Consider the following 72,089-nt stretch of genomic DNA (forward strand, 5'->3'; position numbering starts at 1 on the left):
CCTGGTGAAGAGAGGAACTGCATGGATCAATCAGAATAGAGGGACCCTGCTCAGGCAGGAGAGACTTACAGAACTACAGAATAACGGAAGGGACCTTGGCGGTCTTCTAGTTCAGACAAAGAACTGTCCAGTATCTTCTTCTTAAAAATCTCCAGTGATGGAACTTCTGGTAGCCAGCTGTTCCACTGGTTAATTGTCTTCCCTGTTAGGAAGTGTCTCCTGCATTCCAGGTTGCTTCTCTCCTGGATAATAATAATAATAATAATAATAATAATAATAATAATAATAATAATAATAATAATAATAATAATAATAATAATAATAATAATAATAATAATAATAATAATAATAATAATAATAATAATAATAATAAATATTTATTTCTTAGCCGCACCCTCTCCTGAAGGACTCGGGGCGGCGTACAATAAAACATATGAAATAAATATATAGACAAGACATACATATTACAAAAACATATACCAAGACATGTACAAGGAGGAGGTCGGCTAATGAATAAAAACAATAAAATACAATGTTTAGAAACCCCTAAATAATTGAATACAATTAAAATACCCAAATAAAAACCCGTCAGGAGCGATATAGTTAGATCAAAGTTGAGCCAGGCCAGCTACTTGGAATAGGTGGGTCTTGAGCTTTATACGAAAGGAGCGGAGGTCAGAGGTATTCCTAATATCCGGAAGGAGGTCATTCCACAGGGCTGGGCCCGTACAGAGAAGGCTCTACTCCTAGGCGCCGCCCCTCGACACTGTCTGGTGGACGGCACCTGGAGGAGGCCCTCTCTGTGTGAGCGGATTGGTCGCGGGGATGTATGGGGCAGAATACGATCCCGCAAGTAACTAGGTCCTGAGCCATGGAGTGCTTTAAAGATTGTTATCAAAACCTTGAAACGTACCCGATAGACCACAGGAAGCCAGTGCAGCTCGCGCAGGAACGGTGTCACATGGGAGTACCTAGTACTCCCCATAATTACCTGCGCGGCTGCGTTCTGGACCAACTGTAGCCTCCGGGTGCATTTCAAGGGAAGCCCCATGTAGAGAGCGTTACAGTAGTCCAAGCGAGACGTCACCAGCGCATGAGTGACTGTGCGTAAGGCGTCCCGGTCCAGTAGGGGGCGCAATTGGCACACCAGGCGAACCTGGTGGAACGCCCCCCTTGCCACGGCTGTCACATGGTCATCCATGGACAGCCGGGCATCCAGGAGGACGCCCAAATTGCGCGCCCGCTCCACAGGGGCAAGTTGAATGCCCCCGATGGCCAATGATGGAATTAATTGGCTGAACCGGGGAGCCGGTACCCACAGCCACTCCGTCTTGGAGGGGTTGAGTTTGAGTCGGTTGTCATCCATCCAGATCCATACGGCTTCCACACACCGGGACATCACTTCGATGGCCTCGTTGGGGTGGTTCGGGGTGGAAAAGTACAGCTGAGTATCATCAGCGTACAGATGGTATCTCACCCCGAAACCACGGATGATCTCACCCAGCGGCTTCATATATGTGTTGAACAGGAGTGGCGAGAGGACCGACCCCTGTGGTACCCCACAAGTAAGGAGGCGTAGGGTCGACCTCTCCTCCCCTGTCAACACACGCTGCGTCCGGCCAGAAAGGTAGGAGCCGAACCACCGCAAAACGGTGCCCCGGACCCCCAACACCTCCAGCCGGCGCAGCAGGATACCATGGTCGATGGTATCAAAAGCCGCCGAGAGGTCTAATAGGACCAGGATAGAGGAACAACCTCTATCTCTGGCCCTCCAGAGATCATCCACCAACGCGACCAAGGCCGTCTCCGTGCTGTGACCGGGGCGGAAGCCGGACTGGCGCGGGTCTAGATAATCATTTTCCTCCAGATGCCGTGGAAACTGGTAGGCCACCACACTCTCTACAACCTTCGCCAAAAAGGGAAGGTTGGAGACAGGACGATAATTGGCCAGCTCCAAAGGATCCAGGGAAGGCTTCTTGAGCAAGGGTCTCACCACCACCTCTTTCAAGGCGGCCGGGAGAGACCCCTCGCTCAGCGAAGCGTTCACTAGGTCCAGGAGCCAGTCTCGTGTAACCTCCCAGGATGCCAGTACAAGCCAGGAGGGGCACGGGTCCAATAAACATGTGGTGGGTCGCAGTCATCCACGCATTCTGTCCAAATCCTCGATGGCAACCAAGTCAAACTCCTCCCAGGTCGATTCCTCAAGACTCGCCACGGACGTCTCCATTGGACCACTAACAGGGACCCAATCCTTCCGGATTTGAGCGATTTTATCCTGCAGATATTTCCCAAATGGATGAGTTTCCATCCATTGTTTCTCGTCCTGCCTTTGGGTGCTTTGGGGAACAAGTGGACCCCCTCTTCTCTGGGGCAGCCCCTCAAATACTGGAAGACTGCTATGTCCCTCCTAGTCCTTCTTTTCTCTAGACTGGCCAAACCCAAATCCTCCAACTGTTTTTGATATGTTTTAGTCTCCAGGCCTTTGATCCTCTTAGCTGTGACCCTCGCGTGAGTGGGTACAGGCACAATGATGGGGCCCATGCGATGCCATGATACTAGCACCAGAGGGGGGAGTGTGCGCTCCCAGCGATTCTAGAGCCCGCACAATTCTCATATCATCACTACCGCTGGCATGACACAATGCTAACGCTATTGGGGAGTTGTGCTCCTGGCGACACAACATAGCATCTCTGGTGCCCGCATGACCCATGCCAACAGAGATCGGGGAGCTCTGGAGTAAAGTGAGTGTCAGCCCTGCAGTTATATACCTTTTAGGATCTTTAGCCTGCTACACTCTCTTTTATTTCACTGTGCTGTTTCATTAGTGTAGTAGTTGGGAGGGGGAAATAGAAAGGAGAATTGTGGAATGTGTTGTTGTCATTCTTTTCTAGAAGCCCAAGGTCATCTTTTGTCTCCGCACCTCTGCACCTGACCGGAACTAAATGCCAGCGTGGCTGAAGAAGATTGGACCATGTGATGGATTTATGGGTGTGGGGATAAGATCATGAACTTTCAACGGAGTGAAATCCCAGGAAGTTTTCAGAATTGGGATTTCCACAGATGTGCCAACATGTCTGTCTTATTAAATTGGAACTTTAAGGATAGCTCTGCCTTGGACTCTGATTTAATTCTGCATGATATTTGGAACAATGACAGTGAGCGGGCTACTGCATAAGGCAATCTGAGCTACGATTGGTTGCCTTGAGTGAAAAGCAGGTGTCATGCCCCAACATATAACTTTTATACAATGTTGTTGCTCTCTAGCCCCATCAAGTGGCCATGGGGACAATATGCCCTAACATACGATCTTTATATACTGTTGTTGCTCTCTATCCCCATCTAGTGGCCAGAGAGACAAAATACCAAGTATTTTGTTTGAAGCTGATCCAACCCATTTTACCTGTCAGTCCACACTCTCAAACCAAGTGCATGCTGGGAAGCCATCCATTTCCTTTAGCATTTGGAGAAGGCAGAGGCACAAAGAAGAATCCATCTTAATCTGTGGCACGTGATCATCCAAGGACAAACCCACATCCCACACCCAGAGCATCCCTGGTGAGATTTGAATTCCTTGTGTTTATTAATTGTTATGTTCAACAGTAACTCAATACTGTCTATCTTGTACTTGGTTCTTATTGTATGTATCCCTATTTTTCTCATTTTCACCCTATCCTGTTCTTCCAATAAAGCATTCAGATCTACACACATGGTCTGTTTTATTGGAGGATAGGTGGGTTTAGCTGCATGTCGAGCTGCACACAGACTAATGTGTAGTGAGGACAGGACAAGGGGAGTTTCCTGTCTTTATGCCCAGTGTGTCCTGTATGACAGTGGTCCCCAGCCCCCGGCTGTGTATCGATACTGGTCCGCAGCCTATTAGCAACTGGGAGCAAAGTTTCATCTGAGCGTTTCTGGGAACTATGTAGCGTGTGAAACCATCCTCCTCAATGGTGGGATTCAAATTTTTTTACTACCGGTTCTGTGGGCATGGCTTGGTGGGCATGGCAGGGGAAGAATACTGCAAAAACCCCATTTTCTCCCAATCAGATGGGGGCAGGGCCAGTCAGAGGTGGTATTTACTGGTTCTCTGAACTACTCTGAAATTTCTGCTACCAGTTTCCAGGCTGGTCAGAACCTGCTGAATCCCACCTTTGATCCTCCTACCCTCTCTTCCCCGGTCCATGGAGAAATTGTCTTCCATGAAACTGGGCCCCGGTGCCCAAAATATCTCTCTGAGATTTACCTCCTGATGTTCCTGCTGTGTTGATTTACCGAACGATGCTCCTGTTTGCAACTCTTATTGACCATCAAGATATTCATTTACATGAAACCACATTCAGTGTCAGTATCTCTGACTTCATTTGGACTGGCAGCCCAATTCCTTGAGAGAAATCCCCTTCTCCAAACTCTTTACAGGGATGGTCTTCGGGCCATGAACCCAATAGCCCTTTCTTGGAACTGTTTTCAGTATTTATTTTATTTATTTATTTACTGTGCTTCTAGACCGCCCCCTCTCCCAAAAGGGACTCGGGGCGGTGTACAGTCCATGCAAAGAATACATCACAATACAATAAATAGAAAAATTAAATATGTACAGTTAAATATGGAGGAGGTTAAAAATAGAGTTAAAAAGAACTGTACAGTTAGCCAGTATATATAAATATAATTTTAAAACCCCTAAAAATAACATACAAATTAAATTAAAAACAATACCCCTAAAATAACCAGTTAATAATACGTCTACCAGGAGGTAACAGTTGTAATTATGCCAGGCCCGCTAATCGGAACAGGTGAGTCTTCAGTTTTTGCCGGAAGGAGCGGAAGTCCGTGGTGGTTCTGATGTCGGGGGGGGGGGAGGTCATTCCAGAGGGTTGGGCCCATCACAGAGAAGGCCCTACTCCTTGGTGTCGCCCGCTGGCATTGCCTAGTGGACGGCACCAGGAGAAGCCCCTCCCTGTGTGAGCGAATTGGCCACAGGGATGTGTGTGGGAGGATGCGATCCCGCAAGTAACTAGGTCCTGTGCCATGGAGCGCTTTAAAGATGGTAATCAGGACCTTGAAACGCACCCGAAAAACCACAGGCAGCCAGTGCAGCTCGCGCAGGAGGCGGTGGCGAGAAACCTGGGGGAGGGGCTTCAAGAAGGAGTATGCAGTGTCCCCAGCACAACTCATAGAGACATCGGTCAGTCACGGCCTCCTATGGATGGTTCTTGTCTCTTTCAGGTCAGTAGAAGAGTCAGCGACACGCAGGATCCAAGCATGGTCCAGAGAGAAGATGCCCTTGAGACCCCAGCACTGGGCCGCCCCTTCCAGCTGGGGATGCTTTACGACTGTCACAAGGATGCCCTCATCCCAGGTAGGAGCTAGAGAAGTTGATGGGTCTCGGGAGGGATGGAGGGAGGGAGATGGGCACTGCCAGAGATGCACAGGCTCAGCCCAGGGACAGAGTTGAGTTCCTGGGCACATGGCCTGCTAGTAGCGGCTAACTAAGTAAAACCTTCTGGCTGGGAATGCGCATCTGTCCCACCAACACTGCTGTGGGCAAGGCACACAGCAGGACTGGCTTTGACTACCAATCAGAGGGTAGGTTTCCAAACCAAAGTCAGTGAAAGATTTGGAAAATGGTTTAAAAAAGGAGAATCCATACATATGGCTGAAGTGAGGGGTGCAATTGTCAGGTTGTCATCCTGGTGCTTTTCTCAGATGGGGGGAGCAGGTCTGAACAGAGAAGAAGTGTCACGGCAGCCTCCCTCAGTAACCAAGAAAGAAAACACTTAACTCCATGTTTTCAGAATTAAGAGTACTTTTACTGGTTATGAAAAGGTAGCAGCTAAGCAAAGCAAGATCTGAGGCAAAAGCGCGCATAATCATAGATATCAATATGTAACCCAACCCCCTCCCCCTGGTAACCCTCATCCCTTGTCCAATGTGAAAATCCCTCAGGTGTCATGTGGGATCCATCTTCAAAAAACATCATCAGGACAGTTGGCCTTGGTGGGCTCATCCACTCTCTCCAACATGCGCAGTAGATGGTGAGAACAAAACTCCCTATTTTCAATCTCTCCTGTACTTAAAACTTCCCTTCCCAAATACCATGCTCCCCCCCCCACCCCTGTTTCAATGGCATCTGAAAGCAATTGCGAAACAGAGGCTGACAAGAAGACTCTGAAACCCTGATGAAAGACATGGTTTCTCCAGGGAGTCGGAGATAGGCCACGAGAGCAAGATGTGCAGAGCAATTCCCATTCCTCTCTACTCTGTCAAAAGCCTTTTGACTTTGCTGTATTTTGCAAAATGGGAAGCTTTTATGGGGATGGCTGGACAAAACAAATGAAGGAACCTTCTAAGGGAAGTGATGTCTCCTTTGTCCCATTTTGCTGGAGGTCCTCTGTCCAGCTATAGGTGTTTTGGAAGATGGTGTTCAATTCATGTCTCTGTTTTCTTCTGTTCCATGCAGGAGTCACCCTTTGGGATTACAGTTCTCTTCAGAAGGACCTGACCATCAAACCTCAGCCCAAGACAGAATCAGAAATCATTGCATCTGACAGCATTGATGACAAGGCCTCCGCCCTGGACATCTCAGCCTCCCTCAAGGCCAGTTTCCTTGGAGGGCTGGTTGAAGTAGGAGGGTCAGCCAAGTATCTTCATGACACCAAGAAGTCCAAGAAACAGGCCAGAGTCACCGTCCAGTACAAAACCACCACCAAGTATGAACAGCTGACAATGAGCCACCTGGGAATCCAGAATGTCTCTTATCCAGCCGTCTTTGAGCAGGGCACAGCCACCCATGTGGTCACCGCCATCCTCTACGGAGCCCAGGCTTTCTTCGTCTTTGACCGAGAAGTTTCTTCAACAGAAATGGTGAAAAATATTCAAGGAAGTCTACAGCATACAGTCAAGAAACTGATATCCATCACGGGAGAAGCAGAGGTCAAATTAACTGAGGAGGAGAAAGAGAATGCTCTGCGCTTTAGTTGCAAGTTCCACGGAGACTTTTCTTTGGAGAAAAATCCAGTGACTTTGCAAGATGCCATCACAGCTTATGAAACTCTACCAAAATTGTTAGGGGAACATGGGGAGAAGGCTGTGCCTATGAGGGTCTGGCTCTACCCGCTGACCAAGCTGGACACCAGAGCTGCTAAGATAGTCCGTGAAATCAGCCTAATGTTGATCTTTGATGCCGAAAGGATCTTGGAGGAACTCAATGAAATCCAGATGCAAAGCAACGATCTAGCCAAGAATCCCATTGCTGAGACCTTCCCAGAGATCAAGAAGAAGATCCAGCAGTTCAAAAATCTGTGCAAGCAACATAGGCAGATTTTCCAGAAACAGCTGGCCAGAATGTTGCCTTGCATCCGGGGAGGAGGAAAGGAGGAAGGGACTCTAGGGGACCTCTTGATGTCCGTCAAACAGTCACCCTTCAACAGCCAAAGACTCTGTGAATTTCTAAACACCAAAAAAAGAGAAATTAACTTTATCAAATCTTATCTGATTATTCTAAATAATATGGAAGTGATCTCAACTCAGAACAAGCTGGAAGAAATAGTTCTAGACCCCCAGAATGGATATGTGGTTTCCTTTATATTCACCTCTTTATATAAAAAGGAGCCATTTCTGTTGAGCTTACAGGACTGGCTTCAGGAGCAATTCTTGCAAGAATCAGCTAAGGCCACAAGATCCACTCTTGGGCAGGAGGAAGACATGGCCTGGTTTGAGGACAAAAAGTGGACCCGCAATGCTCGCCAAGCTGCCAAATCCATCAAGGACTATTTCAGTATCAACCAACCCAATGAGAAGGTCCGCTTTGTTGTGGCCTCACTCCCAGATGTGGACATTCTAGGACCCTCAATATACCTTTACGAAGATGGAGAGCTAGTCAGCAAGAACTTTGAGTTGCCCTCAAAACCTCTCCCTTTCCTGATCAGTGAACTGAGACATGACAGCATTCAGCTGAAGTTTCAGCCAGCCAAATATGGAAAGGCTTCAATCTCCAACTATGTGGTAGAGTACAAGGTTGCAGGGGAAGAAAAATGGAATACTGTGAGGACAGAGGATGCCAGGGAGATGTTCCTGCTGAAAGATCTGCCTCCAGACACAGAGTACCAGTTCAAGTATGCTGCTTGTTGCAACGTAGGCCATAGTAAATCCAGTGACCTGAGCCCGCCCATAAAGACCCTTCCCACCAGCCCTCCTGAGAAATTGAGAATGGTCATTGCGGCATCTTCTGTCATCTCTGTGGCCTGGATGAGTCCCAGCATCGTTGCCTCAGGAATTGTGGTCAAGGAGTACAAAGTGGAGTACAGAACAGTGGAGGCTGGAGTTGGGAAGGACCAATGGACTGAAAAAAGGACTGGGAGAAAAGCAGAGTTTTACCCTATTGAAGGTTTGCAGCCCCAAACAGCATTCAGAATACGGGTGTCGGCCGTGTGTGACAGTGGAGCTCTGAGTGTCCCCAGTGAGGAGGTGGAGGTCTCCACATCACTGGAGGAAGAAGATGCAGACAACATAGCTCGCCAGTTCCTTCAGAAAAGCTCCCTGGTGGAGGAAAGACAGCCCTTAGTCTTTGCCCTTCCTCTGGAGAAAGTCCCCTCAGATGCCTCCACCTCTTCTCTCTTGTACCAGCTTGGAAAGGAGAACCTGGAAGTGCCCAACAAAGTGATCCTGGTGATGGGAGCTTCAGGGTATGGGAAAACCAATCTGATCAACGCGATGATCAATTATATTCTGGGTGTCCAGTGGGAAGACAATTTCAGATTCAAACTCATTCATGAAACCACCCAGAGAAGCAAAGCTGGAAGCAGGATGTCTGAAGTCACAGCCTACGTGGTAAACCATCAGAAGGGCTTCCGAATTCCCTATTCTCTCACAATAATTGACACTCCAGGATTTGGAGGCGCAAGAGACACAGAGCAAGACAAACTCTTTGATGATAAGCTCCTGGAGTTTTTCTCCACCCCAGGGGTCAATGACCGTATTGATGCCATCTGCTTAGTGGCCCAGGCCTTCCTTGCCCCTCCAACTCATGCCCAGAAATGCATCTTTGATTCCATGCTCTCCATGTTGGGAAGAGATGTAAAGGATAATGTCCAACTCCTGATCACCTTTGCGGATGGGGAGACCCCACCTGTCCTGGAGGCCCTCAAGGAGGCTGACCTTCCGTGTACTCAGGATGAGTCAGGAATCCCTCTGCACTTCAGATTCAACCATTCAGCCCTCTTTGCTCCCCAAGAATACGGAGGAAGCCACAATGCTGCTTTTGAAATGTTCTGGAAAATAAACACTGACAGCTTGAAGAATTTCTTAGACTCATTAAAGATGGTGGAGACCACGAGTTTAACCTTGACCATGGAGATCCTCAAGAAACATCAGGAGCTGGAAGCTGCTCGTAGGAGACCTCCGCCTCCTAAGATTGAGCAATTGCACCCAAATAGTTTCCAGATCAGTATTGATCCGGCAGCCATCAGGAAGCCTTCAGTCTCCAGTTACCAGGTGGAATATCGGATTGCAGAAGATAATTGGAAAAGTCTCATTGCAAAAAACCCTAACGATCAATTCACCGTGGAAGATGTCCACCTAAATCTTCAGTACCAATTCCGATGTGCAGCTGTGACTCCAGTGGGGCTCGGTCAATGGAGCGAGGCAATCACTTGCATATGTCCTATGGGGAGGCTTGCTGAGGTAACTTGAGAGGGGGAGGAGGAGGAGGAGGAGGAGGAGGAGGGGAAAGGAGGAGGAGGGGAAAGGAGGAGGTACGAGAAGAATAGCCTGATACCAGTTGTAGGTACTCCATCTCTGGAGATTTTTTAGAAAAGACTGAACAGCTACTTGTGTGAAATGATATAGCGGTTCCTGCTTGAGCAGGGGGTTAGACAGGAAGACCCCCCCCAAAGTCCCCCGCTCCCCACTCAGGGAGAAGAGCCATGGGGCAGGGGGGGTTCCTGAGAAGTCCAAGAGAACAGGGTCCCTTCAAGCACGGAGCTGGCTATGGGGAGCTGCCAGCCACTTCTGACATCAACGCCCCCTGTTCCTGAAACCCCCAAATTGCAGGGTCCCAAGAATTGAAGGGCTGCATAGAAAGGAGGGTGTCATGGGGGGAAAGGATCAGATGGGTCAGCCTTGAGGGCAGTGAGGAGGGGGTGGCCCTTCTTAGCCCCCCTCCAATTTGTTAAAGAGTGGGCTGAGGGAAGAGGCAGGTCGCGTCAATAGCCAAAACAGTTCTTTATTTTCAGTCAGATACACGAGAAAAAAAGCAGCTGCCTTCCTGGTAGCTCCCTCTTTGAAAGGGAGCTGTTTCCCACTTGGAAATTGGACCAATGGGGGGAATGTTACGTATGTTACTCTTTTTTACCTACATAACACCCCTCCCCTCCTGGAAGGAGCGCTGACCAATCATCATGCTTAACTTCCCTACTCGCTCAAGTAGGTGGGTCTTTGGAGTGTGCGACCCGACCTGCGTGGTTCGTTTGATTGACCAGCGGTGGCCTGAACAGTCAGGTCTGCTGCCTCTCCGGAGTCGACCAGAGGAATGGTCTACAACTCGCTATGGGGCGTGGCCGACTCCACTGGGACTGGTCCCCGAGAACCTTTTGCTGGATGCTTGCTTCTTTGGGTGAGTGTGTGCGTTCCTGCTGTGGGCTTGAGATTAGTGTCAGTGTGTTTCTGTTTTGGTTTTCCGAACCTTCTGAACGTTCTGAGTTTGAGGTAGGGCCTGCAATTGTTAGTGCTGGTTTGTCCCCCTTTTGTTTTAGGGTAGAGTGTCCCCAGCGTCCCCAGAGATGGTCAATATGCCTCCTCCAGACCGTACCGTAATGGTTTGTCCCCCTTTTGTTTTAGGGTAGAGTGTCCCCAGCATCCCCAGAGATGGTCAATATGCCTCCTCCAGGCCGTACCGTAATGGTTTGTCCCCCTTTTGTTTTAGGGTAGAGTGTCCCCAGCATCCCCAGAGATGGTCAATATGCCTCCTCCAGGCCGTACCGTAATCTAATTCCACTCGGTATGATCAGGGCCCAGTTACATTGACTATTTTTGTCAGAACCCAGGTTTTGCCCCCAGTATAACTTCGGACATAGACTAAGTCCCCCACCCCATACCTCTAAGTCCCCCACCCCATACCTCTAAGTCCCCCACCCCATACCTCTAAGTCCCCCACCCCATACCTCTAAGTCCCCCACCCCATACCTGGGGTGGGTTATTGAGTCAGGGGCTGCTTCAGCATTATAGCTGGGATGCAACCTGTCCAATTGGGATCTTAGTTTACTGCCCATTAGTAACTCTGCTGGGCTACGGTTTGTGGTGGCATTAGGGGCTATGAGTTGTGCCAGTAGAAATGTATCAGTGTTACCTGGACAGTTCCCTGGGGCCCATTTGGTCCAGCGCCTCTTTTGTTGATCTAAACATTCGTTCTGCTTGGCCATTAGTGGCTGGATGAAACGGTGCTGACAATGCATGTCGGATTCCTTGCCCCGCTAAGAATATTTCAAATGTATTTACGGTGAATTGGGGCCCATTGTCCATATGTCTGGAAAACAATGGGTTGTGAATAATCTCTGCAACACTTTAATGACCGCTTCTGCTGTGGTAGTGGATATGATTATCACTTCAAGCCACTTTGAATACGTGTCTACCACTATGAGGAATGTTTAGCTCTATACTGGTCCTGCAAAGTCAATGTGTATCCTGGACCATTTGGATTCTGGGGTTTCCCATTCCTGTGTGGGTGCCTTGGGTGGAGCTGGCCTGGACTCCTGGCAAGGCCAGCATATAGCAATCCATTCCTCTATGTCCTTATCCATGCCCGGCCACCAAAAATGACTCTTGGCTAATGCCTTCATTTTGACGATGCCTGGATGACTCCCTTCTAATAACCAGTTCCCTCATGTATAGTGGTATCACGACTCTCTCTCACCAGACAATTCAAGTTGACAAGTCTTAAACGGTTTGAACTCCCTCCCCACTGATTCCTCCGGCCACCCTCTCCACCCCCAGTTCAAAATTCATGCCAAAGTTTTGTCTTTGGCTGAATGTCTCGCGATCTCAACTGATGTGACAGGGCGAGTGTCCAAATCATCAATCATGAGGATGGGTGTGACTTGGGCTGGGTCTTCAATGAAGCCTGGCAGTGGGCACCAGCTGAGGCCACTGGTGTGGTGGGTGGCTTTGCCTGGCCGTGGAGCAGGCGATATTGGTAGGCTGCCAGGAAGAGGTAGGCTGCCTGTCATACATGGAGACAGTATGTTTGGGATTGGTCGGTCCACTCAACTTTTAGATAGTGTTTTAGAATAAAAAGCAATTGGTGCTTCATTGCCATTTGGCATCCGATGGCTGAGGACAGCTCCTATGCCAAATGGGAAGGTGTTGCATATTAATATAAGGGGAAGAGTCTCAGTTTATAGCACCAGGATGCTTTTAGAGGTTAAGAGTTCCTTTACCACCCTGAATGCAAATGCTTCTTTGTGTCCCCAGGTCCAATTTGCTTTTTTATTGAGTAATCTATGTAGTGGTTCGGCAACTGTCACCTTCTGTGGCAGGAAATGCTGTAAAAGTTTAAAAGGCCTAGGAATGCCTGGAAGTCTGTTTGATTCTTTGGGGTAGGGGCTTCCTTAATAGCTTTGAGTTTGCTATTGGTAGGGTGAATGCCCGACACATCAATTAAATGTCCTAAAAATTCGACTTGTGGGACACTTTGGCATTTTTCTTTTTTTAACGTTAAGTTCGACTTCTTGAAACTGACTTAGAACTATCCTTAACCGATGAATTAATTGTTCTTTGTTGTTTGTGGACATGAGAACATTGTCAAAGTAGGGCACCACCCCGGGAATGCCGAGGAGGAGGCGTTCTATTATGCTTTGGAACAGTCAAGGCGCCACGTTCACCCTGAATTGCAATCGGCAGCATTTAAATGCTTCTCTATGGGTTACAATGGTTTGTGCTCCTGCAGTGGCATCATCCACAGGCAATTGTTGATATGCCTGGGCTAGGTCAATTTTGACAAAAGTTTTGCCTTTTTCCAAAACAATTCAACAAATGCTGCACAACAGGCACAGGATAAGCACTGTGTTGCAATGCCTTAGTTATTGTGCATTTATAGTCCACACAGATGCGGATTGAGCCATCTGGCTTGATCGGCATGACGATCCGTGTCTCCCACTGAGCGTAATCAACCAGCTCCAAAACCCCTTGGGCAATTAGTTTGTCTAATTGTTCATCTATTTTGGGCCAGAGAGCAAAAGGAACCCTTCATAGTTTTATTCTGACAGGGGTAACTTTGGGGTATAGATTGAAAGAGATATGGGTTTCCTTACACTTGCCTAGACTCCCATCAAAGACATCCCCAAATTCGGTTAGCAGCTTCTCAAAGTCGCCTCCTTGTACAGCATGGATGCCGGTCATTCCCAACCGCGGGGGTCTGAACCATTCTACCCACAACAGGCTGGGTCGGTTTCTATCCACAATGTCAGCTGCAATGGTCCACTGAACTCTTTAAATTTTACTTGGACTGATGCTCTTCCAAGAATGGGAATCCCTTTCTCTTGATAGTCATTTAATATTCACTGTGGCTTTAGGTGTTTCTTCTCCATTTGTGGGGTTAGTTCCTTAATTTTCTGCCAGGACATGATGGCGAAAACTGATCCAGTGTCCACTTCCATGTTACGTGGGGACCCCTCAATGTGGATCGTAACATGGAATTTCTCTGCAGTACAATCATCAGATTTCCCCATGGTTGTTGGGTGGCTCTCCCTTGTTTCTGGGTAGTGGCTCTCGCTTCACTGATCTCTCTGCCTCGGTGCGTTTCAGAACCCTGGTTGTGGGGCAAACAGCCATGTTGTGGAAACTGGATATCTCTGGTGGAAGGAACATGGCTGTAATGCTTGGCAAGCCTCTGCTATGTGTCCCTTCCATTGGCATCACTGGCATGTGGCATCTTTAAACTTACACGCCGATCTGGAATGGTTTCCCTCATACCCGGCACACCAGAATTGTTTATTCCCCACTTCCAAATGTCCTACCTTCCTTTCGGAAGTTATGTGATGAATTTCATCTTCCCCATTGGTGGTTTCTTCGGATCCTGTATTCTCTTGTTGCCCAGCAGCCGCTCTGCATGCCAAATGCACACTACTTGATTTCCTGATGGTTGCTGTGGATTTATCAGAGGATTTGGCTGTCCGTGCTTTGGAGATATCCAAAGGGCACCTGCATAAACAACCCATCTTATCTCTTTGCAAGCTAAAACCTTTGAAGTGCAAGGTCAAAATGATCAAAGAAAAGAGAGAAAAAAATATTTCCAGAACTCAGCCTCCAACCTCCAAGTGGCAGTGTAACTTCTTTTCCCTCTGATGTTACTGTTCTCTTTATATTCCTTTTATACCCTTTTTATATTCCAAGCTTAAAAGAAACAAGGCTCTTAAATGGAACAAAATAAAAAGAAAAAAAATCCCCATCCAAGCCAGTATTGTGAAAAAAAAAGATTTAATCCATAGGTTAAAAAAAAGTAGTAGAAGAAAACCCAATACTTTCACTTTAAAAAGTAGGAAGTGTTTGCAAAATTTCCATCCATAGAAGACAATTTTAAAAAAGGATAACACAATGTCCAAAATAGCTTAAATTCTCCGCTTCTTTTCTTTTCTTTTCTTTTCTTTTCTTTTCTTTACAAGTTTAATTTAGTTTTAATCTTTTTTGGGCAGTCTCTTTTGTAAAAATAAAATTTCCTCACCAGATGGACACACTTTCTCTTTCTGCTTTCCCCCAGTTGTGGAGCTGTCCCGATTTCAGCAGCTTGGGGCTGGGCTTCTATCGCCAGCTAAAAGAGATTCTCTTGGATCAATCAGGGACTTTGCGATATCGCTGAAATCAGCAAGACGTTCTCTTCCCTGTCACCGTCTCTTTGGGACAGTTAGGTCCAGATGGACCACTCAGCAAGATCACACGTCCGTATCATCACGACGTCAGCTCCTTCTCCATAACTCCATATTTTAAAGGGAGCTGTCTAGGCAGGTCAGCCACTGACAGTCCTCCAATTTCCCTCCTGGAAATTGGACCAATGGGTGGAGCGTTACATATGTTACTCTCTTTTACAAACGCAACACATTTCCTCCCTGTATCTTCTGAGGGAAGGGAGTTCTTGTCAACCTCCCTGCAAGGAGGCCTCTCCTTTGGCTGATTTGGTTTTGCTTTTCATGCAGAAATCTCGGATTTTGTGCTGTGCGACTGGTCTGGAGATGCCTGGAAGCATTCAAGGTAAAGACTTGAACCCTGGGGGTAGGTGGGTGGAGGGGGTGGAAGTTACTGTCTTGGGTGGAGGGAGAAGCTATGATGGCCATACACTGCTGACCAGTCCCCTTCTTCTCTCCTCTCCCCTTTGGGTTGCAGGGCCTGAACGGAGGATCATCCTGGTGGGCAAATGGGGAAATGGGAAAAGTGCAACAGGAAACACAATCCTGGGAAGCAAAGTCTTTGAGTTTGGGCTGTCATCTCGGTCAGTAACAGAAGCATGCCAGAAGGAGGAGACGCAGCTGAAGGGCAGGAAGGTTGTGGTTGTTGATACGCCTGGCTTTTTCCATACCCATCGTCCAGACAAGGATACTGCTGCAGAAGTGAGCAAGAGTGTGAGGTTTTGCTCCCCGGGTCCCCACGTGATTCTGCAGGTGACTCATCCTTTGCGTTGCTCCCAGGAGATCTACGTGGCTCAGCTGATCAAAGAGGTTTTTGGCCCTAAAGCCAATGATTACACAATCCTCTTGTTCACCTGCAAAGAGGGCCTGGAAGGTCGATCTCTAGAAAATTTTATATCTTCCAGAGATAAAAAACTGAGGAAATATGTTGCTGAATGTGGGAACCGAATATTGGTTTTCAACAACGAGGCTGAAGGGAAAGAACGAGAGGCTCAGGTGGCCGAACTGATGACCATGATTGATGATCTGGTCCGCAAGAACAGAAATGCTCCTTGTTACACCGAAGACATGATGAAAGTCAACAAAAGACACGATTTCTTATTGTTTCCTTTTTCATCAGAGACGAGAAAGTCTCTCTAATTGAGCCTCTGCTCCCAAGTTGGCAGCTCTGCCAAAGGCCACTCTCAAGCTTCAAAGGGCGATTTTGCTCTCGCAGCTATTATCGCTTCTCAGCTCCCAACGAATTATTGGCCGTGGGTGGGTGGGGGGGATAGAATTGAGGTTTCAGCCATCAGGATGCCAGCCGTGAGTATCTATAGATACTTTCAAAGACATGATGTAAGGAATACTCTACTCCTAGTATGGGAAAAAGTTAAAGCCAAACATTATATGAAAATACCAGCCTGGCTTTCAACAATGGAAGCACTGATACATCCGATGGTGATAAGCTTGGGAAAAATTGTAACATATAAAGATATTTTAAATGAAAAAGGGGAACTTAAAACTAAACAGGAATTGCCGAATCAGGGGTGGGCTGCTGGGGGTTTGCAGGGGTTCAGAAGAACCTCTAGCTAAGATTCTGTGCAGTTTGGAGAACCAACAAATCCCACTCCTGGCTGGCCCCACCCTCCCCTCCCCTCCCCTCCCAGGAGTCCCCACACGGCCCATTTTGGATGCAGGTAAGTGCAGGGCATGCACGGAGGCTCCGGGAGGGCAAAAAACGGGGCTACCAGAAGTTCAGGAAGGCTGGAAGGGGGCCCAGGGAGGCCGTTTTCACCCTTCTGGAGGCTCAGAAAAAGCCCCTGTAGCAGGGGTGAAATCTAGCAGGTTCTGGAGAACCATAGTGAGAATTTTGAGTACCGTATTTTTCAGAGTATAAAACGCACCCTTTCCCCTCAAAAAACAGGGTGAAAATCTGCCTCTTATACACTGAATACAGCATATTTGGCCCCCATGAAACCCCGCCCCCTTCACCAAAATGGCAGTGCATAGCCTTCAGGAGGCTTCCAGTCCGCTCCTGGGGGCTGCGGAGGGCAGAAATGAGCGAAAAACGTGCCATTTTTGCTTGTTTTTGCCCCCCAGCCCCCAGGAACAATCTATAAGCCTCCTAAAGTCTATGCATGCCCTTTCTGTTTGACAAAAACAGGCCCATTTTCGCAAAAAAACCCAGGCAGTTTTTGGGAGGTCTGCAGAGTGCAAAAATGTTTTTTAAAATTTGCCTCTTCAAAATCTTGGTGCATCTTAAACTCCGAAAAATACCGTAGTTCGATGAACCGCCAAATGCCACCTCTGGCTGTCCCCAAAGTAGGGTGGGAATGGAGATTTTGCAGTATCCTTCCCCTGCCACACCCACCAAGCAACACCACACCCACCAAGCCACGCCCACAGAACTGGAAATAATTTTTTTTTGAATTTCAGCCTCCGAGGGCAAACACACCCCTCCCCCCGCTGTGGTTCAGGAGGCCGACTAGGCCACGCCCACCATGGCTACGCCCAGCTTGCAACCGGGCAGAGAACCCCTTGCTAGAAATTTTGAAGCCCCCCCCCCAATCCGGGTGGACCTGGCACAGTGGCCACATTTGCAAATACACTCAAGATGTGTAAAAGATGTTAAAGAGATATGGTTTCTATAAAGAGCCAACAATATTGATCAGATACTATTAGGTCTGGATGAAAAGTTAATAAAGAAAATATATAGCTATTTATGAAGCCTTAAAATGGAAGATGAACAAGTGAAAGAAACAATGATAACCTGGGCAATTGTTTTTTTTTGGGGGGGTATACTATGGAATTAGAAAAATGGCAAAAACTTTGGGATAGAAACTCTAAATCGACAGTGGCAACTACATACAAGGACAGCCTGTATAAAATGTTCTACAGGTGGCATTTGCCCCTGGCAAGGCTAGCAAAGAAGTTGAAAAACAGGTCCCCCAAATGTTGGAAATGAAACCAGATACAAAGGGTTCATATTACCATATGTGGTGGACAAAAGGCAAAAAGGGTTTTGGATGAAAAGACATTCATGGCTAGAGAAAATTACAAAGCAACATATTAAAGCCAGAAATATTCTTCTTCAGTATTTTGCCAGAAAAATATAATAAAGGGAATATATATTTGATGATGGATGTTTTGACGACAACGAGAATTGCGTTTGTCCAACATTGGGGGAAATGAGGAAATTCCTTCAGATGATAATATAAGAATATGAGATTGTGCAGAAATAGATAGGTTAACATTAAAGATAAAGGATACAGAATATTTTTTAACGTGGGATTTGTTTTATCAATGGTTAGATAATAAAAGTAGAAAGTAGAAGTTGGAAGAATATTATTACATACAAGCAAGCAATATTATTATTACTATTATTATGTACAGTATATGTAAAATGACCCAGACAATACACTGTTTATTAAATACCTACGTATGTTAAAGAAAAATGTATAAATAAATAAACAAATAAACAAGTAAATAAATACGCCCACTGTGGGAACCAAGGACACTTCAGCAGGTGTTTACCAGACTTTCTCACAACAATACCAGGAGACTCCATTGGACAATGTGACCTGGTCCAATAGGGGGAGGGAGAACCTGAACTTCAACTATGTGACTCTGGGGGGGGAATTAGCTAGATCTTGCTTTGCCCTCATCTTTTCCGGTATGATGTACTCAATCAAATTTTTCATTCCGAGATTCGATAGTCTCAACCACGTTTGCTTTGGTTGGGTTCGTCAGTCTGAATGTTGAGTCCTTTTGTTCAGTGTTCCAATCCAGCCCTCACCATGTGACCTGTGAGGAACCCAAGTCAGAGATTCATGGCTGAGTCTCCCTGAGCCAATTCCTTCTCTTAGAGAACCTGGTTTCTCCTCTCAGATGTGAGGAGACTTCAAGCACATGAGAAAATCCATCCCCTCCAGTATCAACTGGCCCCATAGCCTAATTCTCTACCATCCCGGACCCAGGTCCCTTCAGGAGCAGAGTCTCTTTGGGGCTTTCCCATCTGTCAATCCTTTGAGGTAAATCAGGCTGGGAATCCACCAACACAAGAAATATTAGAACTCAAGTTTCCTGATATGGATTATAGTAGCAGAGTCTTGAAGGCGTCTCCCCTTCACTCCCTCTGACACCAAAGAGCATCAAGGGAGGGCAGCCTTGAGGTTCTTTCTCACCCCTTCCTGATCTCCTGGGATGAATCCACGTTTTCTTAACAGCTGCCACGTATTTTGTGTAACACCGTCTCTGTGCTCCTCTCCAACACCTTCCAGTAGTCAATATGGACTCAGGGCAGAGGTCATTTCTGTGGGATTGAAAAATGTTAGCAACCGGTTCTATGCCCATTGCTCAGTGTATGTGACCATGGTGGGCATGGCTTACCTAGCCTCCTGCATCATGGAGGGGGGATTTTTGCCCTCCCCAGGCTCTGAAGGCTTTCCCTGAGCCCCCAGAAGGGTGAGGCCTGGTTGAATCTCTCCTTGTTCAGTTTCCATCCATTATTCCTTGTCTGACCTTTGGAAAATAGCTTGACCCCATCTCCTCTCTGTGGCAGCCTCTCAAATATTTGAAGACTGCTATCTTGTCTCCCTGGTCCTTCTCTTCACTAGACCAGCCATGCCCAGTTCCTGTAACTGTCCATCATTATGTTTTAGTCTCCAGTCCCCTCATCATCCTGGTTGCTCTTCTCTGCACTTTTTCTAGAGTCTCCACATCTCTTTTATAGTGTGGTGACCAAAACTGAATGCAGTAAGTGTGGTCTTACTAAGGCTTTACATAGTGGTATTAGTACCTCACTTGATCTTGATTTTATCCCTCTGTTAATGCAACTGAAGATTGCATTGGCTTTTTTGGCTGTTGCTGCACACGGCTGGCTCCTATTTAGCTCCACAAAGACCGCAAGATCCCTCTGACAGTCACTGCTATGAAGCCTGGTTTCACCCACTTTATATGTGTAATTTTGGTTTTTCTTTCCTAAGAGTAGGACTTTACTTTTCTCTATATTGAATTTCATTTTGTTAGTTAGGGCCCAGGGCTCAAGTCTGTTGAGATCCATTTGGATCTTGAGCCTATCTTCTAGAGTGTTGGCTATTCCTGCCAGCTTAGTATCATCTGCAAATTTGGTAACTTGGGCAGTGGATCTGCAGGATTTTGAGGCCAGGAGATCCCCCTCCCCCAAACAGAGAGCAGATTTGCCCAATCAGGTGGGCAGCCATGTCCCAGAAAGGCAGATGCCAATTGCGTTGATTGGATTTTGAAGGTAGTTCAACTCTTAGAACAGGTTCCTAACCTTAAAAGAGGTTGGAGAGCAGGAGACACGTTGACCTTGAGAAGTCCAAGAGAAGACCCAGAGAAGATGTGAGGCTCTAGGTGGGCGATTGATCTGAGCAGGGGCTGGACTAGATGGCCTCAAGAGACCCTTCTAGTTCTGAGATTTTCCAAATCTAACAATTGGCAAATCTTCTGCTCTGCTTGTTCTCCCTGAGTTCATCCCCTGCCTGGGGACCAACCATGAAATTCTCTTGCCTTCACTACCGGTTCGGAACCCGGAGCGCGCACGCCCACATCCACATGCGCAGAGCGTCTGGGTAGGTGGGCGGAGCCTCTACAGGTTTGCCCGAACCTCTGCTGAGGACCACCTGCAACCGTAACTGGATCCCCAACCTCCACACGCCTCCCCCTCCTCTCCACTTCCCAATCCCAGGCACTGAGAAAGCGAACACATCCAATCAGCAGGAAAGCGAAAGTGAAAAGTATCTCGGGGACCTGTGCTGCCTGGAGGTCATGTGATTGTGGATAAAAAGGCCAGGAAAGAAACCAACGCAAAACAGGCCATCTCTCCCCTTGTCTTCCAGTCATTCTACAATCTGGGACCCATCTTTGATTGCCCACCCACCCACCCCGGGCAGTGAGCATCCCCCTTTCTTTCCAAAGAGCCCCCCGCGCATGTAAAGCTCCAAATGCATATTTACTGTCTGTGTAGGCATTAACCCTCTTCCCTTTGGCCAACTGGGGGGCCCTTGATATTGACCTCAGCCAGCTGTGCTTGGGGGGAGGGGTCCGGATTCAACTACCTCCCAGGGTGTGACCACTGAATAACTTTAGAAGTTTGTCATCCAATGAAATAGTCTGATATTTAGCCTGTCTGCCACCGGTCATCCAACATGCTCCTTCCACTTCCATGACCTCCTTGACCCCATGTGGGACCTTGACTGTCAGTTCTTGACCCAGAGTCAGCTTCTGGGCTTCTTCCACTAAGAGTGCCGTGCCTGCCACAGCCCTCAGACACGCTGGCCAGCCCAAGGCCAAGGTGTCAATCTGCTTGCTGAAGTAAGCCACTGGTCTGGGCCAGGAACCTACCATATTTTTCGGACTATAAGATGCACCTTTTTCCCTCAAAAAAGAGGATGAAAATCTGGGTGTGCCTTATACACTAAGTCCAGTATTTTTTGCTTCCCGAAACCCCACCCCCTTCACCAAAATGGCCGTGCATAGACTTTAGGAGACCTCCTGGGGGCTGGGGAGGGCAAAAATGAGCCCAGAAATGAGTGAAAAACGGGCCAGGTTTTTGCTCAATTTTGCTCCCCCCCCCAGCCCCCAGGAGCACTCTATAAGCCTCCTAAAGGCTATTCATGCCCTTTTTTTGACAAAAGATAGGCCTGATTTCAAGCAAACTGGGCTGTTTTTTGCTCATTTTGGGGGGACTCTACAGGAGCACTCTACAAGCCTCTTAAAGGCTATTCATGCCCTTTTGGGGGGGTGGGAACGGGCCATTTTCGGGAGATCTACAGAGTGCAAAACCTTTTTTTAAAATTTGCCTCTTCAAAATCTTTGTGCATCTTATACTCCAGAAAATATGGTGATTTTTGAGTTAGGACCCCAGCAGCAATGCCTTTTCTCTCATGGGCAAACAATGTTAAAGGCTTGGATGGGTTTGGCAGTCCCAGGGCAGGGGGTCTTGTGAGCTCCCGCTTAGTGTCATCAAAAGCATTCCGGCACTCCCGTGTCCATTCAAATACCTCCCGGTCATTTCTCCTCGATTTCGCCGCATAAAGAGGTTTGGCCACGAGGCCAAAATTAGGGGTTCAAAAGCCAGCCATCCCCGGAAATCCTCCCAACTGCCATCTATTTTCAGATAGTTTCATCCTACAGATTGCCTCCCTTCTGGGGGCCAATAAAGTCTGTTGCCCTTGTGAAACGCCATAACCCAGAACTTTCACCTCTGCACCTTTTCAGCCCACACACCGCAGCCACAGGTCCCCAACCAATATAACAAGGCCACAGTCAGCTGCAGACATTGTCCTCTGGTGCTTGGGGCAGCAAATCCCACACGTATTGAAAGAGGGGATATTCTCTCACTCACTCAGGCTTATATAAATGAGCTGCCAAACACTGTCCAAAAATGATTGGGCTGCTTTTGAATCCCTGCGGCTGTCAGGTCCGGGTATGCTGGTAGGTGACCCCCGTCTCAGTGTCCCTCCATTCAAAAGTGAAAGTGGCCTGTGACTCCTCAGCCGGAAGGATGCCAAAGAAAGCCTCTTTCAAATCAAGTACGGTGAACTAAGCATCCTATGGGTTGATTTGGCCCAATGATGTGTAAGGATTAGGGAGGGCGGCATGCAAGGTGGTGGTATTCTTATTCACCCAACGGAGATCGGTCCCAGACCTCAAGAAGCCATCTGCCCTCTTGACCGGTGGGACAGGAGTCTTCCAAGGTGAGGAAATGGGTCTAATCAATCCCCACTGAAGGAACGTCTTCACCACCGGCTCTGGTCCTCCTCTTGCCTCTCTCTCCGTATGTCATATTGTCCAAGGTTTGCAATTGGGCTTCCTGGTTTTAAAGGGATTGACACTGGTTATACGAACACTGCCTTTCCTGGTCCCCCGTCTGCCCAGACCCAGGGTTTCCCAGCCTGCCTGACTTCTACGGGCACCTGGTCTATTTTGACAACTGACAAAGCCACCAGCCTCCATCAGGTTTCAGGCGGCAGTTTCATTCTGATTTCCCCATTCTTGAAGGTCGCCTGGAGTTTGGTTAACAAGTTCCACCCCAGTAAGGCAACGGGACAGTCTTCCACACAGAGAGTCTCTCTCTCTCTCTCTCTCTCTCTCTCTCTCTCTCTCTCTCTCTCTCTCTCTCTCTCTCTCTCTCTCTCTCTCTCTCTCTCTCTCTCTGTGTGTGTGTGTGTGTGTGTGTGTGTGTGCAATGTCTTACTGACTTTACCTTCCAGAGGCTGAAGAAAAGCAGCTGTCAGCGTTCCAAATATCATTCAGAATTAAATCAGAGTCCAAGGCAGAGCTATCCTTAAAGTTCCAATTTAATAAGACAGACATGTTGGCACATCTGTGGAATCCCAAATCTGACGAGCTTCCTGGGATTCCACCCAGTTGAAAGTTCATGATCTTATCCCCACACCCATAAATCCATCCACATGGTCCAATCTTCCTCGGCCACGCTGGCATCTCCACCCTGCTTGTTCCGGTCAGGTGCAGAGGTGCAGAGACAAAAGATGAACCTGGGCTTCTAGAAAGAATGACAACAACACATTCCACAATTCTACTCCTTTCTATTCCCCAACCCCCAATTACTACACTAATGACACAGCAAAATGAAATAATAGAGAGTGTGGCAGGCCAAAGATCCTAAAAAGGAATATGACTGCAGCTGCCACTATGACCCCTGATGCTCCCATGACTATGAGGTTGACAGCACTTGGTTTTGTTAACATTTTATTTACAACAGATCTACTTGAACTGGTATCAAGCAACACGTCCAACAAGGGATCGGGAGTTGGGGAAGTGCCTCTTATTCTTCCAATGGCCTTCCTCTCCACAACGAAAGCATTGGTTAGTCTCCATGTGGGGGGCGGGGGCGCCCTTGGCCTTTTGCCCTTCCTCTGACCAGGCCTGGCATCCTAACTACCGATCCCCACAAACTACCTCCTCGTACAATTCTTCTGGCAGTTGTTCCCCTGGCCTCCCCCTCTTCCTGTCTAAGAGCCTGGGTGAAAAAAAACGTGTTTCTTCTTGTCCTTTGAAGTCCCTTCTTCTCTGAGGTTTGAGCCCGATTAGTATACACTTTGTATGCTAACTCCACAAGTTCAGAGATTGCCTTTCCTGGGGGGCCCCTCTGTCTTCTGTCATCTGGCCCTAATGGTTTTTTTTTGTTTTTTTCTGCTTTTATATATATATATTTTATTGAAGAGTTTTAATAGATTTTACAAATATTTCTGTATTTCTATATGCTTACCTTTGGTGAGCTGAGCAGAGCGGGTAAGGCACAGAGGTGACTGGCAAGGGGAGGCAATTAGCTGGGCCGCATGGCAAAAGGAAAATATATAGGGTGTGTGTGTGTTTGAGTGGCGAGTAGGCAAGAAGGTGAGCAGCGAGTAGGCAGGTGGGCGAGCAGCGAGCGGACAAGTAGTCTACTGGCAAGCAAGTGGGGCAAGTGGGCGGGTGGGGTGAGGGTGAGGGTGGGGGCAGGGCCAGCCAGAGGTATTATTTACCGGTTTGGCGAACCAGTTAAAATTTCCGGTACTGGTTCACCCGAACTAGTCCTAACTGCTTGAATACCAACTCTGGCTCAGGGAGACTCGGCCACAAATCTGACTCTGGTTCTTCAGAGGTCACGTGGCGAGGACCAGTGGTGGGCTGCAAAGTTTTAACAACTGGTTCTCTGGCTGGGTAGACGTGGCTGGTTGGTCATGTGACTGGGTGGTTGATATCACTCCTCACCCCCAGCTCCGTCTCCCAGCCACTCACCTCAAAGGAACAAGTAGGAGTCAGCCGGTTGGGGCTAATCTTTTCATTAGCTGGCCACGTCCACCCATTTTTCAGCCTGTTTTTTTAGCCATTTTCAGGCTGGTTTTGGGGGCTGTTTTGAGGCCATTTGGGGGGCTTTTTTCAGACTGTATTTTTGCACCCAAAAGGCCAAAAATGCCCCCCAAAAAGAGGTGGGGATGGAGTCAGCCAGTGGTCCAATTTGCTCGTTCTCTGAATCATGCAGAATCTGAACAAGGGGTTCGGGCGAACCTGTCCGAACCTGCAGCAGCACACCTGTGGTGAGGGCTGGACTGGAACACAAAACAGAAGGGCTCAATGTTCCAACTGATGAACCCAGCCAAAGCCAGCACGATCGACACAATCCAATTTCAGAATGCAAAAGTCCGTTGTATCAGCAAAGAGGAGGACAAAACCAGATCTAGCTAATTCCCTCCCTCCCCCTCCCCCAGAGTCACATAGCTAAAGTTCAGGTTCTCCCTCCCCCTATTGGACCAGGACACATTGTCCAATGGAATCTACTGGTATTGTTGTGAGAAACTCTTGGTAAACACCTGCTGAAGTGTCCTTGGTTCCCACAGCTGACATCTTGATGTCTGAAACCTCAGTTCTTTCTCCCCCTTCCCTTCCCCCGTAATTCATTTGAAGCAGAAAAGCCATAATAGCTGTGAGCGCCTTTTGAAGCCTGAGAGTGGCCTTTGGCAGAGCTGCCACCTCGGGAGCAGAGGCTCAGTTAGAGAGACTTTCTGGTCTTTGATGGAAAGGGAAACAATCAGAAGTTGTGTTTTTAGTCCATCATGTCTTCCGTGTAAAAAGGAGCATTTCTGTTCCTTTCCACCAGATCATCAATCATGGCCATCAGTTCAGCCACCTGAGCCTCTTGTTCTTCCCCTTCGGCCTTGTTGTTGAAAGCCAATATCTGGTTCCCATATTCAGCAACATATTTCTTCAGGTCTTCACCTTGGGCAGATATAAATTGTTCTAGGGATTGACCTTTCAGGCAATCTTTGTGGGAGAACAAGAGGATTGTGTAATTCTTGGCTTTAAGGCCAAAAACCTCTTTGATCTGCTGAGTGACCTTCTTCTCCTCCTGGGAGAAAGAAGAAAGATTTATCACGTGTAGAATGACGTGGGGACCCGGGGGGCAAAACTTCACGCACTTGCTCACTTCTGCAGCAATGTCCGTCTGTGGATGTCTGGTAGGGAAAAAGCCAGGCGTATCAACAACCACAACCTTCCTGCCATTCAGCAGTGCTTCCTCCCTTTGGCATACTTGTGTTGCTGACCCACATGGCATACTAAGCTTAAAGACTTTGCTCCCCAGAATTGTGTTTCCTGTCGCACTTTTCCCATTTCTGCTTCTGCCCACCAGGACGATCCTCCGTTCAGGCCCTGCAACCCAAAGGGGAGAGGAGAGAAGAAGGAGACACAGTCAGCAGCGTAAAGCCATCATAGCCTTTCCCTCCACTCAGGACAGTAGCTTCCATCCCACCAAACCCCCAGGGGCCAAAACTTTACCTCCCATGCTTATAGACTTTTCCAGACCAGTCGCACAGCACAAATCCTGGGATTTCTGCATGAAAAGAGAAACAGAATCAGCCAAAGGAGAGGCTGCCTTGCAGGGAGGTTGCCAAAAACTCCCTTTCCCCGGAAGACACAGGGAGGTATTTGGAGGGAGGGATAAAAAAGGGCTGCCACCCCCTCCTCACTGCCCTCAAGGCTGACCCATCTGATCCTTCCCCGGGGGCCACCCCCCTTTTTATGCAGCCCTTCAATTCTTGGGGTCCTGCACTTTGGGAATATCAGAAATGGTGGGGCAGTTGATGTCCAAAGTTGCTGGCAGCTCCCCACAGCCAGCTCCATGCTCAAAGGGCCCCTGTTGTCTGCCGCTTTAGCTGCTCCTAATACAGCTCCAGATTGTCTTCCTCTAGGTACCCCGCTTTCCCCCCTTCTCAAACCACCCTCTCCTTGGCCTCCCAACAAGTCCTCCAAGGTGGTCTACTCTGAATTCAATCCGTTGTGGGGGGTGGGAGACTCTTTTGGGGGGGCTCTTTCTTGCATCCCCTTCAATCCTGGGCAAGCAGCCTCTGCTGAGGATGAAGATTTGCATCTGTGCCCTCCCCCACCTCCACCCAATTCTGCCCCTTGGGAACCTCCCCTGCCCCACTGCTCTCCTCCCTGGGTGCAGAGTGGGGGCCTTTGGGGGGCTTCTCATCCATCCCCCTTGCTCAAGCACAAGATCCTATATCATTTCAGACAAGTGGCTGTCCAGTCTTTCCTTAAAAATCTCCAGAGATGCACCTACAACTGGTATCAGGCTATTCTACACTCTCCTCCTCCACCTCCTCCTCCTCCTCCTCCTCCTCCTCCTCCTCCTCCTCCTCCTCCTCCTCCTCCTCCTCCTCCTCCTCCTCCTCCTCCCCCTTCTAGTTACCTCAGCAGGCCTCCCAGTGGGAAAGATGCAAGTGATCGCCTCACTCCATTGACCGAGCCCTCCTGGAGTCACAGCTGCACATCGGAATTGGTACTGAAGATTTAGGTGGACATCTTCCAGGGTGAATTGATCCTGAGGGCCTTTTGCCTGGAGACTTTTCCAATTCTCTTCTGTAGTGCGATACTCCACCTGGTAATTGGAGACTGAAGGCTTCGCAATGGCTGCCGGATCAATACTAATCTGGAAACTATTTGGGTGCAGTTGCTCAACCTTAGGAGGCGGAGGTCTCCTACGAGCAGCTTCCAGATCCTGACGTTCCTTGAGGATCTCCATGGTCATGGTTAAACTTTTGGTTTTCAGCTTCATTAAAGAGTCAAAGAAATCCTTCATGCTCTCAGTGCTCATTTTCCAGGACTTTTCAGCAGCAACATTACGGCTTCCTTTGTATTCTCGGGGAGCAAAGAGGGCTGAATGGTTGAATCTGAAGTGCAGAGGGATTCCTGACTCATCCTGAGTACACGGCAGGTGAGCCTCCTTGAGGGCCTCCAGGACAGGTGGGGTTCCCCCATCCGCAAAGGTGATCAGGAGTTGGACATTATCCTTCATGTCTTTTCCCAACATGGAGAGCATGGAATCAAAGATGCGTTTCTGGGCGTTAGTTGAATCGGAAAGGAAAGCCTGGGCCACGAAGCAGATGGCATCCATGTGGTCAATGCGCCCTGGGTTGGAGAAAAACTCCAGGAGCTTCTTCTCAACCAGGTTGTCTTGCTCTGCGTCTCTTGGGCCTCCAAATCCTGGAGTGTCAATGATTGTGAGAGAATAGGGAATTTGGAAGCCCTTCTGATGGTTCACCACGTAGGCTGTGACTTCAGACGTCCTGCTTCCACTTTCGCTTCTCTGGGGGGTTTCCTGAATGAGTTTGAATCTGAAATTATTTTCCCACTGGACACCCAGGATATAATTGATCATCCCGTTGATCAGAGTGGTTTTCCCACTCCCTGATGTTCCCATCACCAGGATCACTTTGTTGGGCACTTCCAGGTTCTGCTTTCCAAGCTGGTACATCAGAAAGGAGGCGTAATCATCTGAAGGGACTTTCTCCAGAGGAAGGGTGAACACTAATGGCTGTCTGTCCTCCACCAGGGAAATTTCCTGAAGGAACTGGTGACCTACATTTTCTGCATCTTCTTCCTCCAGTGATGTGGAGACCTCCACCTCCTCGCTGGGGACACCCAGAGCTCCATTATCACACACAGCCGACACCCATATTCTATACACCTTCTGGGGCTTCAGACCTTTGATGGAATAAAATTCTGTTTTTATCCCAGTCCTTTTTTCAGTGCACTGGTCCTTCCCAGCTCCAGCCTCCACCATTCTGTGCTTCACCCTGTACTCCTTGACCATAATTCGTGAGGCAACAATGCTGGGACTCATCCAGGCCATGGGGATGACAGAAGATGCCTCAGTGACCATTCCCAATTTCTCAGGAGGGCTGGAGAGAAGGGTCTTTATGGGTGGGCTCGGGTCACTGAATTTACTAAGGCCTACCTTGCAACAAGCAGCATACCGGAATAGGTACTCTGAGTTTGGAGACAGATCTTTCAGCAGGAACATCTCCCTGGCATCCTCTGTCCTCACAGTATTCCATTTTTCTTCCCCTGCAACCTTGTACTCTACCAGATAGCTGGAGATTGTAGCCTTTCCATATTCAGCTGGCTGAAACTTCAGCTGAATGCTGTCATGTCTCAGTTCACTGATCAGGAAAGGGAGAGGTTTTGCAGGTAACTCAAAGTTCTTGCTGACCAGCTCTCCATCTTCGTAAAGGTATACTGAAGCTCCTGGGTTGTCCACATCTGGGAGAGAGGCCACAACAAAGCGGACCTTCTCATTGGGTTGGTTGATACTGAAAAAGTCTCGCATGGATTTGGCTGCTCGGCGAGCATTGCGGGTCCTCTCCTTGTCCTCAAACCAGGCCAGGCCTTTCTTCACCTCAGGAGGGGACTTTGTTGACTTATCTGATTCTTGCGATAATTGCTTTTGTAAGCTCAAGAGAAATGACTTGTCTTCATGCAGAGAAGTAAATATGAAGGAGACAACATATACATTCCCAGGGTCAAGAAATATTTCTTCCATCTTGTTCTGAGATGAGATCACTTCTATATTATTTAAAATAGTCAGATAAGATTTGACAAAGTTCATTTCTCTTTTCCTGGTGTCCAGAAATTCATAGAGTCTTTGGCTGTTGAAGGGTGACTGTTTGACGGACATCAACATGTCCACCAGGGTTCCTTCCTCCTGCCCTCCTCCCCGGATGGAAGGCAACACTCTGGCCAGCTGTTTCTGGAAAGTCTGCCTGTGTTGCTTTAACAGATCCTTGAAATGCTGGATCTTCTTCTTGATCTCAGGGAAGGTCTCAGCAACGGGATGCTTGGCTAGATCATTGCTTTGCATCTCGATTTCATTGAGTTCCTCCAAGATCTTTTCAGCATCACAGAGTGATCCTAGGCTGATCTCACGGACCATCTTGGCTGCTCTAAGGTCCAGCTTGGTCAGTGGGTAGAGCCAGACCTGCACAGGAACAGCCTTCTCTCCATCTTTCCCTAACATTTTTGGTAGAGTCTCATAAACTTTCATGGCATCTTGGAAGGTCACTGGATTTTTGTCCAAAGAAAAGTCTCCGTGGAACTTGCAATTGAACTTCAGAGCATTCTCTTTCTCCTCCTCACTTAGATCCACATCTGCTTGTCCTGTGATTGATATTTCCTTCTTGATTGTAACCTGGAGACTTCCTTGAATATCTTCCACCATCTCCGTTGAAGAAACTTCTTGGTCAAAGACAAAGAAAGCCTGGGCTCCATAGAGGATGGCGGTGACCACATGGGTGGCTGTTCCATGCTCAAAGACGGCTGGGTAAGAGACATTCTCGGTTCCTAGGTGGCTCATTGTCAGCTGTTCATACCTGGTGGTGGTTTTGTACTGGACGGTGACTCTGGCCTGTTTCTTGGACTTCTTGGTGTCATGGAGATATTCGGCTGACCCTCTTACATCAATCAGCCCCCCGAGGAAACTGGCCTTGAGGGAGGCTGAGATGTCCAGGGCAGAGGCCTTGTCATCAATGCTGTCAGATGCAATGATTTCAGTGGCTGTCTTGGGCTGGGGCTTGATGGTCAGGTCCTTCTGAAGAGAGCTGTAGTCCCAAAGGGTGACCCCTGCACGGAGCACAAGAAAATAGGAGGATGAATTGAAACCAGACCTTGAAAATACCAGTTATTGGATAGAGAAGCTCCCGAGAGATGGGACAATAGAGAAATCTTCCCCTGGAGGGTCCCCCATTTATGTCCAATCATCACCAGGGAAACATGACAACATTAAAAGGCTTTTGACTGAATAGAGAGGAATGGGAATTTCTATGCATCTATTGATTTCAAGAAAGATCTGCAACTCCCTGGAGGAACCACCATATTTACATGAAGGGTTCAGAGTCACCTGCTCCACAACTTCAGATGTCTATCCCTGAATTCACCATTCTACGGGGGACCCTAAACTTCTTTTATTAGCTGTTTTCCAAACCATTTCAGTGCTTCAGGGGAGGAAAACTGTTGTATGTTTGATAATCAGTGCCAGGCCTGCTGCATCCTTGGTGAAGGGTTGGATATGCATTCCCACCTAGAAGGTCCTACTTAGCTAGCTGCTACTAGCAGGTTGCGTACCCAGGAGCTGAACTCTGTCCTTGGGCTTAGCCTGTGCTTTGATGGCAGTGCCTGTCTCCCTCCCTCCAGAGACCCATCAGCCTCTCCTCCAGCTCCTACCTGGGATGAGCTTATCCTTGCGGCAGTCGTACAAGGTCCCCAGCTGGAAGGGGCGGCCCAGGGCTGCTATCTCTTTGATGTCCTCTTCCATGGCCATGCTTGGCTCCTGCAATTGCCGATGCTTCTGGTGCCCTACAAGAGAGGAGAAACATCTGGAGGAGGCAAAAACTGACAGTTGACTCTGTGAGGGGATGCAGGATGTGGGCACAAGCCACATTCCCCCCACTGACGGTGGTCCACATTCTGGGTTGTTTGAGAAAGGAAAACTCCACAGAGACCCTTGGGGTAGGAGCAGCAGTCCCAGAGCACAGCTGGTGGCAGTGCAGAAATCTCAGAGGGCCAAAATTAATTAAAATAATCTTTCCTCAGACAAAGATTATTTTAATTACATCGTTTTAATAGTATCCTTGTGAACGTTGGGCTCTATGGTGGTGAAAAGAGTAAGGTTCTACATTTAGGCAAGAAAAACGAAATGCACAGGTACAACATAGGTGGTACCTTGCTCAGTAGTAGTAACTGTGAAAGGGATCTTGGAGTTCTAGTGGACAACCATTTATTTATTTATTTATTTATTTCTTAGATTTTTAGACCGCCCCCTCTCCCAAAAAGGGACTCGGGGCGGTGAATTTAAATATGAGCCAGCAGTGTGCAGCAGCTGCCAAAAAAGCCAACACAGTCCTAGGCTGCATCAACAGAGGGATAGAATCAAGATCACGTGAAGTGTTAATACCACTTTATAATGCCTTGGTAAGGCCACACTTGGAATACGGCATTCAGTTCTGGTCACCACGATGTAGAAAAGATGTGGAGACTCTAGAAAGAGTGCAGAGAAGAGCAACAAAGAGGACTAGGGGACTGGAGGCTAAAACATATGAAGAACGGTTGCAGGAACTGGGTATGTCTAGCTTAATGAAAAGAAGGACTTGGGGGATATGAGAGCAGTCTTCCAATATCTTAAGAGATTAACAGAGTTGGAAGGGACTTTATAGGTCATCTAGTCCAACCCCCCACTCAAGCAGGAGAGCTTACATCAGTGATGGTTAACCTTTTTTGGATCGTGTGCCAATAGTGAGGGGAGCAGAGGGGACTCAAGCATGGGAGTGCCACACCCATAATGCTGTTTGTGTGAATCCCCCCAGCGCATGTGCACACAACCCTCCTGCTTTTGGCACACTTTTTTCACCCTCCCCAGGCTCCAGGAGCTTCATAAAAGCCTGGGGAGGGCGAAAACAGCCTCCTCTCTGAAGCCTCCGGGGGGCGAAAAATGGCCTCAAAAGAAGGCCAAAGTCAGCTGGCCAGCACACGCATGTTCCCTGGAGCTGACATGGCAATGCCTCGCGTGCCCTAACGAATGGCTGCATGTGTGCCATTGGTTCACCATCACGGCCCCTCCACCATTTCTAACAAGTGGCAGTCCAAGGTCTTCTTGAAAGCCTCAAGTGATGAAGCCCCCACAACTTCTGAAGGCAACTTCTGTTCCATGGGTTGATTGTTCTCCCTGTCAGGAAATGTCTCCTTATTTCCAGGTTGAACCTCTCCTTGGTCAGTTTCCATCCATTCTTCCTTGTCTGGCCTCCTTGGAGAATAGGTTGACCCACTCCTTTCTGTGGCAGCCCCTCCAATATTGGAAGATGCTATCATGTCTCCCCTGGTCCTTGTTAAGTCTATCCCCGTTAGGAGATTAGAGTTCAGCAGCGGAACGTAGTAAGGAATAAGCCATTGAATAGTCACTCACAGCCACCAAAGGTAAACAAAGAATAGCTTTACTTGCATAACAAAAATAGGATAAATAGTCTCAAAACAGACTATCAGCAGTCTTGAAGTATATACAGTCTATTTACACCTCGTTGAAGTTACAGTTGCTCAACTCACAATTCACCATGTAGACAGGTAACTTAGTTACAGTCTAGTCACCATCCAATACACGGTCTTCTCTCTGACACAAAGCTCATACAGTAACAGTCAGGAACAGTCAGGAACAGTCAGGAACATCAGTAGCTATCCGGGGAGGAAACCGTAATAGTTCCTTCCTCCTTATATGGCTGCTTAAAGCAGTTAGCATCCAATTACATCTCTCTAGCATTTAAAGTAACAGCTACATTTGTTACAATCATGGCTTATATACATTGCCAAGCCAAGACTAGGGTTACATCCCTAACAGTCCTTCTCTTCACCAGACCAGCCCAGTTCCAGCAACCGTTCTTCATGTGTTTTAGTCTCCAGTCCCCTAATCATCCTGCTTGCTCTTCTCGGCACTCTTTCTAGAGTCTCAACATCGTTTTTTATAGTGGGGGGAGGAGCCACGCGTCACTGCGTTACCACGGATCTTCTGGTCACTCCAGATGAGCCACTGAATCCCGATCGTTTGGACGGTCCACTGGACCCAAGCTGTCCCGTAGAGACAGTTTATTTTATTTCTTAGATTTTTAGACCGCCCCTCTCCCAAAAAGGGACTCGGGGCAGTGGGAGGTAAGGGGAAATTCCGGGGGATCCAGAGACACTCGCAAAGTCTCTGGAAACCCTGGGGAAACCCCTTTTTGCTGGCGATCAAGAGCCAGCCCCCAGGCTGCCGAAGCGGCTGACGGCTCCGTAAAGCAAGAGCAGGAGAGAAAGAAGCATGCCCTGTTTTGGTGAGACTATTTGAAAAAAGTTTTTTTTTCCGTTTAAACTATACAGAGGACACCCTTAAATTAGAGACTTAAGGAAAATAGAAAATAACCGGAAACTTAGCGGCGGGTTTGAATAGAGTTAATTGAAACCATTTGGGCTTTTTGTTCTTCCCTTTTTATCTACCGGAAGCCAGATGGGACTTTCATTACCGTTGTTACAATTGCGGTTGAAGCTCTCTCTTTATTTTTAATTTCCCTTTCTCTTTTTTAAAGTGACTTTATTAGAGCCTTTTTTTTTTACTTTATTCCTTTTAATGCCTAAAAGACCTTTTTTCTTTTTTCGCTGAGTTTAACTTTCCCTTTTACTAAAGGCAGCGCTTTAAGGGGCGAGGGACTGGATACATTTTAACACTGCCATCTAGCGGACTTTGAAACATTGTTGCCAATTCCTACTGCTGGGACTATTTTGAGAAAAAACCATCCACCCAAGGTCGAGACCTGATAAGAGGCAAGAAATACAGCTGTTTATTGCAGGCTGTTCCTTGTGGAGCTGTAAGGTCTGGAAACTTATCTTGGAAGACTTATAAGAGAAAACTGGAGTGACTTTGGAAACTACATCAAGTGTTTATACTATTCTGCTGGGGATGTGATGATTTTTCCTTTTCCTGGTTGGTGATTGTGCTGTTTGTTACACTCTAAATCTCTCCCCCCCCCCCCCGAAGTCCTGAAGCCTGGAAGCGCTGAATAATTTCTTTTCTTTTCTTTTTCCTGGTCCCTAAATTCTTTCTTTTTTTCCTCTTCTTTTTGAAATAACAGAGACACAATTTTTTCTTTCTCTCCTCCCACTCCCTTCATCTACCCTCATCTTTCTTATACGGATTGCCTTTTCTCTTTCTTTTCTTGCCCCTCTCTTTCTTCTACCCCTTTTCCGTATCCTTTATTATATTTCCCATATTCTGTGCTCTCTATTTAAATCTTGACTTCTCCCCTTATTACTTTTATCTAACTACTGTACACCCTTTCTCTCTTTCTCCTCCTCCCTTCCTCTTTTCTTCTTCTTATCTTCTATTTCTCCTAGTCTCTATTGCAATTGGACTGAACTACAAAACGAAGAAGAAGAAGAAGAGAGAATAAATTAGCAAGATGAGTAGAAAGCCAACACCAGTGGGCTCTACAACAACAACCCCTGCCTCGTCACCGGCAGGAGGACAAAGATCAATACAATCTATGATCCAACAGGAAAAAGAGAAGACCATATATCTAGATTCAATTATGCAATCAATACAGAAACTACAAACAAGCTCCGATGAAAAATTGGATACACTTATAAAGAAAATGGGCAATATGGAAATGAAGATGGAGAACATAGAAAAAAAAACAGATGAAGCAGAGAGAAATATAAAAGATATACAACAGTGGGTCAAAAAACAAGAAGATGTTCTGCAAAAAATTGCTGAAAGAGAGAAGCAGAGAGAGAAGAGGGAAGAATAATTTGATTCCAGATTGAGTGAAGTGGAAACAGAAAGCAGTGCAATAATCGGATTGGAGATGGAGCGCTCTGAATATTTTTTGAGGTTTCAAAATATAGTAGAAGAAAAGGGTGAAAATCTGCCACAAATAATATCTGAAATTCTCATAGAAACATCAGGGATACCTGAGGAGTAGATAATGGACGGGATAGATGAGACATTTCGAGTTAATACAAGATATGCAATGAGGAACTCCCTCCCAAGGGAGGTCGATGTAAGATTTATGAAAAAAGCACTAAAACTACAAATCCTGCAAAATACAAGAGATAAAAAACTGGAATACAAAGGAAAGGAGATTGTAATTCTAAAGCAAATACCAAGAAGGGTGAGAGAGAAGAGAAGAAAATACCAATTTTTGACCACAGTTCTACTCAAAATAGGAGTTAATTATAGATGGTTGATTCCGGAAGGCCTAATGTTTTTATGGAAAGGACAGAGATACAGAATTGATACAATTGAGAAGGCAGAAGCTTTCTACACAGAACATTTGAGAGGAAAGGCAGAGAAGCCTGGAAACGAAGAGCCATCGGTGGAACTGCTAGATCTACCTGTTGGATCTGGGTAACGAGAGACAGACTGCGGACACGAAGTGACTTAATAGCTCTTTATTAGTGATAGTAGTGATCCAGCTTGTTCGGTAGTCGGAGGGTTCCCCTTTTATAGGGATTGGGTACGCCCCTCGACCAATCAGAGGGATACCTGTTTCCCGCTGTAGGAGCGGACCAGAGGGAAGACTTTCCCCGATATATGTTAATATCTAACATCCCTCCCCTCCTAGATGGGACGTTGCGGTAGGTAACATAATCCTTTAAGTAGGTGGGTGTTTGTCTTGCTCGGGAGGAACGTCGTAGTTCGGGTTGGCTTGAAGTGGTTGCAGGACTGGTTGTGGGTTGGTTCGAAGTAGTTGCAGGATCGGGTGCTTTTTCTATTTCCCGTTCTGGAGGTCTTGTGCCTTCGTTGCTCGGGCGTTCAGGAGTTTGTTCGGCTGCGTTGTCTGGGGGTTGCTCTGCTACGTGCGTGTAGTCTTGTTCTACGCTTGGCTCGCCGGCGTCGTTGTTTCCTATGATGGGGTTTTCTTGTGGCTGACTTTCCGTAGACAGGAAACTTTCGTCTTCATTTCGAAGGTTGGAGTGTGCTAGGCGACCCCGTAGTTGATCGATGTGCCTTTTCCAATTCCGCCCATCTTCTAGCTCTAGCAAATACGATCGTGGACCCGTGATGCCAATGACCTTTGCCGGCATCCACAATGTTCCCCCCGTGTAGTTGTGAGCGTATACTGAATCCCCTACCCTGAAAAATCGGATCTTACTTGTAGAGTCTGGGGGAGCCGTGGCAGAGTAATTCGGGTGGAGCCGGTCTAGGTGAGACCGTAGTCGACGACCCATGAGTAGTTCAGCGGGGCTCCTACCCGTCGATGCGCTCGGGGTAATGTGTTGAATGAGGAGGTAATGGTCAATGCGTGTTTGCCAATCACCTGGACCCATCCTGGCGAGGGCCTCTTTTGCGAATCGCACCATTCTCTCCGCCTGTCCGTTTGATGCTGGATGGAATGGCGCGATGAGGGCATGCCGGATTCCCAACCCTGCTAAAAATGTTTCAAAGTGCATGGCCGTGAATTGGGGCCCGTTATCGGATACGAGGAGATCTGGCAGGCCATGGGTGGCGAAGAGTCGCCGTAGAACCTTTACGACTGCCTCTGCCGTGGTTGAAGTCATTAGGACTACATCTAGCCATTTTGAGTATGCATCTACCACTATAAAGAAAGTCTGACCTAGGAATGGCCCTGCGAAGTCGATGTGTATTCGCGACCAGGGTGCTTTGGGTTTCTCCCATTCTGTGGCGGGCGCTTCCGGGGGTGCTGGTCTCGATTCCTGGCATGGGTCACAAGTGGCCACCCACTCCTCTATTTCTTTGTCCATGTTTGGCCACCACACGTAACTTCTTGCTAACGCCTTCATTCTAACAATCCCCGGATGACCCATATGTAAAGCATCTAGTACATTTTTACGTAAAGCATACGGAATAACAACTCGATCCCCCCACAACAAACATCCTTGTAATACTGAGAGCTCGTCCCGTTTTGACCAAAACATTTTGAATTCCGGGCCCACATTTCCCTTTGGCCACCCCCTCCAAACCCAAGTTTGCACTTGCTTTATTAAATTGTCTTTAGAGGAGAATCTTGCAACATCGTAGGAAGAAATCGGTCCTGAATCCAAACAGTCAATGAGCAATACCGGTACTTCTGGAGTGGGGTCTGGCAGAATGTCAGGTAATGGGCAACGGCTGAGTGCGTCTGCGTGTCCAAGAGTGGAGCCCGGTCGATGTATCAATTTGTATGAATACGCAGCCAGGAAAACAGTCCACCTGGTCATGCGAGGAGAAAGGGAGACCGGAGTGGGGCGGTTTCCCGCCAAAAGTCCCAACAGCGGTTTGTGATCTGTGATCAGTTCAAAATCACGTCCATAGAGGTATTCGTGGAAACGCTTTACTCCCGCGACGGCAGCCAGCGCTTCCCTGTCCATTTGGCTGTAATTCCTTTCGGCCGATGAAAGAGTCCTGGAGTAGAACGCGATGGGTGCTTCTTTTCCGTCGGGCATCCTGTGGCTGAGGACTGCTCCAACTCCGAAAGGTGATGCGTCGCAGGTCAATACCAGCGGTAGGGTCTGGCTGTATTGAACAAGCAGTGAGTCAGTGGTGAGCAGGCGCTTTACCCCGGCGAAAGCTGCAGCTTCTGATCGTCCCCATTTCCATGGTGCGTTCCTCTGGAGTAGACGGTGTAGTGGCTCAGCAACGGTCGCTTTCTGCCTCAGAAAAACGCTGTAGAAGTTAAGTAATCCGAGGAAGGCCTGCAACTCGGTCTGATTTCGTGGTGTGGGGGCGTCCTGGATCGCCTTAATTTTCTTTGAAGTGGGGTGTATTCCCTGACCATCGATTCTATAACCCAGGAATTCTACGCTAGGCACGTTAATTTGGCATTTTTCTTTTTTAAGGCGGAGACCCTTTTCTCTGATTCTGGCCAAAACAGATCTGACTCTTTTGTTTAATTGCTCCTCGTTTGCAGCTGACACCAAGATGTCGTCAAAATAGGGGACGACTCCTGGTATCCCTTGCAACAGTCGTTCCATGACGCTCTGGAACAGTCCTGGGGCAATGCTTACGCCAAATTGTAGCCGGTTGCATTTGAATGCTCCTCTATGCGTCACTATAGTTTGGGCCTCCGCTGTGGCGCTATCAACTGGCAGTTGCTGGTAAGCTTGTGCCATGTCTAACTTTGCAAATACCTTTCCTGGTCCCAACGAGTGCAATAAGTGTTGTACTACTGGCACAGGATAAGCGCTCTGTTGTAGCGCGACATTAATTGTACACTTATAGTCCGCGCAGATGCGGACTGATCCGTCTGGCTTGACTGGGGTCACGATGGGCGTTTCCCAGCGCGCGTGATCTACCGGCTCAAGGATTCCTTGCTCCACTAACTTATCTATCTCTTTGTCTATTTTAGGGCGGAGTGCAAAAGGCACTCGTCTTGGTTTAAGTCGGATTGGCGCCACTTTGGGGTCTAAATTGAATGATATTGGTTTACCCACATACTTACCAAGACCGGGGCTGAACGCGTCCTCGAATTCCTTAAAAATCTGTTCAGCGCTGCTGTTTCTTACGGCGTTGATCCCGGTGACTTCTAACCCCAGGGCTTCAAACCAATCAAGCCCCAGAAGGTTCTGCAATGGCGCGCTGGCGATGGTCACGGGCAGCTGGGCTTCGATGTCCTTGAAACGGATGTGGAATGTGCCTTGGCCCACGATGGGGACTTGGTTCCCCTGGTAGTCTCGTAGCAGGACGTCTGGGGCGTGTAGTTGGCTCTTTCTGAGGCTAGGGATAGCCTGCTTCATGGATGCCCATGAAATGATCGTCAGGGTTGATCCTGTGTCAACTTCTAGCTCGCAGGGTGAGCCCTCCAAGAGGACTGTGACTCTCAGCCTTTTTGGCCGCTTAGGGCGGACCTGATGTATTGTGGTGAGATACGTTCGCAACTCCTCTCTCTGGGTCAACTCTATCTCACCGTCAACATCCTGAAAATACTCTCGTTGAGCGTCTTGATAGAACGCTCTTTCAGCTCTTTGTGTGTATTCTCTCTGGGGATACGCTCGCTCACTTTCTTGTGAGTAATCTCTCTGGGAATACGCTCGTTCAGCTCTTTGGAAATTTTCTCTCTGGGTAAACACTTGTGGATTTCTCTCTGGGCGCCCTTTTTGGTTTCGCCAAGCCCCTGGGTTGGGCTTCTGTTGGCGGTACATGGGTGGCTGCCGTGAGGCAGGGACTCTGCTCCGGCACACTCGTGCGATGTGCCCAAGTTTGTTGCAGTGCGAACAAACAACGTTCCTGAACCTGCAAGTAGACCTGGGGTGATTCCCTCCGCAGCTTGCGCAGGGCGGCAAACGGGATCCGGGTCTCCCCCCAGGCCTCAAGTGACTGCTCTGCATTAGGTGACTGTCCTCGAACTCGGGATTCTCGTAGTCGGGGCTTGTGTCCTCATAGTGAACTCTGGTTTGTCTCGGTGCTGGCTGGTATGCGCTGGCCCCTCGTTGTATGGTCACCGCTGATTTCTCCGCTGATTCTGACGCTCTTGCTTCGTTTAACGCTGCCTGTAGGGTTAAATTCGGGTTTGCCAACATCTTCTTTTGCAACGAAATGTCTCTTACCCCACAGATGAGCCGCTCTAAGATGTGCTCTTCCAAATCTCTGTATTCGCAGTGAGCTGCTGCTTTTCGTAGGGCTGCAACATATTGATTGATTGATTCTCCCGCCTTCTGAGTCCTCATGTTGAATTCCTTGCGGCAGACATGGCGGGAAGGTTTTGGCGCGTAATGAGTTTGCAGAGTTTGTTGCAACGTCGTCCACGATACTGCCTGTATTGGAGTAGGCGCAGTGAGGTCTCTGGCCGTATTGAAGACTTCCTTCCCGCAGTAGCCGAGGAAGATGTTTTTCTTCCTCGCATCGGTGATCCCCGTGTATTCGTTTGCTTCGAGGAAACACTCGAAACGAATCATGAAAGCTTCCCATTTGTCGTTTTCTGGGTCGAAAGGAGCGGGGGGAGCATGCATCGCCATCTTCTCAGTTTGAATTTGCCGCGCTGTGGTGATCTGAGATGGCTGTCGGAATTGCTGCCGAATTCCTGGGCTGGATCAAATCCGGAGATTCTGGAGTAGCGTTCTTCGTCCTATCTGTCTCTCAATCCCATCCTCGTCGCCAATGTTGGATCTGGGTAACGAGAGACAGACTGCGGACACGAAGTGACTTAATAGCTCTTTATTAGTGATAGTAGTGATCCAGCTTGTTCGGTAGTCGGAGGGTTCCCCTTTTATAGGGATTGGGTACGCCCCTCGACCAATCAGAGGGATACCTGTTTCCCGCTGTAGGAGCGGACCAGAGGGAAGACTTTCCCCGATATATGTTAATATCTAACACTACCCATAACCGGAATTGAGAGGACAGAGGGTGCCGTAGGTGGAATTGACATTGAAGAAGGGGCTGTTGGGGGTGTAGAGATCAGAGCACAATGGGAACCAAGATCAACTAGAGCTATAAACCCTATATATAAAACATAAGGATGGAAGGAATAAAATTACTCTCAATTAATATAAATGGACTTAATTCGCCATATAAACGAAAGAAAATATTTCACAAATTAGGAAAATTAAAATTAGACATAATTTGCCTACAAGAAGTACATATCCAGCAAAGAAACAGTCATCTATTAGTACAACCAAAGCTGGGGAAAATTTTTACTTCGGTAGCGGATTGTAAACAAAGAGGCGTGACTTTTTACATTAAAGATAAAATCCCTGCGAAACAAATCTATACAGATGAAGATGGAAGAATTTTAATGGTGGAAATAATGGACAATGCTAGGAAAATACTGCTAATTGGAATTTACACACCTAATGAAAAAGAAGATGACTTTTACAAAAAAATCCACAAGAAAATTTCTGATCTAGACTATGTTGACATTTGCATGATGGGAGACTTCAATGGTATTGTAGACCAGAACTTGGACTATAAAACCCACAAAACAACAAAACAAAATAGAAAAACACTCCCAAAGTCCTTCTTCAGGATGATGGATGAAATAAATCTAAAAGACGTTTGGAGAGAAAGGAACCCCATTAAAAAACAATACATCTTTTATTCAAATAGACACTCATCGCTCTCTAGAATTGACATGATTTGGGCTTCAACGGGCATATCCAGCAGCGCACTAGACGTGGAGATTGAGTCAAACACCTGGGCAGATCACAATCCAATGGCAATAGGTTGGAGACAACAAAGAAGAAGATCTAGATGGACACTAGATAACAGGATATTGAAAGAGAAAGAATTTGTAAAGAAAATGGAAAAAGAATTGACTTTCTTCTTTAAAGAAAACAAGAAAGAAGACACGTCCTTACAGAATCTCTGGGATACAATGAAGGCCTTTTCTAGAGGTTTGATAATGGACTATGCAAGAAAGAGAAATTTAAAGAAAAGACAAGTGTCTAAGGACCTAGAAAAAGACTACAGCACATTGGAAAAAGAACTACAGAAATTTCCACAAAAGAAAGAGATTAAAATAAAGATGGACACAATAAAACACAAACTGGACCTACTGGAAAAGGAGGACCTGGCTCAAAAAATTAGAGGCGCTAAACAGAACTATTTTGAAAATGCAAATAAACCAGGCAGATGGCTGGCATATAAACTGAGAAAAGAAAGAGAGGTCAAGAAAATATTACAACTAAGAGACGAACAAGGACAATTGCATTATGGAAATATAGAAAAAAAGAAAATTATACAAGATTACTATGCCAAGTTGTGTGAACAAGAGAACATAAAAGAGGAAGAAGTGAAACAATATTTACAAAATGCCAAACTCCCCCAAATACCAAATGATACTAGAACTATACTTGAAGATAAAATAACAATGATGGAACTAACCGAGGCCCTTAAAAGACAAAATAATGGGAAGGCCCCGGGACCGGATGGCCTCCCTGTGGAATTCTATAGAACACTAGAAAAATCTTTGGCCATTCCCCTACTAGAAGTTATGAATGAAGTAATGACTGAAAGCAAAATACCTAATTCATGGTTGGAGGCATGTATTACATTGCTACCCAAAGAGGAGGCAGACCATACGCAAATTAAGAATTATAGACCTATCTCCTTGTTGAATTCAGACTATAAGCTATTTGCTTCCATACTGGCGGAGAGACTGAAAAAATACTTAAATGGGTTCATCCACTCGGACCAAAATGGTTTTTTACCTAAGAGGCAAATTAGAGACAACATAAGGACAATTCTGGATACCTTGGAATATTATCAGGTCCACTCTGGGAAGCAAATGGCCTTGATGTTCCTGGATGCGCAGAAAGCCTTCGATAATGTGAACTGGATGTTTATGATACAACAAATGGAACAGATGAACTTTGGTAAGAACTTTATTCAAGCTATACAAACGATTTACCACAAGCAAACAGCCAAGATAATGATAAATGGAGAACTGACGGATCCAATCGAAATTAAAAGAGGTACGAGACAAGCCTGTCCACTATCACCATTGCTTTTTGTTTTAACATTAGAAGTACTAAACAGAAAGATTAGAGAAGAGGAAGAAATAAAGGGAATGACTATCAAAAAGGAAGAATATAAGCTGCAAGCATTTGCAGATGATCTAGTCTTCATTCTTGAGGAGCCATTTCAATCTGCACCTAAACTGATAGGAGAAATTGAGGCGTATGGAGAAGTTGCAGGTTTAAAAATAAACAAAGATAAAACAAAGATCTTGACAAAAAATATACCCCGAAAACAAAAAGAAGAATTGGCGGAAAATTTGGAAATGCAAATCACAAATAAAGTTAAATATTTGGGGATTCACCTAACAGCCAAATGTAGCACCCTCAAAGAAGATAACTATCTTAAATTGAAGCAACAAATTGCAACAGACTTGGCGAAATGGGAGAACCTTCAATTATCAATGATTGGTAGAATCGCAACAATTAAAATGAATATCTTACCTAGAATGTTATATTTGTTCCAGACTATTCCAATTAAGTTGAGGAAAGGCTATTTTGAAGAATTAAATAAAATGGTGTTGAAATTCATATGGCAAGGGAAAAAAGCAAGAATAAAACGTAAACTGTTACAAGATGCCAAATCAAGGGGATGGTGGGGCCTACCTGATTGGGAGTTATACTACCAGGCAGCTAGTTTGATGTGGATTAAGGAATGGATAATGTTAAGAAATGATAGGCTTTTGAATCTAGAGGGTCATGACCTGCTGTTGGGGTGGCATGCATACTTATGGTATAAAGGAACTAAAAAGCATGGTTATTTCAGAGACCATTTTATAAGAGAGGCTCTGTTATCAAATTGGGAGAAGATTAAGAGGTTGCACTACTTGAAAATTCCAGTTTGGATATCAGCTATTGAAGCCTTTTCATATCCAATAGTATTTAAAAGGGAAGACACAGTTAGATATGCTGAATTATTGAATACAGAGGGTGAACTTAAATCTATACAAGAATTGAAACAAGAAGGTATTGAAGTCAATTGGTATTCATATGTGCAAATACATTCTAGATACAATGAAGATCGAAAAAATGAGGGCTTTTATGACAAAATGACTGAATTAGATAAAATCTTAACAGGTAATGATGAAAAAGTAATTTAAAAATTTTATGATTATTTATTAGAGGTGAAATTATATGAAGAACAAGTGAAAGGAACTATGTTAGCTTGGGGAAAAAACTTTGGACATGGGATTGATTTAGAAAAATGGCAAAAACTGTGGACTCAAAATTATAAAATGACAATGTCAACTGCATATAAAGAAAATTTGTATAAGATGTTTTATAGGTGGCACTTATCCCCATCGAGAATAGCAAGAATGTCGAAGAATAAGTCTGAAAAATGCTGGAAATGTCAACATACGCCGGGCACATTCTACCACATGTGGTGGACCTGTCCTGAAGCTAAAAGATACTGGACTAAAATACACATGTGGTTGGAGAAAATGATACATAAACATATAGACTTGAAACCAGAACTTTTTCTATTGGGAATAATACCAGAAATATACAATAAAGACTTGAAATATTTGATTATAAATGTGTTAACAGCTGCTAGAATTGTATTTGCTAAACACTGGAAAAATGAGAAAGTACCAACAGAGGAAGAAATTGTTCGGAAAATGGACTGTGCTGAAATGAGTGAACTTACATTTGAAATTAGAGAACTAGAGGATGAGCAATTCTATAAGGTTTGGGATTTGTTTTATCAATGGTTGGGAAAAAAAACTTGGAAATGAATATATTTTTCCCTTTATCTTATCTTAAATGTAATAATAATAGAAAGCTATATTTAATGTTGAAAAATTTTTTATTAGCCTTTCTTTTTTCTCTTTTTATATGTGTTAAGCTTTAATTATGAAACAGACTATCTACTTATACGATATAAGAATAATAAGGTATTTAACATATAAGAGTGAGTTGATTTAAATTGCTAGGTATGACTGTAGTTGGTAACTATCTTACAATATAAAATGGAATAATGATGATGTAATGAATAATGGATATAAATATAGACTGAAATATTTAACGACTACATGGATTTATTTATTTATTTTATTTATATTTGGTGCTTCTAGACCGCCCCCTCTCCCAGAAGGGATTGACAAATAATAATGGAAAATTAAATTTGGAGTTGAGGATGATTGGAAATTCTATGGCTAATGGAAAGTAGAAATGTCTTATATGAAGTAATGAGTTTTTTTCTTTCTTCTTGACTTAATCCTTATTCTTATTTTTGAGAGAATGGTGATATAATTTTATAAAGACTTATTGTTACCTAGTATATAATTATGGAGGTAAAGAAACAAGGGTTGTCACAAAAGAAAGAATACTAATGGTAATTTGAACACACAATGCTCAATGAAATACTTAACTATGTTTAATGGATAATTAGTGACCGTATCCTTAATTGTAAAAACCACCGCACAAAAACTTCTAACCAAACGACATGCTTGATGAAATTGTGTTTTTTTTTACTTTCCTGCTCTTGTGTTGTATGTGTTGTTTTCTCTTTTTTAAAGAAAATAAATAAATATTTACACAAAAAAAAACCATCCTTTTTTATAGTGTGGTGACCAAAACCGGATGCAGTACTCTAGGTGTGGCCTTACTAAGGCTTTATAGAGTGGTGTTAGTACCTCACTTGATCTTGATTGTGTCCCTCTATTAATGTCACTTAGGATTGCGTTGGCTTTTTTGGCTGCCGCTGCACACGGCTGGCTCCTATTTAGCTGGTTGTCCACTAAGACTCCAAGATCCCTCTGACAGTCACTGCTATGAAGCCTGGTTTCACCCAGTCTCTGTGTGTCCTTTGGGTTTTTCTTGCCTAAGCTCAGGACTTTGCTTTTCTCTACACTGAATTTCATTTTGTTAGTTAGGGCCCAGGGTTCAAGTCTGTCGAGATCCATCTGGATCTTGAGCCTGTCTTCTAGGGTGTTGGCTATTCCTGCCAGCTTAGTATCATTGCAAACTTGGTACGTTCTCAGGAGCTGCCACAAAGAAGAGGGAGTCAAGCTATTCGGCAAAACACCCGAGGGTAGGACAAGAAGCAATGGGTGGAAAATAATCAAGGAGAAAAGAAACCTAGAACTAAGACATTTCCTTACAGTTAGAAGAATTAATCAGTGGAACAACTTGCCTCCAGAAGTTGTAAATGCTCCACACTAGTGGTGGGTTCCTACCGGTTCACACCGGATCGCACGATCCTGTTTGTGACCGAACCCGGAAGTAACCGGACCCGGAAGTAACTTCTGGGAACCGGCACCGGCACCTGTCGCTCGATAACCCTTGCCGTCCCAACGCAGGTCGCTCACTCGCTCCCCTGCCCGTCCGCACTAAATTGGCTAGCCCAGCCCGCCGCTCACTGATTGGCTGGAGTCCAGCCAATCAGTGTGAGGGCTGGAGGCGACCCATTTAAAAGCGGGTCCTCCATTTCAAAACTCCCTTCCCTTTGCCTTCCAGGAGCTTGCTGCTTCCCTCAGGTAAACAACTAAGCGTGAGGGGGGCGGCGGGAGGCTAGCTTCGCCGAGGAAAGGCATCCGGGCCTTTCCTCGCTGAATCGCCGGGCTTGTGTAGGCCGCCCAGCCGGCGGGAGGCTAGCTTTGCTGAGGAAAGGCCAAGCACCGGGCTGGCGTGGGCAGCAAGCCTCTGCGAGGCTAGGCTGAAAGCCCCCCGCCCCCCCTCTCCAGCCCTAACAGTCTTACCTGTCCTGCTGCCTCTCTGCCTGTCTGCTGCCTGTTGCATCCATCCATCGCATCGGAGAGCTGCTGATTCTACCTGCTGGTAAGTAACCTGGTTTTTTTTCTTTTATTTTTTAATGTATTTTAAAATAATATTTTATTTATTGTACATAGAATTTTTAAAAATAATTTTACTTAAAAGTATTGAGTATAGAATATTTTCAAATGGTTTACTTCAATTTATTGTGTGTGGATTCTTTTTTAAAATTGTCTTTTTAAGACTATTTTTAAAAAGATTCTCTCCAAAATAAATTAAAATAAACCATTTAAAAATATTCTATACTCAATACTTTAAAATGTATTGTGCATAGAATTGTTTTAAATTGTTTTATTGTAATTTATTGTGTATGGAATATTTTTAATGGTTTCATTTTAAATTATTGTGTGTGGAATAGTTTGAAATGGTTATACTATAAATTATTGCTGGTGGAATATTTAACAATGGTTTTTAAGGATTTTTTTTATTTATAGAATATCTTTTTTGAATTATTGTTTGGGAATTTTTATTTTTTAATTGTTTATGAAATATATTTCCTACAAGAAATGTTATTCCTTTTTACAAATGTTTTCTTTGTGATCAATATGTTGCTTAAAAGTGTTCAGACCAGGTTTATGTATCTCAAAGTGGCTGCTTTTCTATGGGCAGGCCAGGTTGGTGCAAGGCAGCTTTGCCAGATTTAGTGTGTTTCACCCTGGTTGTTTAGGTAATTGTGAGGTGGTTGCTGGTTCTGTGAGCTTCCTGGCACTGTCCTTTATAATTTCCCACAATGCCTTGATGGTTTTTATTCCAGTGGCTTTGTCTTTCCTGTCCTTAGGGTTAGGGAAAAAATAACTGGTTTCATTTGCAGTCTTGGGGGGGGGGGGATTCTTATTTTTTGGTGTTTTCCTGGCACTGTCATAATTTGTGTGGGTGTGGGTGTGTAATGTCCTGCAGTTATCTACTCATTAATAATGATCTAGTAATATTTCCTTATACATTTTTGGGACCTTTCCTTACATAATTGGTGTTTTCTTTCATACTTTTGGATTTCTAATTTCTGTTTCCATTAGTTAGCAATTGCTAAAACAAATCCCACGTGAAAAAGTATTCAAAGCCTTCTTGATTTTAATTGGCAATTTATTTATTCCTGCCCATTGTAATATTTATTCATTTTCATATCTCTGTTTTTCCACTGTTGTGCAAACACAATTCCAGCAGCTGCTAACATGTGTAAAATTAGATATATATTGTACTCCTTTTCAAATAGCCAACAAAATATTTCTGGTTTTAATTCCATATCTTGCTTTACCATTGCTTCTAACCACTAACTCTTGAATAGCTACTTGGACCGACCTAAGTACTGAACCTAATTCATATATTCCTGTTTTTTTGAACTGAGAACTAAATTTCAGAAAAGGAAATCTGTATTGCTCTGTGAATCTACCTATGACATTCATTCTTGATCTAACTTCTTGGATGAAAGACTATATCTTTCCTGTTTGTTGGGGGACACCCTTCCTGAAAAGACTGTACATTGTTGGGTGAAAACAGAGGTCCCTTCTGTTACCTGTAGTGTAGTCCTCAGCTTACAACCACAATTGAGTCCAATATTGTTTTAGTTCTTCTGCAGTTAGTATTATTTAACAGGATGAAGAGGCAACAGAGTATGACCGCTAGGACAGTCATCTTTCCTATGTAAGTAGCTCTTTTATTGCTTTGTGTGCTTGTTTCATCCTTAATATAGTAGTAGTAGTAGTGCAAGCAATTAAAGTCTTTCTTTCTTTCTTTTTTTTTTTAAACAAAGTTTTATTGGTTTTTTAATATTTTTCAAAGGGAAAAGGTATGGGAAAGGTTACAAATTTTGGCAGCCGCGAAATGCGATAGGTGCACCCCCCCTCCAAACTCATAGTGTACATTTGCATAAAATTCAAATATTACATAATAGCATATAGTCAGTGTGGTAACTTCAATTGGTAATTTCGGTCATTTTATATCACATGGATTTTTCTTACTTATTTGTGTGATCTGAGCTTTCTTGATGTCGCCCCATCTCCCCCCGTTGGCAGTGCTCCGGCCCCTCCCATGTCTTGTATATCTACTGAAGTGTCTTCTGGTTTTTCTAGGAGTAATTAATTTTTTTCCATAAAGGCCTGCGCCTCTATGGGTGTATTGATTCTAACTCTTGTCTCCTCCCAGAATATTAACATACCTTCAGGCAGTAACCATCGAAACCACACCCCCTTCTGGTATAGTTTATTCGCCAATTGCGAATAAAATTTTCTTTTCTCCCTCACTTTCTTGGGGATCTGTTTCAGAATGGTTATCTCCTTATCTTTCTATGTCAGGGCTTGTCCCCTTTGTGTATTCAGGATTTCATCTCTTGTGCTTTTCCTAAGAAATTTAATGTGTACCTCCCTGGGGACATTGTGTGTTCTAGCGTACGCTGAGTTCACTCTATAGGCCAGGTCTATCTCCCACCCCATCTGCTGTTTTTCCTTCTGAATATGCTCAGCCAAAATAGTTGTCATGATGTCCCTTATGTTTCCATCACATTTTGAAATCTAAGATAAAAAGACATTCTCTCAAACTCTATTTTCATTTGTTGGGTGTCAAGTTCTTTGTTTCCCTTCTGCACGCCCTCTATCCCCCCCCTTCATCTCAGCCGCCCCACCCTCCAAAAGATCCAATCTCTGTGAGTTCTTATTAATTTTTTCCTGGTTCTCTCTAATTTCGGCTTTCATCTCCTTCAGTTGTTTCTTTATCTCCTCTTGTCCCTGTAAAAGTTGCTGTAACATTTGGTGAAACTCCGAGTCCGTAGATTTAGGTTGTTTAAAAGCTGTTAATATTGATTGTGTGCTAGGACTTGAGGTTGCAGATGTCGGGGCAGAGGCAGCAAAGCCTGACTTTTCAGGAGGTGGTCTTTTAGATGCCATTGTTAATAATAAAGAGTCCAGTCAATATAGAGAAAGATCAGTCAGAGTAGTAGAACAGCTAAGAGAGTCCAGGAGGCAAAGAGTCCAGGCACAGGGGAATTTTCTGATCACCTTGGCAGAAGAGCAAACGTTTTTCACTCCAGGGGGTTCAGAAGCAAACAATCCACAAGAGAATTATCCAGGTAGCACGGAGACAAAGACCGGAAGCCTGAAACTAAAAGGTGGAGTCAAGTTTCACATTTCATGAAGACAACGGAAGTGTGCCATCTTGCCCTGCCAACTTCGGATATTGAGACAACAAATAAAGTTTTCAAAGTTCAAAGTTCCCAAAGCTTCCAGATCTCATTGTCTTGAAACTTAAAAGTTTAAAGCTGAAAATCCATTTAGCAGGGGTGTGACATCTTTGGTTTGGCTCTCCCCCTCCTCCTTCCCTTGGGGCTGAGAGCACACTTATTTCCAGCCGCTTGTCCGAGGGGGGGGGGGAAATCCCCCTCCCCTCCAGCCACAACTCCCCAGATCAAGCCAAAAGCTCAAGTTTGCACAGCTGACAAATTTTAGTGTTGGTGATAGGAATGAAGGAAGTCTACACCTCACCGCTCCGCCGCCGCATCCTTCAGCTTTCTTTTTTCACTCTGTACAGCCTCCCAGTGAAGACGCCGGAGCGCCTCCCCTTCGTGCTCCTCGGTGCCTGGAGCAAAGCAGGAGCCCCCCGACGGCTGCCGCCGATCCACGGGTCCTCCCGCAGCGCCGCTCCTCCAGCAGAACGCCTCTACGGGGCGTCCTGTGCCCCCCAAGAGGTGGGGAGCCCACCGGGGATGCGCGGGGCGAGCAGTCTCTGCCCGTCGCTGTCAGCCGCCAGAACCGGAAGTCTAAAGTCTTGCTTTCTGTGTTTGTCCTTTGTGCAGGTTTTTTGAGCAAAGTAAATCGATAAGGTGGTGTGCAGAAGACCGGCAAGCCAGGGATCCTTCCTCTGTAAGTAGCTGTCTTTATTGCTGAGTGTGGTGTGGTCTGTGCTGTGTTCATCCTTGAGATAGTGAAGTGCAAGCAATTAAAGTCTTGCTTTCTGTGTCTCTCCTTTGTACAGGTTGTTGGAGCATGAGGTGGTGGTGCAGAAGACGCAAAAAAGGAGAGTAATTTTCCTTTTCTATTATTTTGTGTGCTGGTTTCATCCCAATGCAGTGCATGCAATCAAAGAGTTCATTTCTGTGTCTCTTCTTTGTGCAGCCCATTCATTGGAGTCCGTGATACTGAAGACTGCCAAGAACAGTCATCTTCCTTCTGTAAGTTGCTCTTTTATTGTTTTTGTACTTATTTTAATCTGATTGTAGTTCATCCATTGGGGCAAAGAATTCAGTGACATCGTCTTGGCCACTACCACCCAGTCACATGCTGGCAAACCACTCCCATCCGGTCACATGGTTGGCAAGCCACTCCCACCTGGTCACAAGGCCGGCAAGTCACTCCCACAAAGGGCGTCACACCCACAGAGTAGGTTCCAAAAAAATTTGAAACCCACCACTGCTCTACACTGGAGGTTTTTAAGAAGAGGTTGGGCAGCCATTTGTCTGAACTGGTACAGGGTTTCCTGCCAAAGCAGGGGGCTGGACTAGAAGACCTCCAAGGTCCCCCTCAGCTCTGAAATACTAAATCATTTGCCAAAGCCACCATATTGATTTGATTGAGTGATTTGGTGATATCCACATGTCTGGTTTCCCTTTGAAAACAAACTGCTAGTGACATACAGGCCTTGTTTTCTATTCTATTCTATTCTATTCCATTCCATTCCACGCTCCAGATGATACAAGAGACATTGATGAAAAACCAAGAAGTGACGGCTACAAATCATGAAGAGACAAGGAGGAATCATGAAGAAATGAAAAATGAAATGGGAGAATTGAAAGGAAATATTAAAACCGTGGATGACAAAATTGAAAAGATACAGAATGCTTAGCAATCAACGAACAGAAAATCCAGAACATCGAAACAAAAATAGAACAAACAGATCAGAAGATGGAGAAAATGGAGCTGGAATATAGACAAGTGAATAAAGAACTAGAGTTATCAATAATTCGACTTGAAAATGAAAGAGCTGCATTCTATTTAAGATTCCAAAACATACTGGAAGAGAAGGAGGAAGACCTGAAAGGAAAAATGAATGGGATCTTCACTGAAATCCTACAGAGAATAGAACAAGAGTTGAGAGGGGATATTGATGAAGCTTACCGTGTACATACTAATTATGCCAGAAGACATAGGCTCCCGAGAGAAATGCATGTAAGATTTGCCAAAAAAACAACCCGAGATGAAGTATACAAAAAAAAAAAAAAAAAAAAAAAAACAGAGAAGGGACGATTACATACCAGGGGAAAGAGTTGATCACGCTTAAACAGATTCCACGGAGAATTCGTGAATGATGTAAACAATACCAATTTTTAACAAATCAGTTAAATAAAAACAGAATAATGTACAGATGGTTGGTACCAGAAGGGGTACTGGTGTCTTGGCAAGGAAAAAGGGATAAGATAGAGAATATGGAAGAAGCGCAGGAATTCTATGAGAAGTACTGCACAGGGGAAAAAGAACAAGGAAGTAAAGAGGACCTAGAAAGTAGAAGTCAAGAGGAAGAAACATCAGAAGACAAGGAAAGAAACAGGAAAGAAGAACAGAGGCAAGAAAGAGAGAGAGCAGAAAGGAAAGGCGCGAGAGGGAAAAGTCAGATACAAACTAGAAGCAACAAAAAATACCCCATTTAAAGATGGACCAGGAAATAACAATTATCTCAACAAACTTGAATGGACTGAATGCACCAAAAAAAAAAGAGTGCAGATGTTTAACAAACTTAAGAAACTGAAGGTAGATATAATCTGCATACAGGAAGTGCATATTAAAAGGGAACATAAGAATTTACTGGAAAACAAAAAACTAGGGAAATTATACACAGCACTAGCAGAAAAAAAAAGAGGGATAGCAACCTATATAAAGGAAAAAATAAATTCCAAAGAAGTCTACTCTGATGAAGAAGGCAGGATACTAATGATTGAATTAGAGACAACAGAAAAACCGATATTATTAATAGTCATATATGCACCAAATCAGAAACAAGAGGACTTCTATAGGAAATTACATAACAAAATAAACGAATTAGAATATGAAAATATTTGCTTAATTGGGGATTATAATGCAATAGTGGATAAAAAAATGGACTATGAAAGCAAAAAGAAAAATAAAATAAAAAAAATACGCTACCCAAATCCTTTTTTGAGATGGCAATGGAATATAAATTACATGATATTTGGAGAGAAAGGCACAAAACAAGAAAACAATATACCTTTTATTCGAACCCGCATCAGTCCCTATCAAGAATTGACATGGCTTGGATTTCATCTGGTCTATGCAATCAAGTAGACGAAATTGAAATAGAAGCAAATGAGTGGGCATATCATAATCCAATAAAATTAAGATGGAAAGGTCAAAGAAGAAGAAAAAGATGGATAATGAATTCAAATATTATAAATGAAATAGAATACACTCAAATGCTGGAGAAAGAATTAAAACCATTTTTTAGAATAAATAAAAAAGAAGAAACCTCAATTCAAAATCTCTGGGACACTATGAAAGCATACACAAGAGGCCTTACGATTGCCTACATGGCAAGGAAAACTAGAAAACAAAAAGAGCAACAAGAATGTATGCAAAAGGAATTTATGGAAGCCGAAGATGAACTCCAGAAAGACCCAAAGAATAAAATTAAAAAAGAAAAAAGAGAGATAATTAAACATAAGATCAACTTAATAAATCAAAAGGAATTAGGGCAGAAAATTAAAGCGGCCAGACAAAATTACTTTGAACAAGCCAACAAACCTGGATGATGGCTGGCACACTGACTGAACAATGAAAGAGAGAAAAGGATGATATATCAATTAAAAGATGATGAGGAAAGAATTCAATACAAAGCAGAAGAAAAGAAGAATATTATTCATAAATACTTCACAAAACTATACGCACAAGATGTGATTGCCATACCATGTGCATGAATCACACAAGTGGCAAGAAAATAGGGGCAGTCAGGCATAACACAGGTTATGTAGACAGTAAACACAAGGTCAATCAAAATGGACTCAAATGTCTATACACCAATGCACTGAGTATGAGGAATAAACAGGGCGAATTAGAAATTCAAGTAAAAGAGGGCAGATACGATATTATTACCATTACAGAAACTTGGTGGGATGAAACCGACAAATGGAACATACAGCTAGAAGGATTTAAATTATTTAAAAGAAATAGACCAAATAAAAGAGGAGGTGGAGTTGCACTATATATAAGAAATAACTCCGTCTCTACAGAAATGGAGCCCAACAATGATGAGAACAATCTTGAATGCATTTGGGTCAATATTAAAGGTTGTGGGGGAAATGACATTGCCATAGGTCTATACTACAGGCCACCCAACCAAGCAGAGGAAGTAGATGAACTTTTTGCTAGTCAGCTAACTAAGGTATGTAGGAAGCACACCACAATAGCAATGGGAGATTTTAACTACCCTGACATCAACTGGGAAACAAACTCTGCACTAAGTGGAAGATCCAACAGGTTCCTAACAAATCTAGCAGACAACTTAGTTTTCCAAAAAGTAGAGAAGGGAACAAGGGAATCAGCCATATTGGACTTAATTCTCACTAAGAGAGAGGAAATGATAGAAGGTGTTGAAGCCATAGGAACCCTGGGGGCAAGTGACCATACAATATTGGAATTCAACATTACCCAAACACAAGTAGTAGAACAAAGTCAAACTAGAGTCTTGGATTTTAAAAAAGCTAATTTCAATAAACTTAGAGAGAGCTTGGGAAAAATTCCATGGATGAGAATCCTCAAGGGGAAAACAACTCAAGAAGGTTGGGAAATTTTGAAAAATGAGATTACAAAAGCCCAGTCTAGCACAATACCAATGAAGAAGAAAAATAACAGCTCCCGAAAGAAACCAGCATGGCTGCATAAAGAACTATCTGAGAAACTGAAAGACAAAAAAGGTAAGTATAAAAAGTGGAAGGAGGGGGACATAACTAAGACAGAATATCAGCAAATAGCCCGAGCATGTAAAGATGAAGTGAGGAAAGCTAAGGCTCACAATGAAGAAAGGCTTGCCACAAAAGTAAAAATTAACAAAAAAAGCTTCTTCCAACATGTTAAAAACAAGAAAAAAGTTAAGGAAACAATTGGTCCATTGCTAGGAAAAAGTGGCAAGAAGGTGACAAGCAACAGGGAGAAAGCAGAACTATTTAACTCATGTTTTGCATCTGTCTTTACACAAAGGGATAAAACAGTCCAACCAATCAAAAGCAGTACCACAAAAACCAGATTAGGAACACAAATTGAAACAGGGAAGAAAATGGTAACTGAGCACCTGTCTACCCTAGACGAGTTCAAATCACCAGGACAGGATGGATTACACCCCAGAGTTCTGAAGGAACTAGCAGACGAGATCTCAGAACCACTGAATTATATCTTTCAGAGATCCTGGAGCACCGGGGAACTACCAGAGGACTGGAAAAGAGCTGATGTGGCTCCCATCTTCAAAAAAGGGAAAAAATAGATCCAGGAAACTACAGACCTATCAGCCTGACCTCAATACCAGGAAAGATTCTGGAAAAAATAATCAAGCAACGAATTTGCGAACACCTAGAAGCAAACAAAGTAATAGCCAAAAGCCAACATGGATTTGTCAAAAACAGATCATGCCAGACTAATCTTATTGCATTCTTTGATAATGTGACAAAATTAGTGGACCAGAGGAATGCCGTTGATATAGTTTACTTGGACTTCAGTAAGGCTTTTGATAAGGTAGACCATAACCTACTACTAGATAAAGTAGAAAAAAGTGGGTTAGACAGCATCACCACCAGATGGATTCGTAACTGGCTGACCAACCGCACTCAACGTGTAGTCCTCAATGGAACTGCATCTACATGGAGGGAAGTATGCAGTGGAGTACTCCAAGGCTCTGTTTTAGGCCCAGTACTCTTCAACATCTTCATCAATGATTTGGATGAGGGAATAAATGGGGAACTCATCAAATTTGCAGATGACACCAAGCTGGCAGGAATAGCCAACACTCCAGAAGATAGGCTTAAGATACAGAAGGATCTTGACAAACTTGAACATTGGGCACTAATAAAATGAAATTCAATGGTGAAAAGAGTAAGGTTCTACATTTAGGCAACAAAAATGGAATGCACAGGTACAGTATAGGTGGTACCTTGCTCAACAGTAGTAATTGTGAAAGGGATCATGGAGTCCTAGTGGACAACCATTTAAATATGAGCCAGCAGTGTGCAGCAGCTGCCAAAAAAGCCAACACAGTCCTAGGCTGCATCAACAGAGGGATAGAATCAAGATCACGTGAAATGTTAATACCACTTTATAATGCCTTGGTAAGGCCACACTTGGAATACTGCATTCAGTTTTGGTCACCATGATGTAGAAAAGATGTGGAGACTCTAGAAAGAGTGCAGAGAAGAGCAACAAAGATGATTAGGGGACTGGAGACTAAAACATATGAAGAACGGTTGCAGGAACTGGGTATGTTTAGCTCAAGAGAAAGAAGGACTAGGGGAGACATGATAGCATTGTTCCAATATCTCAGAGGTTGCCACAAAGAAGAGGGAGTCAAACTATTCTCCAAAGCACCTGAGGGTAGAACAAGAAGCAATGGGTGGAAACTAATCAAGGAGAGAAGCAACTTAGAACTGAGGAGAAACTTCCTGACAGTTAGAACAATTAATCAGTGGAACAGCTTGCCTCCAGAAGTTGTGAATGCCCCAACACTGGAAGTCTTTAAGAAGATGTTGGATAGCTATTTGTCTGAAACGGTATAGGGTTTCCTGTCTAGGCAGGGGGTTGGACTAGAAGACCTCCAAGGTCCTTTCCAACTCTACTATTGTATTATTGTATTATAAGATAGTATGGAGGAAAACAAAATAAAGCATTATTTAAACACAGAAAGATAACACCAATCTCAAAAGAGCAAAAGGAGGCGATAAACAGGCCAATAACGTTAGCCGAAGTGGAACTAGTCTTAAAAAACTAGAAAAATAATAAAACCCCAGGACCAGATGGAATACCGGTGGAGCTATACAAATATAATAAAATAATATTGGAAGAGTTAGGAGTGGAAATGTTTAATGAAGTTTTGGGAAAGGACAAGATACCTGAATCATGGACAGAAGCAATAATATCGCTGATCCCAAAAGAAGAAACCAGCCTACAAGAAATTCAAAACTACAGGCCAATTTCATTACTAAACTCCGATGATAAAATATTTGCAGCAATTATGGCAGGAAGAATTGAACAGGTTTTAAATGAACGAATACACCCAGACCAAAACAGATTTTTACCTCACAGACACATTAGAAATAATACGAGAATCATCCTAGATATAATAGAGTATTACGAGGCGCATCCAGAAAAACAAATGGTATTGGTTTTCCTTGATGCACAAAAAGCATTTGACAACGTAATCTGGAAATTTATAATAACACTATTGGATGAGATGAAATTCGGAGAAAAAATTATAAAAATAATAGAAGGATTTTATAACAATCAGACAGCCAAAGTTCTGATGAATGGAGAATTAACAGAGAAGATTGAAATAAAAAAGGAGTCAGACAGGCATGCCCCCTCTCTCCTTTGCTGTTTATATTGCTTTTGGAAATTTTATTAAATGAAATTCGGAAGGACCAGGGAATAAAAGATTTAAGACTCAAAAATGAAGAATACAAGGCCCAGGCCTATGCTGAAGACTTAGTATTTGTTCTAGAATCCAGCCTGAAATTAATTCAAAAATTAGAAGAATATGGCGAAGTGGCAGGATTAAAGGTCAATAAAAACAAAACAAAAATGATAACCAAGAACATGACTAAAAAGCAAGAAGAGGAACTGGAAGTAACAACCAGAATGCAAATAACTAAGAAAGTGAAATACTTGGGGATCTGGGTGTCGGCAAAATGTTCCACAATTAAAGATGATAACTATAATAAATTAGTGATACAAATAAAGAAAGAGTTAGAAAATTGGAAAAGTATTCAACTATCACTCATGGGTCGTATAGCGACAATTAAAATGAATATTTTACCAAGAATCTTATTCCTGTTGCAAGCCGCACAAATTAATCCGGGCAAAAAATTCTTTCAAGAATTAAACAAAATAACTGCTAGGTTCATTTGGCAGGGATGGAAAGCGAGGATTAAACTAAAGTTAATGCAAGACAGCAAGGAGAGGGGAGGTTTGGCATTACCAAATTGGGATCTATACGCATCAGCAGTATCAATAACATGGGTGAAGGATTGGATAGAGCTAAAGAATAAAATAATTTTGACTCTGGAAGGCCATGATTTGCAAGCAGGCTGGCATACATTCCTATGGGATGATAAAAATAAAACGCACAAATAATTTCAAAATCATTTAATTAGAAGAGCGTTATTGCAAAAATGGCTCAAAAAAACAAACAAACCACTATGTGAAAATTCCGAATTGGCTATCACCGACAGAAAGGACGACTCATCCAAATTTTATAGATTTGAACAAAATGCTAAGATATAGAGACTTAATTGATAGACAGGGAAACTTAAAAACAATTGAAGAATTGGCAGAACATGAAAGTTGACTGGCTAACTTACCTTCAAATCAAAACTAAATACAATAAATATACCAAATTATATGACATCGAAACAGAACCACACGAATTGGATAAAATTATTCAAAGCTCAGATAGAAAAATGATAGGGAGAATATATAAATTTCTTCTGAAGTATAAAATGGAAGAGGAAATTGTGAAAGAACAAATGATAAAATGGGCGCAGAACTTTGGATATAATATTGAATTAGACAAATGAGAAAAATTGTGGGAAACAAACTTAAAAATGACACTATCAATTGCATACAAGGAAAACCAGTACAAAATGTTTTATAGATGGCACCTGGCACCAACGAGTCCCTTTCGGGAGAGGGGCGGTCTATAAGCGCTAATAAATTGAAATTGAAATTGAAGGTTAGCTAAAATATCAACAAATACCTCCCCAAAATGTTGGAAATGCGAATCGATACACGGAACGTATTACCATTTATGGTGGACCTGTGAGGAGGCTAAAAGTTTTTGGAAAAAGATCAAAAATTGGCTGGAGGCAATAACGGGGGTTAAAATAGAATGGAAACCGGAAATCTTCTTATTAGGAATAATGTCTGTGAAATACAAAAAAGAAATCTAATACTACATATAACTACGGCGGCAAGGATTGCCTTTGTCCAGAAATGGAAAAACAAACTAACTCCAAGCGAAGATGAAATAATAAGAAAGGTTATGGATTGTGCTGAAATGGACAAACTAACTAAAGAAATTCAGGGAAAAGAAGAATCAGAATTCTAGCAGATATGGGATAAATGGTATAGGTGGATGGAGGAAAGAAACAAGAATCAATGAAGGAATGTAACAAAACTCAAAAATAATAGTTATGAGTAAAATAAGAAAGTAAAGAATGGTGAAACTCAAATGAAATACAATTGAATGGGAAATAATACAAGATTGAGAAGGAAGACACACATGGACACGGCTGCCCACTTCCTCCTCCCCCCTCCTGGAAGGAGCCCCTCAACCTTGGGGGTTCAGCCAAGCCCCTCCTCCCCTGCAGACCTTCTGGGTAGGAGGAACAAGAGGAAAGTGGTTTGTCTCTGGCCCCTCCCATTCTCTCTCCCTACCCCTCCCCTCCCCCAGCCCAGAGAGCAAAGTCTGATCCTCTGGAAGGAGCAGAGTTGGAATCTCACTGGCAAAATTCCTGGGGAGTCGGGAGGGGGGATTAAGAGTCATAATGGTGGGGGGGCTTTGGATGAAGTGTCCCCTCCTTCCCTCCCTCCCATTCCAGCTCTCCCCTTGTTAGCTACCTGGACAGAATTCAGCAGCCTTCCGAAAAGGAGCAACCCCTCTCCCCAAATTTCCTTGAATATTTTCCCCTCCCCAAGAACACAGGTGCTTCTGTGTCACATCTATGGCTAAATCCCCCGTTTTCCTGTCCTGTGGAAACCGCCCAACATTGAGGGATTCTGGTGTCCTATCCACCCCGGAGCCTTTCCGATAGAGAAGGAACTGCTTGCTCTTGTGTAAAAGCAGCTACCAAACCAGTTCAAGACCCACCTGCTTTCCACCAGGTACCCAGGAACAGCCCTGCCCTCACCCCACTCTGCTCCGTTGGCCCAGCAAATGCCAACTTGGGGGTCACAGCGCTTCTGAGGGGATCCTCACCTGCTCGGAGGAATCAGGAATCCGTGGTGGCAGGTGGATCTCCTCCTCTCCGTGGCTGCTCCTCTGCTCAATCTCTCCATCCTTTGAACTGCTGACGAGTTTATGATGGGAACAGAGGTCAGAGATTGTAAAACCCTTGCAAGCCATCAACAAATGTGACTGCAAGATTGTATCTCACAGCAGCCAAAAAGCTAACACGATCACCAGTTGCATAAACAGAGGCATAGAATCAAAATCACTGGAAGTGTTAGTGCCCGTTTAAAAAGCCTTAGTAAGGCCACACCTGAAATGCCACATCGAGATTTGGTCACCTTGTTTCAAAAAGGATGCTGAGACTTTGGAACAAGTGCAGAGAAGAGCAACTAAGGTGATTAAACCCTGGAGACTAAAACCTAGGAAGAATGGTTGCAGGATTTTGGTCCACGTTGGGGAAGGAATGGGAGGGCATGGAACAGGCAACCTCAAATAAGATGTGGTCCATCATCCTCAATGGGAACCAGATGGAGCATTGTCCTTCTTCAGCAACATGCTTTGGGTCTCCTGGTCAAGCAAGAGGAAGAAGGACACGTGTCCAGCAGCCAAATTTGTTCAGGAGACAGACCCAAATTTCCTACTGCAAATTTGGCTGCTGGATACGTGTCCTTCTTCCTCTTGCCTGACCAGGAGACCCAAAGCGAGTCAGTGGAGAGAAGCATCTGGAGTGGAGTTGAAGGACGCTAAGAGATGGGAAGGACCCAGCGGGAGCCCGATTTCCACCCAGAAGGACCCCCTCCCTGGACCCAGAGTGAAAAGCTTTGGGGGAGACCCTGCATTCTGTCCCGCCCTTGGAGTAAAAGCTACTGAATTCTATGTCCCACTCCTCCAGGACGATTGGACCCCCTCCCCTTTTTCCCCTCTGGCTTTTCATCACATTGCAGCACAGAGCTGGTTAGATTGAGCCACACCAGTCCCCTTGACACCCCCCCCCAAAGACAAAGCTTCTTTTGTGAATAAAAAGGAGGAGATTTAATAAGAAGGTCTCCGATTGAAACAGAGATGCCCTTCCTAGGGAATCCAGGTATTGCCCCAGGAAGATGACATAGAACAGCTGCCCCCAATCCTTTGGGCACCAGGAACTGGTTCGGTGGGGGGCAGTTTTCCCATGGACTGAGTGCTTGTAGTTCCATATGTCGCCTGGATCCATCATGTACACAGTTGAAGTTTTGCTCACTTGTGTGGCCCGGTTCCTGGTGGTCCATGGCTCATTCACAGCCCATGAGTTGGGTACCCCTGATGTAGAGGAGTACCGACTCAGCCTTGCAGAGAACAGGTGGCAGCAGTTGGGAAAATATGAATTCATCCCTGGAAAACAGAAAGGGGTGAGAAAGAACATCACGGATGACCTACCTTGATGCTCTTTGGTACCAGAGATTGATTGATACTGAAAAAGTCTTGAACGAATTTGGCAACTTGGTGAGCATTGTGAGTCCATTCCTTCTCCTCAAACCAGGCCATGCCTTTCTTCACCCCAGCAATGGACTTTGTGGTTGGATTCTTGCAAGAATTGCCCCTGAAGCCAATTTTGTAAGCTCAACAGAAATGGCTTCTCTTCATGTAAATAGGTGAACGTAAAGGAGACCACGTATACATTCTGGCCGTCAAGTACTATTTCTTCCAACTTGTTTTGAGATGAGATACCTTTTATGTATTATTTAGAATAGTTAGATATAATTTGACATGGCTAATTTCCCTTCTTGATGTACGGAAATTCATAAATTCTTTGGCTGTTGCAGGGTGACTCTTTGATGGACATCAATAGGTCCATCAAGGTCCCTTCCTCCTGCTTCCCTCCCCGGATGGAAGGCAACCCTCTGGCCAGCTGTTTCTGGAAAGTCTGCCTGTGTTGCCTGCACAGATCCTTGAACTTCAGGATCTTCCTCTTGATCTCAAGGAAGGTCTCAGCAAAGGGATCATTGGCTAGGTCATTGGTTTGCATCCGGATTTCATTGAGTTCCTTCAAGATCTTTTCAGCATCAAATATCAATGCTAGGTTGATTTCATGAACCATCTTAGCTGCTCTGGTGTCCAGTTTGGTTAATGGGTAGAGCCAGACCCATACAAGCACAGCCTTCTCCTAACGTTCCCCTAACATTTTTGGTAGAGATGTGTAAACTTTAATAGCATCTTGGAAAGTGACTGGATTCCTCTCCAAAGAAAAGCCTCCATGGAACTTACATCTCAGCTTCAGAACATTCTCTTTCTCCTCATCATTGTGTTTGATCTTTGCTTCTCCTCCCATAGATATTTCCTTCGTCAGTGTAGTCTGGTGGTTTCCTTCTACAGGTTTCACTGTCTCCATTGAAGAAACTTCTCAGTCAAAGACAAAGAAGGCCTGGGCTCCGTAGAGGATGGCGGTGACCACGTGGGTGGCTGTGCCATGATCAAAGACAGCTGGGTAAGAGACATTCTGGGTTCCCAGGTGTCTCATTGTCAGCTGTTCATACCTGGTGGTGGTTTTGTACTGAACATAATGACTCCATGCTGTTTCTTGGACTTCTTGGTATCATGATTATATTTGGCTGATCCTCCCATTCCAAACAGTTTCCCCAGGAAACTGGCCCTGAGGGAGGCTGAGATGTCCAGGGCAGAGGCCTTGTCTTCAATGCTGTCAGATGCAGTGATTTCAGTTGCTGTCTTGGACTGAGTCAGGTCCTACTGAAGAGAGTTGTAGTCCCAAAGGATGACGCCTACATGGAACAGAAGAAAACAGGCTGATCAATCTGAAACTTGACCTCCAGAACATCTGAAACTAGATAGAGAAGCCCAAGAGAGCTGGGACAAGGGACACATCATTTCCCTTGCAGGGGTCCTCATTTAGTCTGCCCAACCATCACCAGGGGAATTTCCTACCAATTTTGCAAAAGACTGCAACATTTAAAAGGCTTTTGACAGAGTAGAGAGGAATGGGAGAAACCATGTTTTTCCTCAGGGGTTCAGAGGCTTCTTCTCCATTGAGATCTCCCCCCCCCCCACGGAAAACACCAGCACCACAACTTGAGAATCAACATCCTTCTCATTGCCATCCTGGGTGGGGTTTCAACCCCTTTTTTTAACCATTTTCCAAACCATTTCAGTGACTTTATTTGGAGTGTTATACCCTGCTTTGTGCCTGCCCAAGGGTTGGATAATCATTCCAGGCAGTTCCTACCTGCCTAGCCGCTAGCAGCAGGCTGTAGGTCCAGGAGCTGAAATGAACCTATTCTGTGCCTTGCGATGAATCCCCATTGATGCTTCCCCAGATACCTCTCCAAATATCACCTCAGGATGAACCAGTTCCTGGTACTTCGGCAGCAGAATTGGTCAATGTCTCCAAGCAGCTGTCTGAGAGGGATTTGGCTGAAGTGCAGCTGCAGTAGGACAGCCTTGAGGTGTCAGATGGGGAACGCATGCAGCTGTAGCTAGTTAGGGATGAGGAGAAGGAATTGCCTTCTGCACCTGATCCAAGTGTCAAGGTTCCAATGAAGAAACCCAAGCAAATCAGAACTCTGAGGCTAGAATCTTCCTCAAGAACTTCTTTATTGAATACATTAAATCACTATGGTCAAATTCAAAACCAACTCTAAACATTCCCATGGTTTCAGTATAATTAAAATAGGAAATAACTCCCTGTCCAAAAGTCCCAGGTCACATTGGCCAATTAGGTTAATTGGTGGGCTCTCAAGGCACTCCTCCACTGGCTCTATCCATCACCTGTAGAGATGACCTTGGTTCCCACAAGAAAATTCTGTGTTATGTCTAGCAAAGCATTCCTTCTTCCTTTCCCCATCCTCACTCTGCATGGCAACTGAGGAATAGAAAAATGGCCTCTGCCAGATTTAATTCGAAGTTGATGTCAAGAACAAGATTACAATGTTCTTGAGAGTGCCTGCTTTTGTTGGCTTCGCTAGTCGGACCGTTGGCAGCAGGAGCTGCAAAAGTCAGCCAGATTACTCACGAGGAAGCAGCCTGGCCCCTCTTGATGGCTGCACTGGAAGCTGGCTATTTAGCACAGCAGCCAGATGGAGGCGATGCTGGGAACAACGTGTCCATTTCCTAGCGGTGTGTTTTCTGGTTGTCGTGATTCCTGCCTTGCTTTCAAATGACCCCATGCCCCGACTTTGGGTCATGCCTTGTGAACTCTGGATTTTTCATGCCTCCTGAACCCACTTGTGTTGTGCATTTAATTTGGCCAAATGGATTTATTTTGATCGGGAAGTTTTCTGATGCCTAGTGGACACACTGGCCATTGCTCAGTGGACTAGCCTTGATCTGTTTGTGGCAGGACTTATGTTTGGACAGTTCGGGATTTTTAGTGAAGGGAGTTGTGGGGAAAATATTGGTAAACCCACTAAGCCAGTGATGTGTGTACGAGTGAGTGAGTGGGACAGTGCATGTCTTAGTATTGATGGCAGGGCCCTTCTCCCTCCCTCCCGAAATCCCGCAGGGGTTGCCTTCTTATTGGCCTCTTATCCAGCTCTTCCCTGGGATGGGAGCATCCTCGCGACAGTCATAAAGCATGCCCAGCTGGGATCTCAATGACGTCCCCTCCCTCGGCCAGGCTCGGCTCCTCCATGTTGCTGATGCTTCTGTTGACCTGCAAGAGAGAAGAACTGTCCGGCAAGGGCAGACACTGACCAATGACTCTGTGAGGGGATGAGAGATGTGGGCAGGGGTCATTCCCACCCCCTGATGCTTGTCTTGGTTTGGCTGAGTATGGATCCTCCTTACTTACTTACTTACTTTATTTAGATTTCTAGACCGCCCCCTCTCCCGAAAGGGACTCCGAACAAAGCAGTGGGGCAGGGACAGCCTCCACAGGCAGTGCTGAATTGGTCTCTGGTCTCCAAACGAGCCCTTTCTCGGGTGAGGGTGAGGTTCCCCTGGAGAGGGACCTACGGGGCAGACGAGCGTTCCTGGTCAGGGCCACGTCCCTTGAATTAATTCAGAGGCTCCCCCTAGGATTGGTGGGGCATCGTAAGGACCACACTTCCAATGGGGACAGGGGCCCTTTTTCCTTTACATTATTCTTATTATATTAATAACATAATATTATTATGTATTGTATTGTACTGTACTATACTATACTATATTAATTATATTATACTATACTATATTATATTAATTATATTATGCTATACTATATTATATTAATTATATTATACTATACTATATTATATTAATTATATTATGCTATACTATATTATACTAATTATGCAATACAATAGTAGAGTTGGAAGGGACCTTGGAGGTCTTCTAGTCCAACCCCCTGCCTAGGCAGGAAACCCTATACCGTTCCAGACAAATGGCTATCCAACATCTTCTTAAAGACTTCCAGTGTTGGGGCATTCACAACTTCTGGAGGAAACTTCTGTTCCACTGATTAATTGTTCTCACTGTCAGGAAGTTTCTCCTCAGTTCTAAGTTGCTTCTCTCCTTGATTAGTTTCCACCCATTGCTTCTTGTTCTACCCTCAGGTGCCTTGGAGAATAGTTTGACTCCCTCTTCTTTGTGGCAACCCCTGAGATATTGGAACACTGCTATCCTGTCTCCCCTAGTCCTTCTTTCTCTTAAGCTAGACATACCTAGTTCCTGCAACTGTTCTTCATATGTTTTAGTCTCCAGTCCCCTAATCCTCTTTGTTGCTCTTCTCTGCACTCTTTCTAGAGTCTCCACATCTTTTTTACATCGTGGCGACCAGAACTGAATGCAGTATTCCAAGTGTGGCCTTACCAAGGCCTTATAAAGTGGTATTAACACTTCACGTGATCTTGATTCTATCCCTCTGTTGATGTAGCCTAGAACTGTGTTGGCTTTTTTGGCAGCTGCTGTACACGGCTGGCTCATATTTAAATGGTTGTCCACTAGAACTCCAAGATCCCTCTCACAGTTGCTACTGTTGAGGAAGGTACCACCTATACTGTACCTGTGCATTCCGTTTTTGTTGCCTAAATGTAGAACCTTACTTTTTTCACCATTGAATTTCATTTTATTAGATAGTGCCCAATGTTCAAGTTTGTCAAGATCCTTCTGTATCTTAAGCCTGTCTTCTGGAGTGTTGGCTATTCCTGCCAGCTTGGTATCATCTGCAAATTTGATGAGTTCCCCATTTATTCCCTCATCCAAATCATTGATGAAGATGTTGAAGAGTACTGGGCCTAAAACAGAGCCTTGGGGTACTCCACTGCATACTTCCCTCCATGTAGATGCAGTTCCATTGAGGACTACACGTTGAGTGCGGTTGGTCAGCCAGTTACGAATCCATCTGGTGGTGATGCTGTCTAACCCACATTCTTCTACTTTATCTAGTAGTAGGTTATGGTCTACCTTATCAAAAGCCTTACTGAAGTCCAAGTAAACTATATCAACGGCATTCCTCTGGTCCACTAATTTTGTCACATTATCAAAGAATGCAATAAGATTAGTCTGGCATGATCTGTTTTTGACAAATCCATGTTGACTTTTGGCTATTACTTTGTTTGCTTCTAGGTGTTCGCAAATTCGTTGCTTGATTATTTTTTCCAGAATCTTTCCTGGTATTGAGGTCAGGCTGATAGGTCTGTAGTTTCCTGGATCTAATTTTTTCCCTTTTTTGAAGATGGGAACCCCATCAGCTCTTTTCCAGTCCTCTGGTAGTTCCCCGGTGTTCCAGGATCTCTGAAAGATATAATTCAGTGGTTCTGAGATCTCGTCTGCTAGTTCCTTCAGAACCCTGGGGTGTAATCCATCCGGTCCTGGTGATTTGAACTCATCTAGGGTAGACAGGTGCTCACTTACCATTTTCTTCCCTATTTCAATTTGTGTTCCTAATCTGATTTTTGTGGTGCTGCTTTTGACAGGTTGGACTGTTTTATCCCTTTGTGTAAAGACAGATGCAAAACATGAGTTAAATAGTTCTGCTTTCTCCCTGTTGCTTGTCACCTTCTTGCCACTTTCTCCTAGCAATGGACTAATTGTTTCTTTAACTTTTTTCTTGTTTTTAACATGTTGGAAGAAGCTTTTTTTGTTAATTTTTACTTTTGTGGCAAGCCTTTCTTCATTGTGAGCCTTAGCTTTCCTCACTTCATCTTTACAGGCTCGGGCTGTTTGCTGATATTCTGCCTTAGTTATGTCCCCCTCCTTCCACTTTTTATACTTACCTTTTTTGTCTTTCAGTTTGTCAGATAGTTCTTTATGCAGCCATGCTGGTTTCTTTTGGGAGCTGATATTTTTCTTCTTCATTGGTATTGTGCTAGACTGGGCTTTTGTAATCTCGTTTTTCAAAATTTCCCAAGCTTCTTGAGTTGTTTTCCCCTTGAGGATTCTCATCCATGGAATTTTTCCCAAGCTCTCTCTAAGTTTATTGAAATTAGCTTTCTTAAAGTCCAAGACTCTAGTTTGGCTTTGTTCTACTACTTGTGTTTGGATAATGTTGAATTCCAATATTGCATGGTCACTTGCCCCGAGGGTTCCTATGGCTTCAACACCTTCTATCATTTCCTCTCTGTTAGTGAGGATTAAGTCCAATATGGCTGATCCCCTTGTTCCCTTCTCTACTTTTTGGAAAACAAAGTTGTCTGCTAGGTTTCTTAAGAACCTGTTGGATCTTCCACTTGGTGCAGAGTTTGTTTCCCAGTTGATGTCAGGGTAGTTAAAATCTCCCATTACTATTGTGGTGTGCTTCCTACATACCTTAGTTAGCTGACTAGCAAAAAGTTCATCTACTTCCTCTGCTTGGTTGGGTGGCCTGTAGTATAGACCTATGGCAGTGTCATTTCCCCCACAACCTTTAATATTGACCCAAATGCATTCAAGATAGTTCTCATCATTGTTGTGTTCTATTTCTGTAGAGATGTAGTTATTTCTTATATATATAGTGCAACTCCACCTCCTCTTTTATTTGGTCTATTTCTTTTAAATAATTTAAATCCTTCTAGCTGTATGTTCCATTTGTCGGTTTCATCCCACCAAGTTTCTGTAATGGCAATAATGTAGTATCTGCCCTCTTTTACTTGAATTTCTAATTTGCCCTGTTTATTCCTCATACTCTGTGCATTGGTGTATAGACATTTGAGTCCATTTTGATTGACCCTGTGTTTACTGTCTACATAACCTGTGTTATGACTGACTGCCCCTATTTTCTTGCCACTTGTGTGATTCATGCACATGGTATGGCAATCACTATTAAATGCTTGGTTTTGCTTGACAGCAGGAGTGATAATCTTACCCACACATACATCTATGTTACATGCACTTATAACCCTATGGATTTTAGTTTGCTGAGGACAGAAATGTTCTGTATCTACTAATTCTCTGTCCCCGCTCTTCAGTTTAAATGTTTATCAAGAAAATCTGTGAATTTAATGCTAAGTAACTCAGTCCCTTTCTTGGATGGGTGCAACCCATCTCTTTTGTACAGTTTTTCATTGGACCAGCTACAGGCATCATGACTAATAAAACCAAAGCCTTCCCTTTTACACCACTCCTTTAGCCAAACATTAAACTCTGCTACACGCTGGCCCTTCCCTTTTTCTTCCTTCTATACAGGTAAAACCTCTGAAAAGATAAGCCTACAACCTATACTATTAAGTTCATATCCCAAGTTCTGGATATATTATGTATAGCATAATTATATTATGCTATACTATATTATATTAATTATATTATGCTATACTATATTATACTAATTTTATTATGCTATACCATATTATATTAATTATATTATGCTATACTGTATTATATTAATTATATTATGCTATACTATATTATATTAATTATATTATGCTATACTATATTATACTAATTTTATTATGCTATATCATATTATATTAATTATATTATGCTATACTATACTATATTATATTAATTATATTATACTATACTATATTATATTAATTATATTATGCTATACTGTATTATACTAATTATATTATGCTATACTATGTTATATTAATTATATTATGCTATACTATATTATACTAATTTTATTATGCTATACCATATTATATTAATTATATTATGCTATACCATATTATATTAATTATATTATGCTATACTATATTATATTAATTATATACCAGTGATGGTTAAGCTTTTTTGGATCACGTGCCAGAAGCGGGGGGGGGGAGCGCAGGGGGGTTTGTGTGTGTGTGTGTGTGTGTGTGGTACACACACCCATAATGCTATGCGCACAACCCAGTGTACATGCGCACACGACACCCCCTGCGCAAATGCACGTGCAAATAGCGTGACCCCCTCTGCTCTTGGCCTCTTTTTTCACCCTCCCCAGGCTCCAGAGGCTTTATAGGAGCCTGGGGAGGGTGAAAACCGCCTTCCTCCCCCCGGAGACCCTCCAGAGGCTTCAGGAGCTTCCCTGAAGCCTCCGGAGATGGAAAACCCACCCCTAAGGGCAAACCGGAAGTTCAGGAACAGACGTCCGGTTTTCCTCTAGCGGAAGAGCTGTGAGGGCAACGCTTAACTTTACTATCCTGTACTGTACTATTATATTACATTATATTAAACTATATATTTATTATATTAATTATAATATTACACTGTACTATTCTGTTCTATTATTGTATTAATATATAACATTATGTATAATTATATAATATTATATAATAATATTAACATTACAATTTTAATACTGTCCTTGTCCTGAGAGGGAGCTGGCAGGAGTTGCCATCAACCCAGAAGACGAGCTCAGCATCCAAAAGGATCTCGAGAGACTTGAACAATGACATGGAATTCAACACGGAGAAAAGCAAGGATTTACACCTTGGCAGGAAAAACCAAAGGTGCAAATACAAATTACATCTGGCTCAAAAACCGTCACTGGGAGAAGGACCTGGGAGTCCAAGTGGACGATCGCTTAGCGTGAGCTAGCCGTATATGGCAGCAGCCAAAAAAGGTAATGCGATCCTCGGTTGCATAAACAGAGGCATAGAATCAAAACCACGCAAAGAATTAGTACCGCTGGCAGCCTCTATGTATCACTTGCTTGCCATCAGCTGCCATAGTAATGGAGAGAGGGGGGTTTATGGTATTTGGGAGGGGAATCATGCTGGTGGAGACATCTCGAAAGAGAGAGTTTTGTTCTTACCATCTTCTGCGCATGCTGAAGGGTCGTGTTTGGGTTTGGTCAAGGCCAACCATCTCTGCATACCAACTGAATGGGGCCACTTGAATATGTGCCCCACATGTCACCTTTGGGAGTTGGAGATTGGACATTGTGTCGGGGTAACTGGGGGGAGGGTTTTGGGTAAACATTTGATATATACAAGTTCGCGCCTTTTTGCCTCAGATCTTGCTTCACTTCATATCCAGTAAAAGTGCCTTTTCTCTAAAATCAATGGAGTTGGCAGTTTCCTTCCTTGGATTTTGAAGGAAGCACGTCTGACATCTGCTTTGTAAAGCCTTAGTAAGGCCACACTGGAATCCTGCGTCCAGTTTTGGTCACATTACAAAACCCATGTTGAGACTTTGGGGGAAGTGCGGAGAAGAGCAACTAAGATGTCTCAAACCAATGGTTGGATTCAACCGGTTCTCAACGGTTTGGGAGAACCGTTTGTTAACTCTTTGCGGAGTTCTACAAAGCGGCTGAATAATCAAGGCTGCCCGCCTGCCTAACGATTCCAGTAGCTCACACGCACCTCAGATGTTCCGGCTGATTTGTAATTAACCAAAGGAAGGGAAAAGAAAAAGAAGAAATAACCACAGAGCCATTTCCTCAGCAGAAAATTTCTAGGCCCTTTAAAACTCAGTGTCTAGCCTCCAAGTAACATGTCCCCAATAAGGATGGTCCAAGGTATCCATATTCCAACAAAGTCTTTTTATTAGGAACATATCAAATTGGCAAGGTCTCAATGTAATTCCGGATCTGGCCAGCCTCCAGATTTACATACATACATACATACATATATATATATATATATATATATATATATATATATATATATATATATATATGCTGGTTTTGTTGTATTCGGGTCTTTTCCCGTGTAAGGTTGAGATTGTCTTTGCAACGTTTCGGCAGGATCACACCTGCCATCTTCAAGCTGTGGGCTTAAAATGGGGCCCACAGCTTGAAGATGGCAGGTGTGATCCTGCCGAAACGTTGCAAAGACAATCTCAACCTTACACGGGAAAAGACCCGAATACAACAAAACCAGCATACCTACACCCGTGAAAATCTACGAAAACATATATATATATATATATATATATATATATATATATATATATATATATATATATATATATATATATATACATACATACATACATACATACATACATACATACATACATATATATATGTATATATATATGTATGTATGTATATATGGTTTTGTTGTATTCGGGTCTTTTCCCGTGTAAGGTTGAGATTGTCTTAGCAACGTTTCGGCAGGATCTCACCTGCCATCTTCAAGCCTGGGCTTAAAAGTTGCAAAGACAATCTCAACCTTACACGGGAAAAGACCCGAATACAACAAAACCAGCATACCTACACCCGTGAAAATCTACGAAAACAAATATGTATATATGTATATGTATATGTATATGTATATGTATATGTATGTGTATGTGTATGTGTATGTGTATATGTATATGTATATGTATATGTATATGTATATGTGTGTGTATGTAAGTATTATATATATGTGTGTGTGTGTATGTATGCAGGTCTTGGCGTATTCAGGTCTTTTCCCGTGTAAGATTGACATATCTTGGTGCCGTTTTGACGAAGTCACACTCGCCATCTTCAGGCTTTGTGCTTGTGCAGGCAAAGCGTGATGGGAGCTGCTGTTTTTCTTTAAATATAGATAGGTGGGTGAGGAATGTTGGCTTTGTTACTTTAAACCTATATTTATAGAAAAACGGCAGCTCCGATCACGCTTTGCCCGCACAAGCACAAAGCCAAAAGCACCAGCCTGAAGATGACGAGCGTGACCTCGTCGAAACGTCGCCAAGCTACTGCATGTCCATCCTCATACAGCATATAGAAAGAAGTAGGAAAGGAAATGCATACGAAATGACGGTCTGGAAAATGGCTACACAGATGTCAGCTTCGACAATTAGGCTTAAAGTGAAAGACAGGTGTTTGCTCCCCCTCTTCTCTCTCCCTTCAGTTAATCGCTTCGGCCTGGGCAGACAGCCAAGAATCTTTTAACGGGTGAATTCTTAGGTGCGATAATAAAAGTGCAGGAATGCAGTCAACACAGAAACAATAGAAGCTTACAGATCATACAGAGTAACAGAGATGGAAGGGACCTTGCAGGTCATCTAGTCCAGGTAGAGAGTCTTCTGCTTGAGCTGGGGGTTGGACTAGAAGACCTCCAAGGGCCCTTCCTCCTCCTCCTCCTCCTCCACTTTCTGCTCCTCGAACTCCTTCCTTTTATTCATTAAACATGAAAGTCAACTGGATATATTAAAATGTGTCACAAATATTATTGTCTGTCACTGATGGTTGATACTATTATTATTACCCATGGCCGTGATGGTGACCCTCCG

General features: G+C 44.5%; 3 protein-coding genes across 3 annotated transcripts; 1 reads left to right on the forward strand and 2 right to left on the reverse strand.

The window, feature by feature from the left end:
* Positions 1-15,215: 15,215 nt before the first annotated feature.
* On the forward strand, positions 15,216-16,028 carry LOC309400255 (GTPase IMAP family member 9-like; the record flags this gene model as incomplete). Its single annotated transcript, XM_081968669.1, has 2 exons — positions 15,216-15,234; positions 15,367-16,028. 2 exons carry the CDS (start codon positions 15,216-15,218, stop codon positions 16,026-16,028), a joined length of 681 nt encoding a protein of 226 aa, XP_081824795.1.
* Positions 16,029-25,443: 9,415 nt separating this feature from the next.
* Positions 25,444-27,535, reverse strand: LOC309400256 (GTPase IMAP family member 9-like; the record flags this gene model as incomplete). The annotated part of the gene is made up of 3 exons (XM_081968670.1): positions 27,091-27,535; positions 26,175-26,229; positions 25,444-26,048 (listed from the first exon to the last, which is right to left on the reverse strand). Exons 1-3 carry the CDS (start codon positions 27,493-27,495, stop codon positions 25,444-25,446), a joined length of 1,065 nt encoding a protein of 354 aa, XP_081824796.1. The 5' UTR covers positions 27,496-27,535.
* A 60-nt stretch (positions 27,536-27,595) lies between these two features.
* On the reverse strand, positions 27,596-59,729 carry LOC309400257 (verrucotoxin subunit beta-like; the record flags this gene model as incomplete). Its single annotated transcript, XM_081968671.1, has 5 exons — positions 27,596-27,600; positions 27,735-30,299; positions 30,900-31,031; positions 31,130-31,142; positions 59,583-59,729. The coding sequence occupies 5 exons, from the start codon at positions 59,727-59,729 to the stop codon at positions 27,596-27,598; spliced, it is 2,862 nt and encodes a 953-aa protein (XP_081824797.1).
* Positions 59,730-72,089: the final 12,360 nt, after the last annotated feature.

The sequence above is a fragment of the Natrix helvetica genome, assembly GCF_964273705.1.
Source record: "Natrix helvetica genome assembly, chromosome: W".
Classification (NCBI taxonomy): Eukaryota; Metazoa; Chordata; class Lepidosauria; order Squamata; family Natricidae; genus Natrix; species Natrix helvetica.